At 40.3% G+C, this 72,089-nt stretch overlaps 2 protein-coding genes and 1 long non-coding RNA gene across 4 annotated transcripts; 1 reads left to right on the forward strand and 2 right to left on the reverse strand.

The window, feature by feature from the left end:
• Positions 1–8,574: 8,574 nt before the first annotated feature.
• On the forward strand, positions 8,575–11,401 carry LOC100049402 (somatolactin precursor). Of its 2 annotated transcripts, none has more exons than XM_011482841.2 (5): positions 8,575–8,611; positions 8,760–8,950; positions 9,822–9,935; positions 10,872–11,051; positions 11,156–11,401. In XM_011482841.2, the coding sequence occupies exons 1-5, from the start codon at positions 8,599–8,601 to the stop codon at positions 11,351–11,353; spliced, it is 696 nt and encodes a 231-aa protein (XP_011481143.1). In that variant the 5' UTR covers positions 8,575–8,598; the 3' UTR covers positions 11,354–11,401.
• Positions 11,402–17,286: 5,885 nt separating this feature from the next.
• LOC110016563 lies at positions 17,287–20,424 on the reverse strand. Its single transcript, XM_023961895.1, has 6 exons — positions 20,394–20,424; positions 20,255–20,285; positions 20,077–20,169; positions 18,600–18,915; positions 18,411–18,508; positions 17,287–18,301 (listed from the first exon to the last, which is right to left on the reverse strand). The coding sequence occupies exons 1-6, from the start codon at positions 20,422–20,424 to the stop codon at positions 18,187–18,189; spliced, it is 684 nt and encodes a 227-aa protein (XP_023817663.1). The 3' UTR covers positions 17,287–18,186.
• Positions 20,425–21,627: 1,203 nt separating this feature from the next.
• LOC110014728 lies at positions 21,628–23,104 on the reverse strand. The gene is made up of 3 exons (XR_002874448.1): positions 21,993–23,104; positions 21,708–21,913; positions 21,628–21,641 (listed from the first exon to the last, which is right to left on the reverse strand). It is a non-coding gene; the product is annotated as an uncharacterized LOC110014728 (long non-coding RNA).
• Between the last annotated feature and the right edge of the window lie 48,985 nt (positions 23,105–72,089).

The following is a 72,089-nucleotide window of genomic DNA, read 5'->3' on the forward strand; positions in this document are numbered from 1 at the left end:
ACAAGAAGTAAAGCAAATAAGAAGAGCCTTGGAGTACATGGGCTCCAGGGAGGATAGAGTGAAGTACCTTTTGTACTTCCCACCATCAGTAGCTTCTTTTGAATACATCAACCAAAGCATTTCCTTTTTGCAACTCTCACTTTAGAGACGGGCAAAGCTAAAGCTTCTCCCATCGTGGCGATCAAATGGAGTTGTACCTCTGCCTGCACAAATCCCTGCCTCAATGGGTGTTGATGTGCAACGGTTTCATCTCAAAGGGAGACTGCCTACTATGAATATAGGTAACAGCTTCACCTTGGTTGTGAGTCTGCATAGCGTCCAGGGTGATTGGCAAGACTGTGTTACCAAAGTGATCTAAAGCTATCCGTATGCTTATTCCTAAAACCTTTCAAAATTGTCAAAGGACATTTAAAGTTGTGCTTTTATCCCCCCGATGCAATTACCCCCCCCCCCCCCCCCCCTCCAATAAATACATAAATAAAAGACTCAAAAGCTAACAGGTGAGGATCTTGACTGTCCTTTAATTGTTGCTTTTTCTTTTACCTAGATTTTTACTCAAGTGGAGGTCCCCAGGCTATGGTACTATGTGTGTGGGTGAAAGAGAGGCATTGCAGCCAGAAGTAGAAGAGAGATTGCATTCGAGACAGCAAGTGTTGCATGTTGCCAGTGGAGGATGATAATTAAACCAGTGGAAATGTGGAAATGGAACAGCCTAAAACTGTCGTGGACAACATGCTCAAAATAAAGTTAACTTAGTTGAATCCATGCAGCTGTAGCTAAAAGCCACAAGGGCAAGAAACCTAAAGAAAATGACCATGTTACCCCGGTCACATGACTCAACCTGAGCCTGATTTGTTGGTGCAGACATAACAGCTTGAAACGATGAGAAAGATGAAAAGAAAACATTTTACAGAACTGTGAATTAATGAGACAGATCTGATCGAATGGAGACATACTGAGATTAAAATCATTAATTTTAAATATCCGAGAAAACAGACTTTATTGAATGAACTAATGACGGTGTTAGTGACAATCATGCATCTGTATTTCTGACAAAGGGTCAGGATTTTCCTTTTCCTGTCCTTGGACTCAACTGAAAAAAACCAGCAGGCTGGTATCACTAATCTTCCTTAAAGAAGTTGTGATTTGAACTGAGGATTTTATTGACTTTACAGAATCTGACTGACATGATTAAACTGGACTCTGAAATAGCATTCAGGTTTAACAGTAGAATTTGTGATTTATCCATCTGAATATATTTTCACACAATTTTTTATATTTAATATGAAGGTTTTAATTTCCATATATAAACTGAACGTTGCTTTGTCTCTATAAATGGTCTGAAATGTATAGCATCTATTATCGTGGTGTTTTCCTCTCACAGCCTTGAAATGATTCAAGTTGAAGGGTCACAAGTGTCACAAGGATACAGAAAGATAAACAATGAGAACACAGTTACATTACATGAGTGATTTTAAACATTTTGTTGGAATAGGAGGGCAAGTATTGCCAAACAGTTAATTATAAAGAAAACACATACTGTAAGTACTACTTGACCTTAGTCGCTTCTTGCAATCTAAAAAAGTGATTTGTAAGTTTTCTTCTGAAAAACCCAACAGTACAGTGTGTTTTTATGCCCAACTTTGATGAATTTATATGCTCATATTTTTGTGCCTTTTTCAGAGGAGATGCAGTGTAGAAAGTGGAAGTGCCTCAGGGACACCAACATAAAGCAGTAAAGGAAAAAGCTGGAGAAAGATTGGGTGAGCAGCAAGGTCAGAAAGAAAGTGGAGATGCTCTGCGGTCTTGCCTTTTTACAACCCCTTTGGAATCCCCAGAGAGACCAGCAGTAACATGGGTTAGACAGTCAAAGTATACTGGACCTTTGCAGAACATACTCAGCGGCATCAGGAGACAGAAACTCTCAATGGAGATTGGAGTACAAGTGAAGCCACTGAAATACAAAACATGAAGAATCCATATGGTAAACCTTTAGACTGCAACTTTTTAAAAATCTTTTTTTTTTTACTTTCAGTGGTATTATTGATAAAAAAATGATACAGAAACAGTAATTCATTTTAACAACAATTAAATACATGTCATAATTTGTGGTTGCTGAAACGATTCATAGTTGATATTGGTTTATTTTAAACAATCTGATTAGATTCAATCTATAATGGATCCAGGACATCTTTAGCCAAAACATCAACCAGTGTGACCCAAAGATACATAACTGGGTACTGAACAGAGCAGGAAAATCCATTTACATTTTACTTCTCTAAAGTTCAGCCCACTGTTGTTTTTCCACATAAAAGTAATACAAACTGAACAATCTACAGCACAGTGTATGGTCACATGTCTTTGCTAAATTAAAGTGTTTTCACACATTGGACTGGAATGATGGCGTTATCAGTTTTTGCTGCCATCACGTGTGTTGTCCGCTGTAATGGCAGTTGATCATTTTTACATTATAGTAACATAAATCTACCATTCCTAGATGGATTATAATCTTTTCTTTTTTTTTTTTTATTTCGAAACAATTTTATAAGGGTGGATTTGATTAACAGCTTGCTTTAGACAGATTGATCTGGTTGGATCATAGGAAAATAAATTGATTCATCGATTACACAGGCGATAAATAAAAGCATTTCAACTTTTTCACTGATGTGTGTTTCCAAATGGATTTATGTGGTGTTGGCAGGCGCTCGCCCTGAATGATCTGCTCAGCTTTTTTGACATTTCAACACTAAACCCATGTTCTGTTGGTTTGTTGATTTAAAAAAAAAGACCTTTAAAGAAAATTATATGGATCAGATTTAAAGATCTATACACCCTTATACATCCCTTATTAAAAAGAACAGAAAAAATATTAGTTTTTACTAAGGATTGCTGCATTTTTATCTTAAAAGAAATTCAGTTCCAGTACAAACATTTGAATTTTTCCCTTCAGTGGCAACTTTCATTTTTCATACTCAGCAGTTTTTATTGAGCCAAATGATGACCATTTTTATGTCTCCTTAAATTCATAGCCCACCTATGCCTTTTTCTTGCTCGTTCATTTCCAACCAGGGAAAGTTTGTGACCGTAGTTAAGTGGAATGCTGGGTCGATTGCTCTCAGGGAGTGACCTCATACGGATTTCCCAGAGAGGGAACGTCTCATCACAGACAAAGACATGCAGCCAGGGTCCTATGTGGTCACAAACTTTAGAGAGTGTCAGACTGAAAAGAACAACCAAACAGAAACACCTGTTGCTTGTCCTCAACTGCAAAGCATACTCAGAAGGAGATTTTAACAAGATCAATCTTTGAACAAGTTTTAGAAACTATGAGAGTCTACTGTTTCTAAAACTGTCATGCAGCACCGGACTTCCAGTTGTGCATTGTTACTCTGTGGTTTTATGGCATTGTAAACACTGATCACAGCTATTGTGGAACTTTCTTTTAAAGTTGTACACTAATAATCTTTTAATGTATTGTAAAAGCATTCCCAGTGGTCTTTTGATTATGATTGTCGTTTATTGCCAAAATCAAAAATAATTTGCACCCGGCCTTTGTTTTAATTTACTCTTTCTTAGCAAAAACCTACCCTGTGTATGTGTGTGTGTGTGTGTTTTGTTTGTTTTGCATTTGTGCATGTGTTTGTGTGTAAAGCTTACTAAAAATTGTTATTCTGAAGCACATTTCAGAATTGTTTTCACAGATATTTTTTTGTCAACCAGTGTTGAAAATTGAAAAACAGTAATTGTTAAGCAAAGACAGCTGGGTCTATTTTGAAATGTGAGAATTAGTCTGACACAGAGAAAAAAAAAGATAAATGAATACAGTCAGCAGGTAGCCTGCCCTTCGGGTACAAAAGAGGTGCTGTTTAGTCATTCTGTGTCCACATGGTGGGGCATCTCATTACAACTCATCTAATTTCAGGCTATTGCATTTTATTGTAATGCATGTTCTTGAATGATTCATAATCTAGATTTATATGTGTGTGGGTGTGTGCAAATTTTTGTGTGTGAATATATACACATATATCAATATATACAAGTATATGTTAACATTTGAAATGTGAACACGTTTTGTATTTTTATTGGTAATTTCAATCGGGAAACTTGTGTCATGGTGCAGGGTGGCTCGAGAGCCGGTTGGACCCAGACGCAGAGGTGGAGGCATGAGGATCAGAGTCTAGAGGGTTTAATGAACAAACAAAAGGCGCTGCAGAGCAGGATGACAAAACTAAACAAAACTCACTGTGGCGTGGAACAAGAAACGAGGAACATGGCATGACAAGGACAACCAGGACAGGAATAACTAATGGACCAACCCTGGAGGAAGGCAGAGACCAGACTTATATACAGACAGGGCAGACAAGACACAGGTGGACACGATCAGGGCTGATGGGGACCAAAGGAAGTAAAACTTAAGAAAACAGACAAGACAGGAGACTTTCAAAATAAAACAGGAAACAGAAACAAGACAGAACAAGGACCAAAAACAAGACAAGTTCAAATCATGACAACTTGTTACATAAAATTACTACACAAGAACTGAAATATTTCAAGCCTTTGGTTCTTGTCATTTTCAAGACTTAAAGATAATTTTAACCTAAAATAAGTGTTTTAGAAAAGCGGATCATCATATTAATCAAAAAAGCATGTTTTAGGCACACAATCAGGCATCTGAAAACGTCGTCCATTTATATGCGTCCAATATTTTGTTGGGCCTCATTTTACAAGAAAACTGCATTAATGTACAACCATAGCATAGCAGTTTTGTTCTGTGGCTCTGTGTAAGTTAAATAAAAGCCCAAGTTGCAGTGATAGCTGCATGATGATTAGCTGCATTGTTGCCTCTGGGATCTCCCATCTTCTCCTTGACAATAGTCTACTGATTTCCCATTCTGTTTCAGTTAGGTCCAGTTTGTTGGCCAATTAAGCACTGTAATACCATAGTGAATGAACCAGCTTTTGGTACCTTTGGTAATGTGCACAGGTGCCAAGTCCTGCTGGAAAAACAAAAAAAATCAGCATCTCCACATAACCAGTCAGCAGAGGACAGCTTAAAGTGCTTTTGTGTTCCCTACTAAAGAACTACATTGACAATGGACTTAATAAAACACCTGGATCAACACCAGAAGATGACATATAACTCAAAATATCAATGCCTTTGCATGCTTCATATTGGACTTTTAACAGCATGTATTCATTACTTTTATCCCTTGAGATTCTGGGACATTGATTTTTAATTGAATTATACCAATTACCTACATTTCAAAAGTGAGCTGAGGACCCGGGATTAACAATACTGTTATTTTTTTTTCCCCTTTGCTCTCTGAGTGACAAGGAATGTGATGTGTTTGTATGTATGTCTTAGTTAACTTCTTGTGATGCTTTGCCAAATGTGACAGAACAGACTTTATATCAATCTGTTCTAGACTGGTGTTTTTGACCAGTTTAAAATAATTTTCTTAGTTATTTATGCTAAAATATCAATGAGGATTTTTTCCCTTCTCTGTTATTTTTTTTTTTTTTTATCTACATCCAAACTGAGCACAAACAAGAAGAAGACTCAATAGACATGAGGTGCTCAGGGACATCTTAAACAGTTTCCTCTGCTCTGGGTAATCCACAGCATTGCATCATTAATAAGGCTGCACCTCCACAATGAACAGCAGCTGTGACAGTGGTTTTAAAAAAAGATTTCTGAATTAAACCACTACACAAGGACACATTTCCAACTTTGATATTTAAAACTAATAAAGAGCACTTGGAGAAGATAAAACTGAGCCAAGTCTGCTGCAGTCTGCGACCATTGTGTTGGACCAAGGAAGCTCTAGTGTTTCTAAAAAGTCTTGATTAACTGAAGGGCAGCCAGTGTGAGCACGTCGGTTATAGCAGATGGTGTTTTGTCTTTTTGCTATTTAATTGAGATTGTAACAATTTTTTCTATACAATAAAAAAAAAAAAAAAACTTTTTCTTTTGAGAAACTGAGAAAACGATCTGGTATGAAACATTTTCAAAGCCCAGTCAGCATGTTTTAAAAAAAAAAAAAAAAATCTGGCCTTCATTTCCCTGTTATAAATCAAAAGTTTTGTTTGGCCAGAATATTTGAACAAGCAGCCATACATTCATTCACAGAACGTTTATAAAGACTAATGAATACTACAGAAAACAGTGCAATTGTTGCTTTTTCACCTCCTTTTTTCATATACATATACTTTCCTTTAAATCTACTTGGTATAATTGTTTGAAATATGTAAAAATATTTCACGCACATTCTTATTTCAAAAGCTTTTTATGCTTTGTATTTATGCTGTTTTTCACATACAGTGGGGCAAAAAAGTATTTAGTCAGCCACCAATTGTGCAACTTCTCCAACTTAAAAAGATGAATGTCATGTAATTTTCTTCATAAGTATACTGTACCTCAACTATGAGAGACAACATAAGAAAGAAAAAAACAGAAAATCACACTGTTTGATTTTTTAAGACTTTATTTGTAAATCATGGTGGAAAATAAGCATTTGGTCAATAACAAAAGTTCAGCTCTGTACTTTGTTATATACCTATTGTTGACAATGACAGCAGTCAAACATTTTCAGTACGCCTTTTCACAAACTGTTGCTGTTGTTTTTCTTTTCTTTTGTTTTCTTTTGTTTTGTTGTTTTGGCCCATTCCTCCATGCAGATCTCCTCTAGAGCAGAGATCTTTTGGGGCTGTTGCTGGGCAACATGGACTTTCAACCCCCCCCCCCAAATATTTATGGGGTTGAGATCTGGAGCCTGAATAGGCCATTCCAGGACCTTGAAATTCTTCTCACAAAGCAACTCCTTCGTTACCCAGGCGGTGTGTTTGGGATCGTTGTCATGCTGGAAGACCCAGCCATGTTTCATCTTCAATGCCCTTGCTGATGGAAGGAGGTTTTCACTCAGAATCTGATCATACACGGCCCCATTCATTCTTTCCTTTACACTGATCAGCCGTCCTGGTCCCTTTGCTAAAAAACAGCCCCAAATCCTGATGTTTCCACCCTCATGCTTTACAGTGGGTATGATGTTCTTTGGATGCAACTCAGCATGTTTGGAAGAGAAAGGCAGCTGTTAGATGGCAGCTTTGTCACGTTAAACTGACACTTAACTCAGCAAAATCAAAGATAAGAAAAAGGTGAGATGACACACAATGCATCCAAAATGTTTTGGGCTCTGGCAGTTTTATCACGCTAAGTTGAGCTCAGAGTAATCAGCAAAATCAAAGATAGGAAAAAAGCGATATTTGACACAACGCATGCAAAAATTGCAAATGCAAAAAAAGTTTTTGAATCCAAAAAATAAAATTGAAAGCAAAATAAAAAATAATTGAAAGGCAAATATTTAATATTTTCATTTGCAACTTAAGAAGTTTTGTGTGCAAAGTAGTGGCAGAAATATCACTCCATAGATTTTCATATCATTTTTTCTTGACACAATAAGTCTATGTCTATCCAATTAATTATATAGTTGTCTAATTAAAAAAAAAAAAAAGGTGGAGTGTTACACATAATTGTCAGCCTCAACTAAAAATAGCTTGAAATCTGAAGGGGAACAAGATAACTACCCAAACTGATTCTGTCAATTTAGGACAAAAACCAAAGAGAAAACCAAATTTGTGTCTTTCAGGAGAGGTGAGCTTCCCCAGATGACAAGAAGGAAGCAGCCATTCATATGAAGTAGTCTGACCTTTGTTCAAGGGTCAGCTGAAGTGCCACCTTTATTAAAACATAACCATCTCTGACGTTAGAGCTCAGTAATACAACACTCATCAGCTGCTGAAAGGTAAGGACCCCTGATCCCCTTTTTGTTTGAAAGCGCTACAAAAAAACAAAAAAAGGGTTTTTGTGTTTCTTGGTGTTTCCCAGTGTTTCCTTTTGGATGTCACAACCAGTGCTTGGAAAAGTGACATAGTTTAAACAATGTTAACATGTATTTGCTATCATCATTTTGAAAAGAGGAAACAAAAGTTTTCTGTAAAAAAAGAAAGAAAATTAACAAGTCCCTATGGCTTTCTCATTTTATTTTGTTTCTTAACCACTGTTATAATCCCATTCTATTTACTCTTTTTTCCCCCAATTAAATCAATTCATTCTGTCAATCCAAATTTTGATGTTTTACAGTATGCATAATGTTTTATGTGATTGTCTTTGAAAGGGATACAATTACTATCATACTGTATACTTATTTGAGCCATTTCTTAAATGTAAATATTTTTCGTGCCAACTTAAATTTGCTTCAGTGGAAAATTCCCTTTTTTGATCAAATCAATATTTCCCTTTGTTAATTTAGCTTTTATTGTCTCATCATTTTATTAAATATTGTCAGATGTTTGATAAGAAGAAAAAGCATAGTAGCTGTGTGTCACTACAGCATTTTCGGGAGAAGTATGCCTGTTTGCAGCTAAAGCCTCTAACTTTATGTATGAGAAAAGAAACGTGTTGGTTTGAAAGATCAGCATCGTTTTACAGGAAACTACGTAAGACTGAAATGACTTCTTGACTTTATTTATGGATAGTCAGCCTTTATAAAGTTGTCCGTCATACAGATCAGCCAGAATAACCTGAAGAATATTGACAGAATGCACACAAAAGGTAATCTTCAGTGAAAAAAATAACGTTTCTTAGATTACACAACAGTAGCAGTTGTTTGAATTAACTAATTTGATAAACTGTGAGAAATGATCGTGTTGGGATTTAATTAGGAATTTATTTGTATTTATTTTAACATGTGCTTCTTCAGTCCTGCAGCAGGGTCTATGGGCTTTGTTGCTGTGGCCCCATCTTTTCACTGTAAGTGTCCCGCTAGAGTGCAGAGATGATCAGGCTAGTCTCGCACGCTGTCCCTCCATCTCCCAGGAAAAACTTCTCGACCGAGTCATCCATCATGCTGAGCTCATCTACCGTGTTTCAGAGGAATCATGCTCCTTGTTTGTAAGTATCTGGAGAAGTACTGAAAACAGCGTACTACTTATTTCATTTACTGAGCAGTAGTTCTTTATAAAGTTTTAATACTATATTTTTAATACTGCAAACTATATTTTCCATAAAATAATCAATTTCTGTTTTTATTTATATTTAAATACTTTGGTTTTACTGTGTTCCTTTTAATAACAGTAATCAAATTCAAATGTCTGCAATGAATACTTTTGTTTTGAGAGAGAACATACTGAATGCCCAGAACTGTACATTAATCCTTTATTTTGGGGCCATTTACTGAAAAACAATCATCTTCTTTAAATGCTTTACTAGGTAAAAATGCAACTCTTGTTTCATTTTTCTTATAAAAGTTCTACTTACAATGAAAAGTTAGTAGTAAAATATTTTCTTTTTACTTTTAGATTTTTTCTGACCTAACACAATGCACGGCTAGAAGCACATTTGCTTCACTTAAGATGCTTGGTCTGGGCCTCAGAATTTTTGTCTTATGCTAAAACATTTTCTTCCAAAAACAAGCCCTACAGCAGTCCAATATAAATCTGATTTCATTACGCATCCAGAGTGAATAAACAACTTTTATTGCGGCGTGTTTTACAATAGTCATTCAGAACAGAAGTAATCATGGGTTTTCACTGAGAATTGTCAAGCTTTTGTTTGCTGCTTTGCTGCTTTGTCTGTCTAAATAATTCAAATTTCACTCTGTAATATTGCTGCACCATGATACCATGGATAATATTATTCTGGCAAAAAGAACACATTTTGTAAATACAAATGAGCAATGAACAACGTTAATGTCTGTTGATAGCCTAGAAAAATGTGATTTTTTTATATCTTGCTTTTCTTGTAACTGGGCATTTTACTACAGGAAGAGATGTTCATCCCACTGCCTTTGAGGCTCCAGAGTAACCAGGGTGGTTACGCCTGCATCACCAAAGCATTACCCATCCCCAGCTCCAAAAGTGAAATCCAACAGCTATCTGTAAGTGGCGTTTGTTTTTGTCCACTTGTTACAAGGTGTCCCTAGCCAGGATTCTGCACTAAACAGTGCTGGAAAAACGGTATTACAAAATGTGTGTAAGGGAGTTCATTGGTTTTACATTGTTGTTTGTTTGATGCATGTTTGAGGTTCAGGCCTAGCCTTATTTTTGTCCTATCCTGTCCATAATTAATTTGTGCTGCAGATATTTTTTTGTCTGATCTCCAATCAGAATAGCCTCCTCAGAAAAAGTATCAAAAAGTAGAAATTTAGAGGGAACTTTAGGAAATTTAGCAGTTTCTTGATATCTCTTATTTAAAAACAGTGTAACCCTTGTGCTATCCTAGGGACTTTAATGTTGGGAGTTGGGTCATCTAGACCCACTAGACAATGCTCTGAACCTTTTTTCTTCAATTATTTGTGATCTTCACTGGTGTCCATGGATTCTATGAAATCTGTCCACCTTTATCCACCTTTGTCATGGTGGAAACATTTTTACAAGTGACATGTATTAGTGATATCAATAATGACCCCTTCATGCCTGATTTTATTTCCAATAATATAAATAAATGTCCCTTAAACGTTTTTTTTTTTTTTTCAAGGTGCTAAATGAAGTGAAATCTTGGATTATTAGTATGTTGCAACTTAGTGACATACGGCATGAAAGGGTTAACCAGTATGAATGCAAATTTCAATTTATCTTTACCTTTTCTAAAAAGCTGACTGAAGACTCTCTCTGGGGTCTTCAAAGTTGCAAAAAAACATATTTTCTTGGATTTAAACCTGATTTTCAAGCTTTGAAAAAAATAAATGTTGTGATATATTGTCAGAATGTTTTTTTTATGTATCTCATTTTTTTTTTTTAAACAAAATTAAATTTTTCAAAAAAAGTCTGTGATCAGTGCTTTTATTTTCATGTCATCACATGTTTTTTTGCAGGATAAATGGCTGCTGCATTCTGTGCTGATGCTGGTCCAGTCTTGGATCGAACCTTTGGTTTACCTCCAAATGACGCTGGATCGCTACGACCATGCTCCTGACATGCTGCTGAACAAGACCAAGTGGGTGTCTGAGAAACTGATCAGTCTGGAGCAAGGCGTGGTGGTGCTCATCAAGAAGGTGGGTCACATCTCTTTTATTTTATTTGATTTTGACAAATCCTGTCTGTTGCATTCATGAAGCACAGGTTTTTCTTTATATGGAGAATATTTCCTGTTTTTCAGCAGATGTTGGATGAAGGAGCAATGACCACGACATACTCCGAACAAGGTGCCTTCCAGTATGACGTCCAGCTGGAGATGCTGGAATATGTAATGAGGGATTATACCTTACTCACCTGCTTGAAGAAAGACGCCCATAAGATGGAGACTTTCCTAAAGCTCCTGAAATGCCGTCAAACTGACAAATACAACTGTGCATAAAACATAAACTGCAGCTTTTGAATAATAAATTTCTTGGCTTTCAAAGAATTTGTGAGGTTGCTAGTGTTCTTAAACATATGACCATGCCTTGAGCACTTTAAGCTTGCTGGTAATGCAGTACATTCCTTATTGATTGTTTTGGAACTCCTTCATACAAAACTTAGCATGCCCCCTCTTTGACTTACTACATTCTAGATTTTTATTATATTTATTTTTGCTTAGTTGTTATTTTAACCTGGCAGAGCCAAGAGATGGAAAACTCCCACAAGATTATTTGTGCACTGAGCTGTCAGAGAATTTGCATTCCCTGCCATTGATTTCCATTTCTTTTGTTCGTAGCGGGAGTTTGTATTCTTTGCTGGCTTTTGCAGTGTTTTGATTATCCTCATGGTCCCTCGAGTATTAAATGAGAGTTAAATAGAGTTGGTATTCAGTCTGCATGGGGAAAATGTAATACTCTAACAAGGGAAGTCTCAGGAAAAGAACACCGCTAAACAAAAGAAACGAGCAGTGGAATAAGGTTAAAGAGGGACTAAATGAGCAGAAAAGAAACCCAGGACATAAGCTTTCCACTGTGTCTAATTGTGCCTAAATTAACATAAACATAAAAAAACTCAAGGTGCTGAGATGATCCATATTCAAAATGTGAATGAAAATAGGTTATTATAATCCTAAAGTTTGCTTGAAACACAGTAAATAGAAAAGTGGATAACTCTCTGTCTACTGAAGAACAACTTAAGGCACTTTCTCAGGAGTCTGCAGACCAGAAAAACACTGAATGTTCATGTTTTATCCTCTTATTGACTAATAGAATATTTAATAACTGTCGATTTATTCCAGATCCATGTTTGCTTATTTGTTTATTCAAGGATCCCCATTAGTCTTTATGCAAAGGCCATTCTTCTTGGGGTTCAATTCTAAAAATATATGCATTATTACAAGAATTTTGAAGAAAGATGACAATTAATATGGGACGCAATGAGCTTTATCCTATGTGGGTGCTTAGGCAAGACCCTTTACGCTACTGCCTAAGTCTGGGCTCCCCTGTGCCGGTCCCCAGCCCTGATAAAATACAGGGTTGTGTCAGGAAGGGCATCTGGCGTGAAACTCTGTGTGAATCAGTAAAAGCAGATTCCCTGTGGCGACACCTGAAGGGATATGCCAAAAGGTGAACAACAACATTCATTTTCTTTGCAATTATTCAAAATTCCAAAGATTCCATTTTAAATCTTATTTTGGAGCAGAAAGGCTTTTGCTAATTTTTGTTATGCAAAATGAACAATTCCCCCTTTTAATGTAACCAGTGCAATTACAATAATAAGTACAGCACTTCTTTGAACAAATAATAGGCTAATGGGTTGCACAGATACGCAGTTGTTAGTTCTCTTGCCTCACAGAAGAAGGCCCTGATTTTAATTCTGGCTGGGACCTTTCTGTATGGAGTTTACATGCTCTCCTTGTGTATGTGTTGGTTTCCTCTGGGAATTTTGACCTCCTCCCACAGTCCAAATACCTGTTTCATAGGTAAATTGGTTTCTCTAAATTGCCCCTATTGTGGATGTGAGTGTGTGGTCCTGCAACAAACTGGCAACCCGTTTAGGCTGTAACCCGCTTTCGTCCAACACTAGTAGAGATAGACTCCAGCACTTTCCCTGTGAAACCTAAAGGAATTCAGCGTGCTCTGAAAATGGTCAGATGATGACAGGCTTTCATGACTACTATAATAACAAACCTTTTCAACAGACAAATTGGTGTGGCTATGATCAAAAGCAAATGTTACCTTTTAAAACAAAACTTTTCTCGTTCAAACTTCTAAGAACCTTAAAATTGCATAATTATCCATGGTTCTTATCATTGTGCTTATCAGAATGACAATTTAGAGTATCAGCTCAAAAAGGTTGTGATCAGAAGAGTGTAAAGTGTAGCTTTAGGACATTTCCTTTATTTATTTCTACCTTAACGATTTTTTTATTAGCAGAACAACTCTGCGCTTGTGTTTTTATAGATGATCTTTCCAACTTTTCAAGTTACTTCAGAATATCAAAGCCTTTGACAAACCAACATGCACGTATACCTTGCCTCTTGCAAAAAGGGAAAGAAAAAGGATACTTTTTTTCTAAACTCAGCCAAGCCTTTTTTTATGACAAAAAGCAGCCTTTGGTTCAGCAAAATGTGATTAATCTTGCGTTTGATGAGAAAATACACAAGTAAATTTGACCTGTGTCTATTACTTTTACATCTTTAATATAGATGCTGGAAATAAAAAAAGCTTTTTATTAATGTATAACTAATCTGTAAAACACTTTTATTTGTGACTTTAAGTCTTTTTTATATTGTGGTGTTTATTAGTGGGTTAACTGAACACATTTATTCGAGTACAACCACGTCAATTCAAAAGTTGTGAACTAATGTTAAAAAGCCGGAAAACACAAGAGGGCAGTGGTGATCTCTGCCAAAGGTCATCTGAGTCCTAATAGTCTGCAAAAATCTCCAATAGATACCTCTTCAGCAGCCATAAGTCTGATCATTTCCAGTACCATTTTTCCGTTTGTCTAGATGGAAACAAAAAGTACAGTAAATATACAACATTCAGGCATCACTTTATGAAAACATTTGAAGATGGGCTGCAGAAAAACTAATAATGATAATTACCGGGAAGTCCAGAATTCCCAGGCTCCAACCTGATATTAATGAGTGATTGGAACCATAATTTTCCCCTTTTTACTTTTTCAGTAATTCGGGGCCTCCTCTGATCCCTGCCTCTCCCTCTTTTTAATTTTACACAGTGAGTAAGGGATGGCAGAGAGGTGGTGTTATATGCAAACAGGGGATCCAGAGACAGAATGTGGTTTGGGGACATCTGGTGGATGTCAGCATCACCTTGCTGGGATCTAATAACTTCAACCTACTGCACATATTTTGCTGTGCAGAACGAAAATTGTGCAAATGTAGCCTTGCAGTGCAAACATCACCTTGTTTGGTCGCTGGTTACACCCAAGTAATCATGGGTAGGGTGCCTTGCACTTCAACTGCTACTTAAGCTCTGGGGCCATAAATATTAAAGACATCGGAAATAAGAAGAGGAGGCTGGGGATCAGAGGAGGGAGAAGAAGATTTTAGGGAAGAGGAAAGAAGACACAGGGATAAGGGAGGGGGCTGTGAAGCCAGGGTGATTTCACAGTCTAACTATTATAACCTGAGGAAAGGAAATGTAGACTGCTGGGATGCAAAGTGGAGCAGAGGAGACAGTCAAACAGGGGAGAGGGACAGGAAAGGGGCAGGAAATGTAAAGACAATGAGAAGAGTGGAAGAAAAAAATGGATGCAAGGTTGTTATTTAATTTTACCCCTTTGCTCGTGGCAACTGGTTAATTATGCAAAAGATGTCGGCAATACAGGTAAAAATAACAGGCAAGCGAAATAAGTAAGGCTTGAGCACAGCTCTGAGCGGTGTGACGCACAGAGAAATGGGAAGCACAGAGAAAATGACTTGCTGGAAGGCAGAGACACCAGCTGTAGGCTAAGAGTGAATGCTGGCTGCAGACGAAATCAAAACTCCAAGTATGACGTCCTCGAGCCTCCACAGGCCTGGATGAATCTCCCACTGCTGCTTAGCTTTTAGCGCTAAAAGCGAGAGCCTGCAGAGAGCTGAAACCTCAAACTTTGTGCTCTTTCATTCTGAAAATCCCATCACTTTAAAGTTCCACTCTGATCATCTTCTGATCTAGCGTTCCCAGTGGTCTTTTAATTATGAGTATTCCATTTTTTGGCAACATCAAAGAATCTGTGTCGTTGTCTAGGATATAGTTTCTGCAGAGTGTCAGGAATTCATTAAAAAAATCACCTATGAGTTGTGGGCGGGACTGTATGCTGGTGAGCCTGCGCCCATTTCCCATCATCCCTTTGTTTACACAAAGGTTGTAGTTTGTACGTAGCAACAATAACGACATTTTTCATCTGATCCCAATTTATGATTTTAATAAAGAAATACTCAAAAAAGCAATGTTGAGCTTAATTTGTCTTTGTACATATGTCCTCCATCATGAGAAAATACTACAGGAACAAATTAAAAACACCAGAAACATGATTGTCATTGAACTGGGTATTTAACTTTAGCTCCACTGTCAGTATTTTGCATATCCTCTGAACAGTCTGATTAAAATGTAAGTACTAAATAGAAACATAATAGCAGATCTGTTTGCTCCTCCTCTGGCTTCATTTTTTCAATGTTCACTCATTCATCTTCTAAACCCGTTTTTCAATGTTGCTAAAACAAAAACATTTGGACATACAAACAAGGAGAAAACCTTTCAACTCACGCAGAGTCAATCTGAAGACCAGCTCGTGAAAAAAACAATTGAGGCAAGGCATTCGATCTTTTCTCACCAATTGACTCCTTCAGGAAATACCTGATGAGGATAGACAAGGTAGTAAAAAGGATAAATGTGATCTTTACCTTTTCCAACATGAAAGAAGGATATTGTGCTGCAATGGCACCAACAGCTCATATTGCATGTTAAAGAGCCACTCCAATGAAAATCCTGTTTTTAGTGTTTTTAAAATCCTCTTGTGGCATTTTTCTCGTGATGGAGGACGTGAAAAAACATTAAGCTTGAAATTGCATTTCTGAGTATTTTCTATTAAAATCATTGGGAACCAGCAGCGAAAGACAAATGCGGTTCAAAAAAGGTTGTAGTTGTGACATAGAACCTACAAACGGCTCCCTGCATCCACATTCAGATGCAATCACCTGCAGACAAATAGATCCATTTAAGGCCCATACACACCGGGACGAATATTCGCCAGGCGTTATTCGCCAGCGTTTTTCGCCACGTTTTTTGTGTTCACACCCAGGCGATTTTCGCTTACGATGAGCCGAGCGAACATGCAATTTCATTCCCTGACATTAGATGGCGCTTAATGTAAACAGAAATACTCCTGTACACAAGGTGGCGCTGCGCAACTTTACGCTTCTTAAAGTCGCTTTTCACTCAGAAGAAGAGAGCAAGTATTTACGCGCTTGTCAGAATCATACAAAGAAAACATGAATATTTCAAGCACCAGTAGCTCCAACTGGTGCTTGGTTCGGGGATATTTTAGAATGTCCGTCATTATTTCTTCGCGGCAGTGTAGACGCTACATGGCGTCTATCTTCTTCGTTGGTATGTGTGTTCAGCAAGGCAGTTTTGTGTTTTTTGCACCCCCAAGTTGTGTTTTACTGTAACTTCAGAAGCTGCAGACACGTGTGCAAAAGCGCCATTCTCATTGGTCGGATAGTTTTTGATGCGGCCCGTCAAACCAAAAAAACGAACCCGAGGTGTTTTTTAAAAAGTGACGCTTTGACGCGTGGCATTTTTCGCGTCGGTGTGCACACTCACATCGGTGTCCTTTCTTTAGTCACGAGGCGTTAAACATCGGCGAATATCGCGGGCGAAATTCGTCCCGGTGTGTACGGGCCTTTACGCCTTTGTTTTTCTCTTTTGAACTGGTATCTGGCTCAAAACTGTACGGCTGGACAGCTCCAATATTGCTCACCATTTTTGTTGCACCTATAGCGTTATGTAGGGGTTGTAAGCTAGCAGGAGAGTATGTCAACAGAAGGATAGTGAGAAATAAGGGCAGTCTTATCCTGCGCCAACAGTTCCACTCAGCTGGCCGAAAACAATACAGGTTTATTGATTTTGACTAAAAACAGCATGTTATGTTAAAAGACCAAGGGGAACGCTTTTGAAATAAATCAAAAGATAATCGGAATGGGACATTTTCTTGTAAAAAAAGAAGATATTTATGGGATATAGCTGTATGCTTGTGACGGTGTAGAACCGTCAGCTGCCGCTGCAGGCGCACACGCATGCACACACGCTCGCACACATACACACGTGCGCATAGACGCGCACGCTCGGACCCGGTAACACGTCATTTACATCAGCTTACCCTTTTCATTCCGTCCCTATCCCTCTGCAGGTAGCCCTGGGTGCACACTAGGTTGCCGACTCACCATCCCCATGCATACATTAACACGAAGCACACACGACGCCAACATTAACGTTGGTTTGTTTACCCAGAAGTAACCGGGTAACCCGGAAGTGGTCATGGACACCCTGGGTCATGTGACGCATCGGTCACTGTTTGTATTTATTTTTATTGATGATTATTGTTATTTTTCTGTACACGACACAGAATGTTTAGTTGAATGAAACTGTTTATTCCTGTATGTTTATGTTCTTGAACAATGTAAACACTTGTCCCTATTTTCTCTTTGGACTGATGGAGAGCAACGCCCAGGAGGAGGGGCTTACCACTTAAAAGAGAACCAGATACAGCTGTCAGTGTGGGAGTCTGAGTGGAGAAGTTGGAGAGTCTGAGAGGAGAATTTGGAGTGTTGGATTGGAGAAGTCTATGTTGGTTAACCTTTGTGGAGCAATTGGTGTGCTCTGTTCTTGCATTAAAGTCAAGAATACTTTCACCTTGGCGCCTCTGCCCAATCATTCCCTGGTGGGACCCACGACAGTTGGTGTCAGAAGTGGGATAAGCAGATGGCTGGCCGCAAAAAGGTGAGACACAGAGGTCTGCGTTCCCAGAAGGAGGAGATGGAACCAACATCGGATGCAGTCCCTCTGTTGTCCAATTCATCCTCTGAGGAGGAGGTGGTAGATCCTGGTGCCTCTGGTGGTTCTCCAGGCCTGACCAAAGGCCCAGAAGGTGACTTGGCGGCTATGATGGGAGACTTCCTCCGTGGACAGCAGCAGCGGGAGGACAGATTCATCGCTGCCCTCCAAGGTTTGGAAGCCTCTTTTTCCAGGGCAGAGCACCATTCTGGTCGGCGGCGCAACATCAGTCCCAAAGCCGCTGGACCAAGCTCAGCCGCAGTGAGTAGCCCAAGGTTGGATCTGCCAACACCAGCTGCAACGTCCCGTCGACGGCATCCAGTGGCACAGGAGGACTCCAGCTGGTCAGATCAACCACAGAGCAGAGTCAGTTTACAGCCACCTGATTGGAGACCTTACATGGAGCCAAAGGTCCCTCCATATCAGACAGGTGAGGACATTGAAAATTACCTGCTACGTTTTGAACGGATTGCCAGGACGTGGAGATGGCCAGAGACTGAGTGGGCATGTCGCCTGGTGCCACTGCTGTCCGGAAAGGCGTTGGAGGCCTACACAGCAATGGACGAGCAGCAAGCCCACATCTACAAGGACCTGAAAGACGCACTCCTGGTAAAATTTGACATCTCGCCAGAGACTTACCGTCAGCAGTTCCGGTCTACTGTGGTGCCATCTGGGGAGAATCCGACTGAGACATACCACCGCCTGAAGGGCCTCTACCGTCGCTGGATCCGCCCAGAGCAACACAGCAAGGAGCAGATCGGGGAGATCGTCATCCTGGAGCAGCTGCTGCGTGTGCTTCCAGCTGACGTGAGGACGTGGGTGAAGGAGCACGACCCGGAGGATGGCCTCACCGCTGCCCGGCTTGCGCTGCAGTATCTCAACGCTCGACGAGGAGCGTCTGCACGGCCGTCGGGTGGGGATCAGCGTCTTCCCATTCAAACCGCTCCACTGAGACCTGCACGGAGAGACTTCCATCAGGCAACGCAAGGTACCAACCCAGCACCTAACCAGCGAGCGGCGGGTAAGGACCTTGTGTGTTTCTATTGCCAGCAGATTGGTCACAAAGCCTCCGTATGTCCAATCCGCAAGACTAAATTCACAGGTGCTTGCTACGCACCCAGGCCAGAGACTGTCACAGGAGCAGGGCCTGTGCACATGGACAAAGACACTTTCCAGGCACTTAAACAGGTGACTGTGAACGGACAGCAGGTTACTGCTATGTTGGACACGGGCAGTTTTTTTTCTCTGGTCAAACAGAGTTTAATCCCTTTTGGTGGACTTGATTATAGCAGGCAAACAAGTGTTGTGTGTGTTCATGGCGACCAACATTTGTACCCAAAAGCGGATGTAACAGTGACCATAAATGAACAATCCTATCTTTTGACTGTCGGGGTGGTAGAGAACCTACCTGTTGATTTAATTTTGGGGTGTGATTTACCTATATTGGGGGACTTATTAAATGAGGCTACTAAAACAGCTAAAGCTAATGATGAGCTAGCTGTTACTGTCTCAGCACCTGTGCTAACTAGAGCTCAGGCTAAAGCGGGAATGCAAAGTCTTCCACGTTTGGATGACGATTTCTTTGATGGAGGCAAAGAAATGCCCAGAAAATCCCGTCGTCAAAGACGGTTTGAGAAAAAACTTAAGTTGCTGGATCCTGAGATCACAACAACAGCAGAAACATTTGACATACCAGCTGACATTTCGGCTTTGCAGAAAGAAGACCAAACTTTAAAACCATTGTTTGCCAAGGTGACAACAGAGAGTGACAAATGTTTGGGGAATGTGCGGTTTATTGTTGCTGATGATGTTCTGTATGCAGCTGAAGGTGAACACCTACGGTTAGTTCTTCCAACCACCTGCAGGCCACTCGTCATCCAATTAGCGCACACACTCCCATGGGCGGGTCACCTGGGTCGTCACAAAACCTATCTGCGGGTTAGTTCACGTTTTTTCTGGCCATCAATGTACACTGACATTCAGACGTACTGTGCAACATGTCCTACCTGCCAGAAAACTGCAATAACACACAAGTCTGACAGAGCATTACTACACCCACTTCCTATAATTTCTACTCCATTCAGGAGAATAGCCATGGACATTGTTGGACCTTTACCTAAGAGCAGTAGCGGTCACGAATACATCCTGGTGGTCTGTGATTATGCTACACGGTTCCCAGAAGCTTTCCCCCTGCGCACCATTACAGCTCCTGCAGTCATGAGAGCGTTAATTCAGTTTTTCTCCAGAGTAGGAATACCGGATGAAATTCTGACAGACCAAGGAACCAACTTCACCTCTCGGTTGATGAAACTGTTCCAACAGCAGCTTGGCATCACTGCCATCAAGGCGACACCGTACCACCCACAGACCAATGGCTTGGTGGAACGTTTCAACCAGACCCTGAAGAGGATGCTGCAGAAGTTCGTGAGTGACACAGGGAAGGACTGGGATCGTTGGCTACCATTCCTGTTGTTTGCTTATAGGGAAGTCCCACAAGCTTCAACAGGCTTCTCACCATTCGAACTCCTCTATGGCTGGGATGTCCAAGGCCCACTGGATCTCCTCAAGAAGAGCTGGGAGGCCAAATCCACAAAGACCTCAGAAAGGGGTGTGATCCAGTTTGTCCTGGAGATGAGAGAACGGTTGGCAAAGTACAGGGAAGAGGCAGAAGTCAACCAACGAGAGGCCCAAAGGAGTCGGAAGACGTGGTACGACCAGCAGGCCCGTCACCGTGAACTCCTACCAGGTCAGAAGGTTCTGCTACTTCTTCCCTCTTGTACCAGCAAACTACTGGCAAAGTGGCAAGGGCCATACACCATTCTCCGCAGGATGGGACCTGTCACCTATGAGGTGCACCATCCTGACAAAAAGAAAGAAAAGCAGACATACCACGTGAATCTACTTAAAGAGTGGAAGGAAGGTGCTAACCATCCAACAGAGAAGTCTTTGCTAGTCAGAGCTGTGAAGACTGAGGAAGACTTGGACTCTGATCTGGGAGCACTGACTCACTCAACCCCTCCGTCTCTGTCACATTTACCTCCGGAACAGACTACACAGATAATGGACTTATTTCGTGAAACGCCATCTCTTTTTTCTGCACAGCCAGGAAGAACTACACTCATTAGCCATTCCATACGGCTCAAAGATGGACGACCAATCCGGCAACGGCCTTATCGGGTACCACAGAAGTTGGTGGGAAGGCTGAACGATGAGGTGAGGAGGATGCTGGAGCTAGGTGTCATCGAGCCGTCCAACTCAGAGTGGAGCAGTCCGGTGGTGATCGTTCCCAAAAAAGACGACTCACTGCGGATATGCATCGACTTCAGGAAACTGAACGCCGTTTCGGAGTTCGACGCATATCCAATGCCGAGGATTGACGACCTGCTGGTGAAGATCGGGGCTGCTAATTTCATCACCACTCTTGACCTATGCAAGGGTTACTGGCAAGTACCTCTCAGCAACACCTGTCGACCATACACGGCGTTCAAAACACCTGCTGGACTGTTTCAGTTTACAGTTATGCCTTTTGGTCTGCATGGAGCACCAGCCACGTTCCAACGGTTGATGGACAGGGTGCTGCAGGGATGTAACCACTGTAGTGCAGCCTATTTGGATGACGTGGTGATCTACAGTCACACCTGGGAGCAACACCTAGATCACCTGCGTTTGGTCCTGAGGAAACTACAAAATGCAGGCCTGACCTTAAACGTGAGCAAGTGTGAGTGGGCCCGGAAGGAAACTCGTTACCTGGGGTACCTGCTGGGAGGTGGTGAGGTGCGTCCGCAGGTGGATAAAGTTGAAGTTATCCGCAATTGCCCTCGACCACGCACCAAGAAAGAGGTACGCTCCTTCCTGGGGTTAGCTGGATGGTACCGGCGGTTTGTCCATCAGTTCGCCACCATTGCAGCTCCTCTCACTGCCCTTACAGAGAAGAGGCAGAAAAACCCCGTGACCTGGACAGATGAGTGTGAACAGGCTTTCCAAGCATTGAAAAATAAATTGTGTTCCTGTCCTGTTCTCAAGAGTCCTAACTTTGATCAAAGGTTCCTCGTCCAAGTGGATGCCTCAGCAGTCGGACTTGGTGCTGTCCTGGCTCAGGGAGACCCAGGTGAAGAGCGACCAGTCCTGTACCTCAGTCGGAAACTGCAGCCGAGAGAGACAAGGTACTCCACTGTGGAGAAGGAAGGACTTGCCATTAAGTGGGCGTTGGATAGCTTGAGGTACTACTTACTTGGCAGAGAATTCGACCTTGAGACAGACCACAGGGCCCTGACATGGATAAATACCATGAAGGACCACCACAACCGGCTTACGCGCTGGTATCTGGCGCTTCAGCCGTACAAATTTAACGTACGTCACCGTCCCGGAAAACAAAACATAGTGGCAGATTTCCTGTCCAGATTGCCGCACATCGCCAATCTCCCAGAGGAGGGGGATGATGTGACGGTGTAGAACCGTCAGCTGCCGCTGCAGGCGCACACGCATGCACACACGCTCGCACACATACACACGTGCGCATAGACGCGCACGCTCGGACCCGGTAACACGTCATTTACATCAGCTTACCCTTTTCATTCCGTCCCTATCCCTCTGCAGGTAGCCCTGGGTGCACACTAGGTTGCCGACTCACCATCCCCATGCATACATTAACACGAAGCACACACGACGCCAACATTAACGTTGGTTTGTTTACCCGGAAGTAACCCGGTAACCCGGAAGTGGTCATGGACACCCTGGGTCATGTGACGCATCGGTCACTGTTTGTATTTATTTTTATTGATGATTATTGTTATTTTTCTGTACACGACACAGAATGTTTAGTTGAATGAAACTGTTTATTCCTGTATGTTTATGTTCTTGAACAATGTAAACACTTGTCCCTATTTTCTCTTTGGACTGATGGAGAGCAACGCCCAGGAGGAGGGGCTTACCACTTAAAAGAGAACCAGATACAGCTGTCAGTGTGGGAGTCTGAGTGGAGAAGTTGGAGAGTCTGAGAGGAGAATTTGGAGTGTTGGATTGGAGAAGTCTATGTTGGTTAACCTTTGTGGAGCAATTGGTGTGCTCTGTTCTTGCATTAAAGTCAAGAATACTTTCACCTTGGCGCCTCTGCCCAATCATTCCCTGGTGGGACCCACGACAATGCTACTTTCATGTTCAGGTGGTAAATGCTTAGATAAAAAGGTACTAGTTGAAATGTGTGATGCAAAATACATCATTGAGAAATTATTGCAGAATCAGAATAGCTTGGATAAAATAATTGATCTTTAATTGAAAAGGGAACACTTGGGTAGGAAAAAAGCCCTGCTTAGTTTGTGGGAAATGTAGTCTGTCATGTCAAGACTTGCCCCAGAGAGAAATCAGCTGATTAGCCCAGAGTCTGTTGAGAAACAGGATGATGTCATGCCAAAAGGGAAAGGCTATCTCTTTCTTCCATATTGAAGCTAATCTCTACAGCATTCCAAGGCTGTAAAGAAATGCAGATAAAAAAAAAATAAAAAAACATGAATAAAGCTAAGAAGGAGCTAAACAACTTGTCACAGCCCATCACAAGGTTGAATAAAAAAAAAATTGCTTCAAATTTAAACAAATTACAATTTAATTTTTAATCAAATCTAAGATAGCCTTGATTTCACAAATAGTATCATTTATGTATTCACTCCGAATAGTCAAAGAGCGAATGGGGAATAAGCCCGTTACTCTGAGAGAAAAGATCTATCCAGCAAAGAAAATATTGATTGAAGGCCAAAAACGTAAAAATAAAAAGATTCTTGGCTTGCAGTTCTTTTAAAATAAAATATCTTGACCTGCTTATCTGAGCAGGTTGGCCTACTTTTCATATTATTACAAACAGAAGGACTTTAAATATTAATCAACATAAAATCAGTGCAGCTCATGTTTTACAACGGTGACTTAGACATATTTGAAGAACAACTCTGTAACCCTTAATTAGTAGATTTAAAAACAAATACTTTAAATAGAGAAAGTGTTTTTTTTTTTTTTTTTCTACAAGACAACATGCCCTCAAGTCTTTAATTTTGAGAGATACTTGAGGCTCTGAATTAAACAAGTGAAACTGTAATGTGAGTTTACAGTCTGGGACACTGACAATATCTTACAATATTGCCTGATGTTGTGCCCTTAGGATATGGGCTGTCTGCAAGAAATATCAAAGTTGTGGTTCACTCTGTGAGCCCATAGAGCAAAAATTTACATGCACAGTATTTTCCACAGGTATGCTGTGGGTGATAGATCCCAGCGAACACCTACTCAACATACTAGGTTGAGTAAACAGACATGTAAGACAGATTTGTCATTCTTTCAACCTCCAAAAACTCTGCCCGCTGTGCAACAAGCCCAATAGTGTTGTTTAAATTCTGATCCTTACATTCAAATGTGGCAGGAGAAATGGAGACTCATCAGACCAGGCAACGTTTTTCCAATCTTCTATTGTCCAGTTTTGGTGAGTCTGTGTGAATTGTAGCCTCGGTTTCCAGTTCTTAGCTGCCAGCAGTGACACCCGGTGTGGTCTTCTGCTGCTGTAGTCCATCTGCCACAAAGTTGGAGGTGTTGTGCGTTCAGAGATGCTCTTCTGCAGACCTGGGTTGTCACCAGTGGTTATTTGAGATACTGTTGTCTTTTTATCAGCTGGAACCAGTCTGACCATTCTCGTCTGACCTCCGGCATCAACAAGGCATTTCTGTCCACAGAACTGCCCCTCACTGGATATTTTCTCTTTTTGGACCATTTCTGCAAACCATCGAGATGGTTGTGGGTGAAAATCCCAGTAGATCAGCAGTTTCTGAAATACTCAGACTTGTCCGTCTGGCACCAACAACCAACAAAGTCACTTCAATCCCCTTACTTCCACATTCTGATGCTCACTTTGAACTGCAGCAGATTGCCTTGACCATGTCTACATGCCTAAATGCATTAAATTGCTGCCATTTGATTGGCTGATTAGAAATATGTGTTAACGAGCAAAAGGACAGGTGTACCTAATTAACTGGCCAGTATTTTCATGATATCCCTTAAGGTGGCCATACCAGCCTCAAGGGAACTGTGAGACACGCCGACGCTCCTCTTAACAGTGTGTGACTGTGTGTGTGAATGTGTGTGTGACTGGGTGAATGGGTCTGTGACTGTAAAGCGCTTTGTCCTTGTAGGAAGAAAGGCGCTATATAAGTATACGCCATTTACCATTTACCATTTACCAACATGCAGCCCCTCCTCTCCCTGAACAAAAGCCACGTTCAATGAGACCTAATAAGCAAAGGTTAATCACTGTAAAAATATCAATAATGAAAGAAAACGCAATCTAGGACATTTATACTGTAGCTTAATGCAAGCAATAGAGCACAAGTACAGGGAAAAAAAACACCATTCCAGCTCTAAATAACTGAGAAGGAATTGTTTCTGACCAGTGCAACAAGTGTCCGATGCAATTTACTGCTTTTTCATAGACTGGATACAACTTAACAGTGATATATAAATAAACAGCATTGAACTAAACTAAGCCATTCATCTTGAAATCTTAAGAATTTTTGTGGTGTGATGTTCCTCCACAAAAATATGAAAACAAAAATGACACAAGTACAGGAGCATAGTTTGAGGTTCATCATTGAAACCCATCATTTTACTGAGGATAAAATGAAAGACAAACATTTTATGAGGCCGCATCTAGATAAGCGGCAGGGGAACAAACACCCTCGCTTGAAGAGAGAAAAATGAAGGCAGACAGATGCCAAAAGAAGCTGAGTTAAATCTCTGCAATTTCCTCCCCTCATGTCTTTTGCCAGAGGGACCTTTGAGTTTTCCACCACTTTTTCTTCTCTGTAAAAAAAGTAGAAGCTCTTTGACTGGATACCTGATGTAAATCACAATGCACACGAGGCTGAGCTTCCAAAAAAAGAAAAAAGGTTAAAAAGGGGGCTTTCTTCCAGTGCATGCATCTGCTTGTGTTTTTCTTAGATCAACACACAGTCCTAAAAACCGTGTGCATTTCCTTCGCTTCAGGAAGCACTTTCATAACTTCAAATATAATAATTTCCTTTCCTGGAAAGATGCCGAGGATTATCCATGTGTATTTGGCTTTCACTTATGGTTTTTCTTACCCTATAAGACAAGGACTTGAAAAAAAAGTGAAGGAGGGCTCACAGTTTGCAAATGTTTGGACCTGTGGCCTCTGATCCTAAATGCGTTTTGATAGGTGTGGTGAATTCACTTTCTGCTCAGAGATTATGATTTACCGCTTCTCGCGTATGGTTCCAAGAAGGCAGCATTCACATCCTCTTGCAGCTATCCTGTTAGTTTTGCCATTTTTTTTTTAGATTAAAGCAAAACTAAAGAGGAAAATGGCAGCACTAGGGAAAAGTGTCCCTCCATTTGACATGATGCAATTCACAGGGAAAAAAACATAAAGAGTAAATAATCTTCTTTGTCGATTAGAATACTTCCTTCATTAAAAAAAAAAAAAAGATTGTTATGACTTTTTTTTTTTTTAAATCTGATTTTTTTTATAAGTGTGTTCATGTTTTAAGTATACCTTTAGTGATGGACAACTGGAGGAGAATAGTAAAAGTCTGACAGTATTTTGAATTGATTAGATTTTATTAAACACAGCCAGTTTGAAGGGATCGCTGTGGACTGCAGTGGGGAGTTTTATTGCCTCAGAGTTAGAAACATGAAAGGGACCTCTCTGTGTGGACTTTGCATGTCCTGCCTGCGCCTGTATGTGTGGGTTTTGAGTGGGTGCGCTGGTTCCCAACTGCACTTCAAAGACATTTATGCATTCAGATCCAGCTAATGCTGAGGTGGGCTCCAGCCCCCTGCGTCGGTGGGTATAAAGTTTGGATGGATTTGTTTTTCTTGGAGCGATCTAAAATGTTTTGACTTTTTTAGACATTTTCTAGAATCTGTACAGTCAGTCAAATAAATCTTTGCCAGTGAAGCAAAGACGTGAGACCAAGTCATTGTTTTGTAAATCACAAGTGGTTCTCAAGTCTTTGTGCTTAACCCTTGTGCTATCTTAGATGACCCCACCCTTACATTGATGTGTTCTTCCTACCATGACAAAGGTGGATAAAGGTGAAAAAAGATTTCATGTAATCCATGGACACCAGTGAAGATCACAAATCATTGAAGAAAAAAGGTTCAGCGCACTGTCTATTGGGTCTAGATGACCCAATTCCCAATGTTAAAGTGCCTAGGATAGCACAAGGGTTAAGCCCAGAGTCAAGTACCAAGTCAAAAGCAATTAAGTCCCAAGTTGAGTGAGAAGACCAACAAGCCTCTAGTCGAATCCGAGTCTTATCATTGAATATTTCAAGTCCTTTCAATGACAAACATAAGTACACATCTTGTGATTGCAGGTGATGATGAGGATCGGTGAAACACAAAAAGACCTTTAAAGCAGTAAATGTCATAAAAAAGGAAAGGAAGCAGCAAATACGAAAGAAAGACTGAGAGGAAACTTGAGACCCCCTCCCCCAGGGGTGTGGTGGTGGGGCTCTTTACCAAAAACACCATACCACAAAGCACAGCAAAATGAGCGAACTAAAGAAAACCTCATGCAGGAGTTCCACCCAGCCGCCAACACTCAGCTCCTTTAAACAAGGTAAACCGACAAAATAAACTGTACAACTGTACAGATCCTTACCTGCTCTAGGTAAGAATCTGGGAAGTGGAGATTACAATGAGCTGGCTGCATGCACGCCACACACAATGTCATGTTAACAGAAAGGGTTATAGTCTCATTAGTTACATGGGCAAAATATCTTGATCGGATCAATGGTCGGATTAGAATTCAAACGTGTACATGGGCCCAGAAAAACCTTTTCCGATTAGAACAAACGTTCACTTGGTCACACTTTCGGTCGGAATAAATCATTTGGTATTTTTCATTTGGTATAATTCCGGTATTTTCAACACTACAGTGTTGAAAATACCGGAAGAGGAAATTAGTCCCACTGTAAACAAAGTGCCACATACATTTATGCGGCAGTTCTGTAACATACGAGATGATCTTCTAAACGTGCTTTTATTAATGTTATGAATATTATGAAGCGCCTGTTCGCTCATCATTTTGTTTTTAATCCATGTGGTCAGTGCTTTTTTTGTGGAAGATGGGAGCTGGAAGACGCCAGGGTTATGAGAAGGCTAACACGCGTTAACAACATTAGCCTTGTTTGATGAACACAAAATCCATGCGGCAATGCTGCAATCTGCATCTCGGCTTCATGTAAACATGTGGGAATAACATCAGCCTTTATTTTGTTGGGACACGATTGGAAACACGAATCCACGTGATTGTTTGAACGGTTTCTATGGACTGAGCAGCATTTCTGCTTTGCTGACACGCTGCCCCAAAGCCGGTGTGTGTGTGCTGGCGGCCGGAGCTCTGCTTAGAGTAACGGTTCTCCTGAGTCCGGCAGCCGCTATCCCAGAGTGGCGGGTCGGAATACTCCCCCCCGAGCGCACATGTAACAAAGCACCACCGCCCTGTCTGCAAACACAAAGCTATAAGTCCGGCTGCTCTGCTCACAGACACGGTTCACTCGTGTGGAGCAGCCGGTTGGTCCAGTGTGCGCTCCAAAGCTTTCTATGCGTGACGTAAACCAGAGCAGTAGTGACACAGGATCGGAATAAACTGTTTACAAGCAACACGATCGGGCTCCTTGAGTGGTAAAAGTTGGCGACCCCTGACCTAGCCTTAACTTTCATTGACAACAAGACACTGAACCCCGCCTTGCCTCTGGTGGTAGGCGGGCGCCTGTGTTTGGCAGCGGAGCCGCCACCAGTGTATGAATGTGTGTGTGAATGTGTGTGTGACTGGGTGAATGGGTCTGTGACTGTAAAGTGCTTTGTCCTTGTAGGAAGAAAGGTGCTATATAAGTATACGCCATTTACAACTTACCTGTCTTTGCAGCTTCAAGAGTCGGACAAAGTTGGGCTATGTTGAGTCTCTGTCAGTAAGCCTTTTATCCGCATGTTCTGAAAACTGCAAACCGTTTTTTGTTGACAACCTCAGAACTTTTATTCTGGTTCGTAAAAACACCGGCATCAAAAAAGTTTTTGGTCAGGTGTTAAGCAGTAAATTAAACGGTCTTCAAAAGAGACACATCCCACGCAAATTTGATGCGTGAAATGCGTCTGGTGTGAATGTAGCTTAAAAACACTTCTAACTGGAAACAAATCTAAATGTTTTTTTTTTTTTGAAAACCCAATCCATCTTCTGATCAATTTCAGTGTTCCCAGTGTTCTTTTATTAATAGTTATGTGATTTTTAGCCAAAACCAAAAAATACTGTGGGGTTTTCTAGAACATAGTTTCTGCAAAGTGGTAGTAGTTCATTAGAAATTCACGACTGAGTTGTTCAGTCGTCTGTTTACGTCCTCTCCCTCTAACTTACAGCGACTCACACTTCAATCTAACATTACCCGTGCAGCACAAATAGCAAGCAATATTGGATTGGATTCAGACGTAGCACTACTGAAGGCCCATGTGTGTAATGCACGGTCCGCCGCTGTCTTTAAGTGATATCCTGAATGATCTTCGTGAGTTATACAGTGCTTACATGCTTTGGTCTGCTTTTGCTTGCCCCAAATTTGTGGCTTCCTTCCACTCCATCTGCAGCTGAACAAGTGTTTATGTAATTCTTAACCGCCTAGGCCAGACCATGAAATTTACTTCAATTTCCATGTAGCTGTTTGAGGTCAAATGCCATTAGACAGTAGCAGGGGAGAAATGATTTATGATCACGTGAAAAAGTCAGCATCTCCTTTTTTACATTGTTTCCTTGAGTTTAAAGTAAAAAGAACAAAAGAATAATGCAATCAGAACAGACTCCAGTTTCAAATAAGGATAGAAAATACACTAGAAAAAGAGCTGAATGGATTATAAGTCTATTGAAATCTTGAAAAAAAACATGGAAGCAATTTTAGAACTTCAAATCAAAACCATTATGTGCCTAACACTTTTTGTTTTGTGGTTATAAAAGAACAAGACTCAGCTTTTTGCATTGGTGCAGAAAATATTTATTGTACAGTTCTTCGAAAGATGTGAAAAACAGAAGGACATGCCAAACAACTTTGCTTAATTTTTACACGGTTTAGCTTTATTCTATAACAGGTGTAACAAAATGTCCCCCAAACTAACATTCAACACCAGGAGGATCCATAAATGTACAGTGTGTACATACCAGATGGGCACAAACTGATCTGGTTCGATACAGCATAGACGCCTGTGCAATTGAGTGGGTGCGGCTGATGGTCTAAGAGGGGGTCTGGTTGGGGTCACCTTCCGGCTGTTGTTGTTATGGAAGCATAGAATTGGTTTATATCTTTGTGATGTTGCATACAAGGTAAACTGGGATTGTATTTTCTAGTACTGTGGATCCCCTACATACAACCCCAATATGTCACTTGGAATGGAGTTCCTCATGTTCTCCTCATGTTTTCCCTGAATTTAATAGAGACAAGCGTGTCTGATGATACATCAACACCGGCCATGTGATGCACGGTCACAAACGCGCTAAAAAGCATGCTTTAGAACAGTGTTTTTCAACCAGTGTGCCGCGGCACACTAGTGTGCCGTGGGAGATGGTCAAGTGTGCCGTGGAAAATTGCCCTCATTAACTGATCTAAAAGCATTTCCCATCTCCAGGAAATCAGCTCTTTGTTCATCCAAACAGGTCCTGATAAAACACTGAGTAGTTAGGAATATAAACGATCATAAAATACTTTTTTCTTTGTGTTTATTTGATTCTATTAAAGACATTTTGATAAGAATGACGGTAACGCGAAATAGCTGCAGCTATAACTGTGTAAGGAAAAGTCCCGCAGCTTTTACTGTCTCCACGACTCCACCAATCATTCTTGAAGGCTTAATCACATGTCATCAGTCTGACCAATCAGAAGTGGTTAAAGTCTCCACTTCCTTGTTCCAAATTAGCTCATAACTCAGTCAGTTCCGACAAAAACACCAGCTAAAGCTCGTCTTTAGCGGTGTAGCTTTCCACAGAATCCGGTATCAGACCGTGGAACAAGTGAACAAAACCATGAAGCTCAGAGACGCGAGTCTTTCTGCCGTTTTCTCACAGTTTTCACACTACATCTCCCATGATGCATTGGCTTAAAGGGACAGCGTCTTGAAAAGACAACGAACATACAGCTTGTATAACTTAACTTTTATTACATCTTTTAGAAAAACATCTGCAACTTCCTGCTTTTTCTGCCACAATTATCACAAAAATGCACGTCAGATTGCCGGGGGGGGGGGGGGGGGGGGGGGGGGGGCTGTAGATCAAAACAGACTATGAGTTTCTGCTTTTTTTTTTTTTTGGGATGCTGGTGTGCCGCGGGATTTTTGTCAAGGTTAAAGTGTGCCGTGGGTCAAAAAAGGTTGAAAAACACTGCTTTAGAACATGCATTTAGCATTTGCTTTTCACATAGCAAAAAGCAGGGAGGGGGGGTTTCTTTATTCTTCTCTTTTTTTTCCTGTTGACTAGCGCATGTCCGCCACTTACGGTTGGAGGAGGCTTGATAAGCAATGTTGAAGTGGTGCAAATCTTGTGAAATGTCCAGGCTTTTTCTTTCACAGCTCTATTCCAATATATGAAAGACTTGATGTCATAGAAGTCTTGCCAGGCATAAACCACAATTATTTATTTCTCCTCCATGATCAGTTTTCCAACGATTGGCACTTCCGTAAATTATAGGGGACACAATCCATAAGAATTGGCCAAAATTTGACCTGATTTTACCTGTAACATCTTATACAAAGGGCCTGAAAATGGTTTTAAAAAATGCGCATAGTTACGTGTGGACAAAGAAGCCTTAAGGGTTCATTTACGCACGTTTACTGGACTTTTTACTGGAAGTGGCTGTATGAATGAGCATTTCCGATTGCAGGGTGTATGTAGCTTTTTAGCACTGTTGGAAACCTTCAGTAGAACCTGCACCTCCTAGTTCAACCATGGCTTCTATAATTTGTGCACATGGTGACATGGTTAGATTTTGGTGACACCGTCAGTGGTGATGCTGTCGTAATCTAGGACAGTGACGTACTAAATGAATTTCCATACCAGAGCCACAGGTAGCTTAGGAAGCAGATAGCGGAGGCTAAAATAACAGAACTGTAGAGAGATTAAGAGTCGTGATCGTGAAAACGTTTTCACCAAAGGTTTTGAGCGCACATCCCTCATTTTCGCATACCGTAGTTGTAAATCAGACATGGAGCAGAATATGAAAGGTGTTTTTGTAGCCGCTCGTGAGAGCAGTTTCAAAAATGCAGACACACAAAGATGGAATTTCTATGAAAACTTTACGGTGAATTTCCCGTTTGAAATTCCAGGATTCTTTTGTGCAGCATGCACCCACAGTGATTTGTTTTACATTGTTGTGTTAGCTGTAGAAAACGTGGGAGGTGAGGCAATCTTTTCCTTTGTGTGGTGGTCAAAACAAATATATTAAAAGAGCAGTGTTTTCTACCTCACTGCTGCTGTTTTGTTCTCAGGCATGGATTTTACATCCAGGCCAGTCAAAATCGTATTTTTTTTCATTGTTTGTGATTCTCAAATACATTTTAGAAAATCCAAATCTTTCGATTAATGTGAAGATTAAATAAGTAGCTGTGAAACAATTTCGTAGTTCATCCAGTTTTTACTAATGATAACATTGCTCACCACGTGCATTTTAGAACCTTTTAACATGAGCTGCAGGTGGTATTCCTGAATTTGACTTGAGTTTTTTTTTAGGTCACTTAGGTTCACGGCTTCTTTTATTTTTGCACTCTTGATATTAACGTCAGAATTTGGATCTTATGCTCTTTATACTATTTTTTTTTGCTTAACCCTTGTACTGTCCTAGGCCCTTAAACATTGGGTGTCGGGTCATCTAGACCCCATGAAATCCTCTCCACCTTTATCCACCTTTGTCATGGTAGGGAGAACACGTCCATGTAAGGGTGGGGTCATAGGATAGCACAAGGGTTCATTAATTATAAAACTTTTGCTACAATGAAAAATGTTTAACTCATCCTATTTGAACTTTTTCAGAAAATACTTTTTTTAAGGGCTTTAGCACATAAAGCTCATCAGTAGTTTGATAAAAAAAACAACAACAACAACAGCTTTGATGCTTTTTTCCAAACAAAAATACATTTCAATAAGATTCGAGATTTAGTTTTGTCACCTTTGTTGACACTGGTGATCCTGGCTACCGATACAACTTCAATTTTCTGTTAAAACACAGAACCTTCTTGAAACATTGTTATAAATCAATAAACTATCTTTAAGAGATCATTAAATTATCAGACTGCATTGGAAAATTAACAAGAGCATCCACAAACACTGGCCTTGAGTATGACCGACATCGTAAACTTGTCCCTGATAATCTTTTTTCTCTTCATTCTTGTCGGCGGTTTCGGTTGTCCTATTGTTCCAGCCTCAGAGTGTGAACACAGATTTCTGGAATCCCACCCAGTGAGGCGAAAGACAGCATTCCCAGTTCCCTGCCAAGACGCCTTATCTGTCCTGGACAGCCTGTAGGCAGGATGAGGGGGGATGCCAGGATGGAGGTGGAGAAATGGTTCAGGAGGCCAAAGGTTACTGAAAAGGAACAGGAAAGTACAAGAAATGCAGGGAGTTTATGCAAGATGCATGGACAGTTTTACAGGGAATGGTGCTGACCACAGACGAGTACTTTTTTTATTGTTTGTTTTTCAGTGAGTGTCTTTAGCTGAGGGTTAAAACATACAAATTTGACGTAAAAAAACTGGTGGATATTACGAAAAACTAGAAGCTGTGCGGGTCAAAGGAAAAGGCCTCAAGAGGCTGCTGACTGTCATGTTTTGAATACATTTTAGTTTACATTTTTACAAGAATTACTTTTTTTTTAAAGATTTCCATTGCCAAAGTTACGACGGAGTTCTAGGGCCAACAAAAATAAAAATTAAAAAGGAAAATTACGAGATTTTTAGTAGTAAATTTTTTTCTTGTAAATTTACGACTTAAAAGTCCTAATTTTAAAAAGCAAATGTTGTAAACTGGCACTCAAACTCTGTCGGACAAAGTAGTATTTTTATTTATTTATTTATTTTTTAATTTGAGTACAAAACAAAATATATACTAAAACAAGTCTAATAGGTTTATTACCATTTTTTCTTCAGACATTCTGCTGGGAAATGTTAAAATGTAAACTCTTGTTGCAGGTAAAAAAATTAAAAAAACAAAAAAAAATCCTGGACTCAATTTATAAGGTGGAATACACTTTTTTCTTTTTGATGTGAAACTTCCTGATTTAGAGATAACTGTGCTACACCGCAGCTGGTCTGTATTAGGGTACTAAGGTAACACAAAGAAATGCTTAATAGTTTATTATGCTTCCTCCAAGCATCAAATTTAGAGAAAAAACATATACTACATTCATGAAATAGTCTTTGATTTCATAGATACGTGCTTACATTGAGCAGAATTCCAACTACAGAGGTAGCCATCAGTGTACCTTAGGTCTGCAGATACCGGGTGTGTCCACTAGATGTCAGTCAAGTTCCTTACATTTTAAGAACCTATAGTGACCTTAAAATCAGAGAATTGGGTGTGAGGCAAGATAACTGTCAATACGAAATGCATGCATATATACAAACCTGTGCCTAAATTAATAACTTGTGCTTAACTTAAAATAAAAATAAAAACATATGAATACAACATCTTGCATTTAATATGTCTGTTTTGAATACAATTTGTCTATGATTCCAATACCACTCTTGCTTGTCTTATATATAAAATTTCCCATGTTAACAAACTGTCAAAAATGTCAGGGGGGTCACAGGCACATACATCGAGTCCTGAAACATCAATTCAACTGAGTGAGCATGCGCTTTGAGCCTCATTTACTAAACCAAAATTTAGGATTAAACTTTTTAGAATGTTATTGATCCGCTGCAAGGGAAATTATCTTGACACCATAGCTGTGTTGAATTAAAAAAACAGATTGTAACAGCGGGTTAGGGCCGCATTTTTTGTTACCAGAACAGCTGATCGAATAAACAAAACACGGACCAGGAATTGGTGGGGAAAAAGGACCAGCAGATATCTCTCATGTTAGGTGTAAAAAAAGTTCATGTTAGTCAAAAAACTGATGATAATAAGAGAATGATGAAACAAAATATGAAAAACCCTAGCTGGCAGTGGAGGGATCCCCGCTCTCCTGCTGCCACCGTTCTCCTCCCTGGGTAGCAGCCATGCCACTGCACTAATGAGAAGAGTGGCATGCAACTCCTTTCTGGACAGTTTTCCACCACTTCTGGGTCTCAAACCATCTGCTGGTCTTTGTTTACATGATCAGCTGTTGACGCCTTGTACCGACTGACAAAATGCTGCCAGAGATCGCTGAGATCAGAGCTATAGTAAAATCATTTCCCCGTTATGGGATCAATAACATTCTGAAATTTTTATTTTATTTTACTTTAGTTTAACAAAATAAACTTCAAGCTGCAAGCGCAAATTTGAACAAACTATATTTCGGGACTCGATGAATATGCCTGTGACCCTGTGATGCATTTATGAAACTGAGTTTACGGGAAATTTTGTGTTCAAGACAAAGAAAAGAAATATATTAAAGGAAAGACAAATCGTATCAAAACAGGCACGTTTAGCGCAAAACTACACTTTATGTTCAGATTTTTCTGCAAAATTGTGCACAAAGTATTAATTTGTGCCCAACTTCATCTTTATGAATATGTTTCTTTTTGTGATCAACCCCATTGGAACAAGAAAAACAAACTAACAAACAGGGTAAATTTCCAAAGATTTTAGGCAACCCAGACCCTGTTTTCCTTTGGTGGCCTTTGATGTGATGCACATGGAGGAATCGTATGATATGCTGCTTCCACGTGGCTTCTTTGTCTTCACACCAGATGAGGCTTTTAATCCTTTTCTTTTAATCTGTCTGTGTCTTTTTCTCTCTTTTTGGTCTCTGCCAAGATGAAATATTTTGATATTTCCAGATGAACTGTCATGTCTGAATATAAACTAAGCTGCAAATCAGTTTATTTTAACAGTTTGGCTTGAAACGACGCGGGCAGATGTTTGGAGCGGTTCTCCTCACAATTTGAAATGGTTTAGGGATTGTCACACTAGCCATTGTGATTCAATAACATTATTTAGAAATGATGAAAACAAACATTTACAAGAGTACACTGGCCTTCTCTGGCCACCAGTAGGCAGTGACATTGGTACACTTTTATTTAGGCCTTGCTTGGATTACTGCCTCCCTGCTTTTGTTCCTTAATCACAAGGAGAAGTGTGGAATCTTACTTCTTAAGATCCAAAGACCAGTTGTTGCTTTCTGAGTTGTCAGAGCTGGGGAAAAAAGCCACTCTGCTCCTTTTACTTGGAATATGCTGCAGAAAGACTGGAAACTAACTGAACTGGTATCTTTAAATGTTTTTAAGAACAAGCTCAAAGCATCAGAGACTGAAACAATAACGTGCAACAGCTTTTTATGATTTTATGTGGTTTTGATGATGTTTGTTTTTCTGTATTTTTTGTATTGAAATGTGCTGCGTCTGGTTAAATAAAGCTTAAAGGAAAAAAAAAAAAGAAAAGATCAAAACATTATCATATGATACTTGTTTTTCTTTTTAGACCGGATGAGTTAAAGATCAGATAGATTTTGGAGGAATAGAAAACGGATTTTCTCTTCTTCCTTCCTCCATTGCTTCCTTCCTTCCTTCCTTCCTTCTTCCTTTCCTTCCTCTCACACTTTCTCTTCACCTCCTCTCTCTCAGTGGGACCTCGTGCAGACTCCACCAAAACACAGCTCACTTGTTTAGGGCTGGGCGAGCTGGCAGTCTGACCACTCCCAGCCTAATCGCCACAGAGTTCTTTCCAAATTGCAATTACTGATAAACAGAGTTGGCAGATGGGGACAAGTGATTGTGCCGGCCATAGCAGGCAGTATCTGGCATCAGACTAATTGTCACAAACAATTTGCCTCATTTCTACTAGAGGGTGATTGCGCTGAGCACACTTGAGGGGTAAACCATTTACGAGTCTGCTCATTTGGGACTACTTTGAAGTGTTCTCTGGTGTTTCACAAGAAAAACTTTGCTCTCCTCCACAATCTGCATTTTGGGATTGTCTCTAAACAGTTGTTTTGGTCTCTAGTGATAAACAGCCCCCAATTTAGATTTGCTTTGATTTGTCATCAGAGATGGAGAGGAACATTTTTCAGTGAAGTAAGACACAAAGTCTTGTGTTTGATGTTCTTTGCCAAAATTATGTTTTTTTTAAACATATTTCCTTTATAAATGACCAGATGCTTTATAAAATATTTCACAGCATGTGTTTACTTGAGGAACTATTTTGTTCAAAAGACAGAAAAAGAACAGTGACATCTTATTCCATGCAAGGATGTGTAACTTTGCACACAGGCTTTTCTCAGTCACACCAGAGCCTAACAGACACTTATCGCCTTCTGCAATAAAATGACCCTCTTACTATGGAGCCCATTTCAGTAAAATTCCCGATCCAGAAATTCTCAACTCATGAGCTTGTTTTCAGCCTTTTAAACCCTCATGCTCCCACATTTAGATTTTTAGGGAATCCCAAAGCTTCATAAGGGCTAATTCTGCCACCTGGAAAGTTACGGAAGTGTGCCGCTCCAAAGAGACATCCACATTAACTTGCCTTTTACTTAAATATTAATCTAAAAAAAAAAAACATCCTTTTTCTCTTTATTAATTGTGTGAGTGAAGACGAGATAGGCAGAGTGTGATTAAGAGGAGGAAGCTCTGACCTTGTTTCTGGCCTCAGCTGAGCCTGAACCCTCCCCTCAGCAGAGAGAAAGAGGAAATGACCCAACTCAAACAGGAAAGTCTGGAAGGTGACCAGTGGCAATCTGCAGGGAAGTGGAAGTGGTTCTTCGGATCATGATTGTGGGCTGGTTTTACCACATTTGTGAGTCCAATAACTGGAACCCCAACAGACCAGAGTTTTACATCTTTTTGAAGTCCTAAACACTGAAAGTCAAAGTTTTAACAGGTCAGGAGTTGGATTTGTGGTTTTGAAATGGGTGTACGGCTAAGTGTTTTCAACTTTTTGGTGATTGACAGATGTGTGGGTGTTTTCTGCGTGAGGGTCGGTACATTTGTGTGCAGCGGAGAGCCTTTGGTTTTTGTTGGCCCACCCCTGATACTGCTGCACCACTGTTTCAGCAGTTTGGGGCAGGAAACAGCTGTGGATAGCGGGATAGAGGTAGGACACACGCAGCCATTTCAGGGTTACAGTGCACTGCCAGGCAATATCAATCAAACTGCGTGAAGTCAAGCCTTTCCTGAGCTCCAAACCACAACACGTTAACACATTGACGGGGGCTTCTGCTTCAGCACACAGCGAGAATCGATCGGTCTCTTCTGTGACAATTAAAGCAAAGTTTTTGTGTCCGAAAAGAAAAGCGTAGCAACAAAAAGAATTTTTAAAACAGCTGCATCCCGAAACCCCATAAAAAGAGGCATTAAAAACCCACTCCAATGAAAATTTCGTTTTTGTTATTTTTTTTAGTTTATGAATCTGAGTATTTCTTTATTCAAATCGTAATGAAGAGGATAATAGCTGTTGGAAAAAAGCTTGTAGTTAATAATTGGTACTTTATTGAACTCACAATGGGGAAATTCTTCTTTGCATTTGACACATCCCCAGGGGGAGCAGTGAACTGCAGTCTAACTGTGCCTGGGAGGCAGCAATGTTAAGGGTCTTGCCTAAGGACCCTCACTGAGTGATGTTAATTACTTGCCATTGAAACGGTGATTGATCCAGTACCATTGTTTATCCCCCTCTGGGAATTGAACCCTGGATTAGGGTTGGGCCGATGGACGATATCATCGTCCATCGTGATGGGTGACTGACATCCCGATGGAGAGACCACCATCGTGATGCCACGCCCCCGCCACGTTGCGAGTCGACACCATAAGCCGCGGTTACATGTGCAAAATATCTTGATGGGATCAATGGTCGGATTAGAATCCAACCGTGTTCATGGGCCCAGAAAAATGTTTTCAGAATATAAAAACGTTCACTAAGGTCACACTTTCCGTCGGAATAAATCATTCGCACATGCAAGTAGGGTTTGAAAACCGGAAGGGGATATAACTTCCGCCGAGCGGCTTTTTTTTTCAAACTTTATTGAATGTAACAATTCAATACAAAACAATGTTAAACAGCGCCAAGCGGCTATATACATTGACATGTCAGCTCGGTAAAATACGAGACGATCTTCTAAACGTGCTTTTAATAATGTTACGGTTATTATGAAGCACCTATTCGCTCATCATTTTAATTTTAATCCGTGTGGTCAGAGCTTTTTCTGAACGAAGCCAGGATTAGCAGTATGCTAACACGGGCTAACAACATTAGCTTTGGGTGATGCTGCTTGCTGGCTGCACGTAAACATGTAAGAATAACATCAGCCTTTATTTAGTCGGGACACGACTGGAAACACAAATCCACGTGATTGTTTGAATGTTTTCTAAGGACTGAGCGACATTTCTGCTTTGAAGCTCAAACCGCTGTTTGTGCTGACGATCCGAGCTATGCTCAGAGACACACTTTTAGACCCGGTTCTGAGTTCGGTTGCTTGTACCCCTAGAGCTGCGGGACGGATCGCAGTCTTAAATCTCCCACACATACCGCTCATATAACAAAGCATCCCCCCCCCTATTCCCATTAAACACAAAGCTGGAAGTCCGCGCTCCGCCGGTCCACTTCGCTAGTTAAGTGCGGGAGCGGACTACTTCTTTTCTATTTTGTTTGTTACTTTTTTTGTTAAAGTCACTTCCCTCAGTTTATACTGGAGCTACCCAGCCGCGCAGCTGTAGTTGCTGCATACAAACTCCAATCGGCAGGTCACAAGCTCCTTGCTCAGCTCTATTCCGATGCATCCACTTGTAAGCAAATAGATTCATGAACACTTTCAGTTTCTTTGTCTGATCTGGTTTAAAATCGCACATCTGGATATCTCTGATATTGCTCGTCATTTTTGTTGCCTCTGTAATGCAAGGTTGTTAGGAGCAGTAAGTAGCTAGCGGGAGAGTGTGTTCACAGATGGATGATGGGAAATTGGGTGGAGGCTTACTCGCTAACAGTTTCACCCACAACTCGAGGCAAAATTTCTCATGAACTACTTTTGCTTTGCAGAAACAACGTCCTGGAAAGTGCCTTTTTTTTTAACCTGTTTTGACTAAAAACAGCATAAACATAATTTAAAGAGCACTGGGAACGCCTTTAAAACAGATGATTCGCGGGGGGTCTTTAAGAGAAAAATGACAGCAGAATGAATGAGACATGAAATATTATGACCAGCATTTATTGGCATAAGTTTAGTACCACAGCATGCAACAAAACTGTGTCAATCTCTGAATGAATCATGTGCACCTCTGCTTCACTCAGCCACATCAACACCATCCACTGGGTGGCTGTTGTGTGGATGCATGACCTTGACAGTTGACACATCGTTCTGAAGTGGAAGCCATAACATTGCAAACTAGATTGCTGTGAAAAGAAACGACACAGCCATTCGCTTTCACCCCCCCTTGGAGAGCAGCCCGGGGGCAAATTTTATTTGTGATCCAACATTTCCACCTGTAGCCGGTCCCTCCCAACACAGTGGCATTTGGGGTCCCCAGAGCCGCACTGTCAACTCTGGCAGGTAAAGGCGAAATGCGACACTTGTATCAAGCCTTCAACGTTCAGTTGAACCACTGAAAAATAATTTGGAAAAGCTTGTCTGGCTCGATCTTATGCAAATGTGACTTTGACTGATAGGATGATTTCAAAGAGATACAAAAAGCTCCTGGGATTAGTTATGTGCCAAATGAACTCTCCACATTTTCTGCACTTTCCCCTGTGAAAAATATTTCCGACGTGGAGTGAAAAACGGAATAATTTTGAATTTACTAGGAAGCAATTTTATTCATAAAGGCCTTATTGATTCTATTATATTTTAGATGTGATGCTGACAGCTGTGCTGAACACAGAATTCTGTCTGTCTTCCTTACAGCCACCCACACACGTATACAAACGGGGGCCCGAAAGGTTCCGGTTAGGGAGACCACTGAAAGATAATGTAATTCCCACATCACATTTCTATAAAATTCACATTTTGTATTCCATATATTTATCATTCAGCATGTTTTTCCTTCATCTCTATCTAATTTAATGCAACAAGAAAGATAAGACCCTTCACCCTCCACTGAGCCGAACTGGCAGAATTCTTTATGATCTATTTTATAATCCATTTCTTGTCAGATCATTTGAAGGCACTGCCCTCTGCTTCTTGTTTGGGGTTTAGAAGGGTTCACGATATTATTCCAAAGACATTTCATGGTAAACAGTCAATAAATAATGTGCTGCACTAAACATTGAACCTTAACTGGATGCAGCTGGAAGTGGTATTTATAGTATGATCTAACATTTCATTGTATCTGTTATCCAGCTGCTGGCCGTGCATCTGCCAAAAGGCCTGCTATACCTTGGAAGACTTTTCCTCTTGATTTTCCAGCTCTTGGCTCTTTTTGGGACTGCATATCTTATGTTGCTTCACAAAAAAAGATTTCATTCAGACGGAGAGGTGTACTTCTGTTTATGGTTATACCAGTGCTTATGAGCTCAGATGAATGGAGAGGCTCTGGTCTTCGATAGGTAAGAAACCCCTGTCTTAGTGTTGGCTGCAACCATATGTAACCCTTGTGCTATCCTAGGCACTTTAACATTGGGAGTGGGGTCATCTAGACCCACTAGACAGTGCACTGAACCTTTTTCTTCAATGATTTGTGATCTTCACTGGTGTCCATGGATTACATGAAATCTTTCCACCTTTATCCACCTTTGTCATGGTAGGGAGAACACGTCAATGGAAGGGAGGGGTCATCTAAGATAGTACAAGGGATAACCCTACAGTTTGGCATCCTAGTTTAAATTAAATAAGTGTCTCTCTATCCATCCATCCTTCCATTTTATTAACTCATTTTAACGTTTGTGGGGTTATGGGGCTGCCAGAGCCTAAGCTGGCGGGACCAATTTTGCATTATTTTTTTGTACTTAATCCACCTAACACTATTTAACATTTAAAATAAAGGTACTGCACTGCAGAGCTGTTGTTGTTGGACATTATGTCAAGGTTAAAGCTATCAGTGGGAGCAAAACACATGGCTGCTCAGTTAATTGTTTTCAGATCCTCCAGCATCACCTGAAGAAGAGCTGAAACTCCAAGGATTATTTGCTGTATTCATTCATCCATCCATCCACCCGCCACATCCTTTTTGGGGTCACAGGGCTGCTGGAGCCTGTCCTGGCAACTGTTGGGTGAAGGTGGGGTTCAGGCTGCCAGTCTGTCCCAGGATACACAATCACTCCCACATGCACACCAAAGGACACTTTAGAGTGACCAGTTAACCTGTGAAGCACTTTTTTGGAACGTGGGAGGAAGCCGTATCAGGGCCTTCTCACTGTGAGGTGAGAGCACAAACCACTGCACCACCGTGCAGCCCTGCAGTCTATGTCCAAGTTGTAAAGGATGCCGCCAGTTCATAACCTTTTCTTCTGCTCATCATATTTCTATGGAATAAAGTTTTACAAAGTGAAAATCCATGCAAAAGTAAAATTCTCACATGCTTTAGTTGTTGCCGTTGTGAAAACTGGAATGACAGCTCTCTGAGGGATTGCAATAAAACTCCAACCTTGGACTCAAATGTTTGACAGGGTGAAGTCATCATATTGTTTTAAAAGGAAAAGTAACTTGGCAACATAGGACTAGTAATGGTCTTTACAAGGTTGAGCTTTTTGTTAACTAGTTTGCGCAAAGCAAAATGAAGGGTTAAAAAGAACTGCAGCATAAAAAGGATAATTTGTTAAAAACAGTCTGTTTTTGGTCTAAATGAAACTGAATCTACAAAAGAAAGGAAAATTCTGTGTAAAATGGAAACTTAAGTCTTAATCCCAAAGCGTTCTTCTGCATTGGTAACTGGTTTATTCTAAATCCTCCCTCAGCTGTGAGTCTGGTTCAGCAACCCTGTTACTTTGACCAAACTCTGAACCAAGCAGGTTGAAAAAAGGATCGAATGGGTTCCAGTCTAGCCCAAATGGAGGGTGTTTTGTTTGTTTTTTTTATAAATAAAAATATTTTAAAGGGTGTTTTTTGTTTCCTTGCTGGATAAGCACTTAGATTTTTATAATTGTTAGAATTTGACCTTTAATCGTGTTTAACTTTATGCATATGATAAAAGAAACAACAAGTGATGCTGCAACTTTACTCTCTTATTTTCTTTTGTTGATTTGTTTTGTTTTTAAGGATGCCTTTCATAAAATAGCTCTTACAAAATAGATAAAATATCTGCATTAATTCTGGCAGTAATGCATTTGCAAAGCATTGTTTTCATCTGCCAAACAAAAAAGAAAATCAAATACATTTTCTTCTAAAAAAACATGATCTGAATGTGTGCATCATCATGTCATACTAACATTGGAACTGGATTTAATGACTAAATGCCTCTTGGAGATTGTCTGTCTGATGACTCTGGCCTGCATTCTGTTTGTGAATCCCCCCTGCAGGGGTTCTCAATCTGCACGATGCCTCTTTCTCATTTGCTTTCAGCCTCAGATTTACATACGAGTAAATATCTCCTCTATTTTTTCCATAAAGAGAAAAACAAGTTAAAGGAAAAAACATACAAGATCAGAGTCTCTATGGTTAATATACTTTAACAGGGACATAAAAGACTGCAGCGTATTGTGCGCTCAGCTGAGAAGGTGATTGGCTGCAGCCTTCCATCTGTCCAATACCTATACGCCTCCAGAACCCGGGGACGTGCAGGTCGGATAGCAGCCGACCCTTCCCACCCTGGACATGGTCTACTTGAACTACTCCCTTCGGGCAGGAGGCTAAGGTCCATCAGGTCCAGAACCTCACGACACAAGAACAGTTTCTTTCCCTCTGCAGTCCGACTCATGAACACTTTTTAACTCCTCCCCCCTTAAACCTTTTCACCTATATGTCCAGTTACCAGTCCACTACCTGCACCTTGATCATTCTCAGTTTGCACTGTTGCACAATTTATCTCTATTCATTGTTCTGACCATTGTCATTTTGTTATTGTTTTTATTTTGCTTACTGTTGTTCATTTTTTCTATTCTCAAGTGTTTTATGTCACATATTAGCACTGCAGCAAATTCCTATTCTGTGAAACTGCTCTGTTCACTGAAAATGACAATAAATACTCCATGAATCCTTGAATCCTTTAGTGTGGAGTTTTATCTGCACCACATAATGAAGTTTGGCTGAACCTTAAAATTGTGAGTCAGTTTCGGTTTGACATCAAACTCATTAGGGAAAGTAAAAATATATACTTTTAGAATTAGGAGTTTTACCGTCCCGTGTTCTTCTAATGTGTTACCTGTGTTGCACAGCCCTCGCTCACTCTGTGAGTCATCAGCAGAGGGCTGTGACAGAGCTCCTGTGGAATGTGTGTTCAATTTTCGAACACGTGGCCCTGTCTGACTTCGTTTGGTGTCATTGGGGCGCGTTTCAGAAAGGTGCAGGTGTCGGGCCGCCCTGGATCACAGTCTGTTTCTGTTGGAACAACGGGCCACATATTTAAGCCACATGTGTGTTTGAGACAGAAGGCTAAAAAGAAACTCACGCTGGCATGCTAAAGTGCTGCGTCTGCAGTTGTGTTCCTGGAAACAGACTCACGAAAATGACAAACAGAGGATGGTTGTCACTGGCGATACAGATTTCTGGAAATCATTTTGTAGATATTTTATTGAGATGGTTTTATTTCTTTCTTAAGGACTTCTGCTACAGCCTTGCTTTTCCCCTTTGGCTGCAGTAACCATCGTACTATGACAGAGGGCAGCAGCAAGCCATGAAAAAACAAACACACTTCATCCCAGTTTCAGACCAGAGCCACAAGCCAAGACAAGCAACAAACTAAAGATGATTACACTCTTCCTAATTTGTCCAATTTAAGCTTGTGTGATTGTTGGTTGAGAATAACTGTCTGTCTGAGAGGAGCCAAACCACCATGTGCTTCATCTCTCATGCATAGTTGACAGCCTGCCAGCCATATTTGGAGTTTCAAGAGCACTACATTGAAACAATATGACACTTTGGAACATGACTTAATTTGAGCGATAAGCAAATATTCTGTGGAAGCTGTTTTGATGTTGTGCAACAAGGCAGATGAGGAGAAGAACGGGGCTGAGGTGACTTTGTGCAACTTTTTTTCTGTCTTTTTTTTTTTTTTTTCCTAAAAAAGGACCTTAGGATTGTTGTCTTTTCAAGACAACTTTGTTAGCTCTTTTTTTTCCTACATAAGGCATGATGTTAGTCCCTGTGGGAGTTTTTCAAAAACTTTCCATAACTTATCAAAATTGATTTCAAACACTGTCACACACACATACTGTTGATTTCAAGTGATCTCACAACTGACAGTTAGAAAATTTGCCACCCCAACCTTCTGAGTGGTTTCATTTTTACTGGAGACTGAGGCAGCTGTGAGGAAACCTTTGCATCATGAGCAACCAAAGTCGTTAGTAATTTAACTTACAAGGATCAGATCTTGTCAGATTTGACAGTTTGCTTCATTTAATTTATTGATAAGAAAAAATTAATCCATTACCAATGGAATTGCAAACTAAGTGGAATGTTTTATGGCAAACAAAGTTCCTTATGAAGATGGATTTTGTTCTGTCTATTGAGTAAGACAAAGGGAGGGTAGGACATTAAAATATTTAGAGTTGACTTTATGCATCCCCCCAGCCCCTTTGGACCTGTGCTCACTTATCTGCATAAACAGAGGTTACTTTGGCACAAATGGAGAGGAGAGGGGGGGCGGGGGGTGGGTTCCTGTGAGGGTTCATGCACTTGAGCTTGGCATTTTTTCTATTTACTTGCTTTATAGCTCACAAGATGTGTTTATGATATTTACCCTGCAACTGCTTGTTTGTAGTTCTTTGTTCCAATTTGAGGCTGTCTTCCCCTCATCTCCTCCCCTCTTAGCGTTTCATCTTTCCTCTGCCAGTGTCAGAGGGATGTGTACGTTTTATACATTACAAAACTACATTTCACTTCTCCAAACATCATGATGACCAGTAAGGCAGATTATCCATTTGTTTGAACAGCTATTCAATCATTCAACAAGTCCTATTTTAGCAGTTTTGATGACATGATGTGGGACAAAAAACAAACTGTTTGCAGTTTGTGTCAAGAAACCAAAAGTTTAAAAAAGCAAAATAAAGAATTGTGAGGTAAAACTATTATTTGCGCTTAGTTTACGTTTAACTGTTTCAGGATGTCTGTCCCACACCTGGTTGTGGAGCGTGGCACTGAACAGAGCGTGCTCTGTTCAGTGCCCACAAAAATCTGCAGACACACACGGAAAATAAATCAACTCCATATTCATTAAACAAAAAAGCTGTGGGCAGATTTATTTCATTATTGAGACTCTTTCATTTTCTCCCCCATCCCCCCTTTTCTTCAAATGATGCACAACAATTAATCTCTGTTGCCAAATCGCTTTTTTAAGACTTTATCACTTTGGAAATTGGTCCACTTCTTAAAAGGAAGCCATTACTTATTTTGTTATTTTGTTTCTCCACTTCTCTGCCATCCCTCAGATGAAATTCTGGGCTTTTTTTAGAACCTAGAAGATTTAAAATCCCAGAAACAGACCTGCAGAAATGTGTTGACCTGTTTATAAAGTCTTCATGGAAATAAGCTGTTTGCCATGTTCAGAGATTTTCAAGGATGCTCTCTATTTCTCTTTTTACTCTTGATGTTTTTTCTCCCTTCAGTTGTGTCTCTTTTTGTTTCTCTCTCTCCTGCTGAAGCACATGAAGATAAAAGTGTTGATTTGTTATCGTTCTGTCGTTGCAATGTCGGTGCACGCTGAGGCCACAGAGCCGGGAAACTGTGAAACCACAGCGCCAAAATCTGACATCTTTGCAAAAATAAACATCAATGTTTTGTTAGTTTCACTTAAGGTAAAAAGAGGTGAAGTTGTTTTTGATTTTTTGATTTCAGTTTATGGCAAAATTAAAATAACAATGAAAAAAACTGTCACATTTCACTCAACAAGCATCTTTGCTGTTTGTTTTAGTGTTCTTGTAGGACACTTTACTACTTTAGCTGTGCTTCACCTTTTCTAGATCCTCGGTAAAAGGAAGTTGTCAGATTGCGTTCTCATCCTAAAAGCCTTGTGCCATCATCTCCCGCTGGTTATTTTTTGACTGAAGGCAGATACCATTACAACTGCAAGAAATGCCTTTACTTTGAAACTCATCCGGCAAACCACCGACAGACTCATGAATGTTGGCCCTTAGCCCAGACAAACGAATGCTGATAGTGCTACAAGACCAAGTGATATCAATAGAACTGTGTATATTTTAAACACTCGTTCGCATATAAATGAGTAATAATGACAGAAATTTCAAAAATAAAATTCATCCTTCTTCCCCTTGATCCCTTTCAAGGTCACGATGCTGCTGGAGCCTATCCTGGCTATTGCTGTAAAAGATGGAGTACACCCTGGACAGGGTGCAATTCACAGGTAAACTATGCAAACCTTTTAAATGTGTAAAATGAATTAATTCGATGAGAAAATGAGACCAACTTGGAGGAGCACCCAGCATGTGAAAGCCTTTAGAGCAGCCTAAAAAGCAGAATTTAATGTGGTTACCGTGTGTTTGTCTGTTGTTCAGAAAACAGATTTTATTTAAAAGCGAATAGTTAAGGTGAGGACCAAAACTTCTGGTGAGGTCTTCGCTTCTGGAACAGCCTGCCGCATACTCTAAGAGCCGCAGAGGCCGTAGAGGTTTGTAACCCTTGTGCTATCTTAAGTAACCCCACCCTTACATTGACGTGTTCTCCCTACAATGACAAAGGTGGATAAAGGTGGAAAGATTTCATGTAATCCATGGACACCAGTGAAGATCACAAATCATTAAAGAAAAAAGGTCCAGAGCACTGTCTAGTGGGTCTAGATGACCCAACTCCCAATGTTAAAGTGCCTAGGATAGCACAAGGGTTAAAAGAGGCTCAAGACCCACCTTTTTAATTTCACTTTTAGATAATCTTATTTGCCTGTTTATCCATTTTTATTAGTTAAAATATTTATTATTTTCTGTATTTAATTTTAGTGTCACCCTGGTGATATCTTAGGCAACTTGAATAGATCCCAAGTATACTGTCACCTTAAAGCAGAGCCAAGCCTTCCATATCTAAGTGACTTTTGTAACTATTCATGCCCCTATCTGCTCTTCCTTAATTTCATGCAAATCAGTAGTTACTACATGTTGCAGTTCCTTTTTTTTATCACTGATGGCAATTGGAGCAATTTCTTACTAATTTTGTCTCTAAAAAGGTTTGATTTTACTAGAAAATGATCAAAATATACATGGTTTTGTTTAAATCATCCTTTTAATATAGTTTTTTTTTTCTACATTATTTAGAATTTTGGGAGTGAAGTGTTTATTTTTGTTTTGTATTTTTTAAGGCATAGTCTTTGTTAATGGGTGGCACTTCTCAATTATCTCTGTGCAGGTCTAAATAAATGTGGAAATCAGACTTAAATATTACAAATGAAGACAAATTTTGGTCAGTTGTCTATTACAAATTATTGCTTTTAATTCATCAGCTTTATTAAATGCCAAAAAAAATCTATGTCCTATTTGTCTGATCCTTTCTGATGGCTAATTCTTGTTTTTTTTTGTCTACACGGTACCTGGTCATGTATGAAGGTGGGAGATTTTTTGTTTAAACATTTAGGAAGCAGTTTTTAAGAAAAAGGAAAGTTGTCTATCCTTTATTTGAGGAAGTAGTTATGAGATTCTTCGTGGACTGGTAGACAGTTCTACAGTCGAGGAGCAAAATGGCAGAAAAGTTTGATTCTGGGGAGTGAAAGGAGATTGATTGTGGTGAACGAGATGGATTCAAATATAGTTTGCAGGCTGATCCTTTAGTTAAATGGGATCATTTTCATAAATGCAATGGGCAAAGATGGAGACTCTAATTTAATTCTTAGAGAGCAGGATGGATATGATGGGCTAGAACCTAGGAACTGGCAATGCTGTTCAGGCTGTTTTGTAGTTCCTGCGGATTCCCATGACAAGATGATTTCAGTTGTCCATTCTGGAGAACTCAAAAGTCTAATTCAGCTTTTCTGCATCAGGTAAGCTGAACGAGAGTTAGAGCTTGGAGATATTTTTGAGATGTAGGAATGTGACTTTGTAGAGATGTTTGATATGTGCTACAAAAGTGATCCATGGATCAAATTTTGCAACAAGATTGTTGAAAACGGAGGAGAATGGGATGTTGTGGCCGAAAATAAGAGCAATTGTGGTTATGGAAGATCATCTGATTGTATAAATAGGTTGTATTGACCCTTGTGCTATCTTAGGCACTTTAATGTTGGGAGTTGGGTCATCTAGACCCACTAGACAGTGCTCTGAACCTTTTTTCTTCAATGATTTGTGATCTTCACTGGTGTCCATGGATTACATGAAATCTTTCCACCTTTATCCACCTTTGTCATGGTAGGGAGAACACGTCAATGTAAGGGTGGGGTCCTCTAAGATAGCACAAGGGTTAAATCTGTAATTTCTCAAGTCCTTTAAGCTGAGGGTGTTTCTGTGTGTGTGGGTGTGTGTGCAGTGGTCTAAGGTTGTAAGTACAGTGTGGATTAGGAACAATACCTGATTGCAGAGGGGTTTGTTATAAGAATGATCAAAGAGCTGATGACATAAACATTCTATATAAGAAGGGCTTTTAGGGAATGGTTCTGAAGGGCAGGGGTACATACATATTTCTGATTCCAAGCCCTTGATTCCTGTCCACAGAGACGAGCGGTGATGGAGAAGGCGAGGTGAATTGGATTGTCTTAATCTGTTAAAACAGGTCATGAACTGGTTGTGGTTGTTTCTGGAGGCTTTGGGTTTGATGGTTGCGGTGAGGAGGAACACTGGAAAACAGTTGCCTTGAGTGTTTTAAATGATGTTGCAGTGAATTTTTGGTCCTGGAGGGACTTGGTCTTCTGGTGGTCACATTATACAAACTAGTTAGCAGTGAGGCCTGAAGTTCAGTGATGCCTTTTAAGGACACATCCAGCGGTCACCATTTTCCAGAAGTCTTGCAGAACCAGTGAGATAAGAGACACAGGTTATAATTCAAGTTGTAGCGGTAGGGTGGTCGACCTCTGATTGGAAGATTGCAGGCTCGGTTCCTGCCTTCCTCGCCCATGTGTCGAAGTGCCCTTGGGTAGGACTCTGAACATTGCTAAATCGATGTCAGACACTGTAATTTCCCCAGCCGAACTTTGTGGAACTTAGTAATAAAACGGCATTGACTTGGTTGACAATTGGAGCACTTTTGGGGGAAGCCCGGTCTCATGCGGAGAGATGGCATCTATCCCACTTTGGACGGAGCCGCTCTTCCTTCCAGGAATGACAAGCTCAGAGCAACAGTTTTACAACTCTCCTCTTTAGCATTGGTGCAAAACCCATGCAGGGAAGGGTAGGCTACATGTTTCAACAGCTCCCTTTTATTTCAGGCTGTTTATAGAAATTATCAAGCATTGACAAAAAATGAAATATTTTGTCATTTTTACAGACCTACTTATTTTATACATTCACCAGACTTCTTGTTCCACATTTGCTGCCATAAATGTCAATTGGTGTTTATTGGATATAGAGCTTTTTTCTACCCGTTTTAAGCCTCACCGTGCTTTACAGTCACAACCTCATTCACGCACACAGCAGCTCTGCTGTTATACATGACACCAATCTGTAACCACCAGGACCAATGTGGGGTTAATGTCTTGCCCAAGAACACTGACAGACAGTATGGTACGGTGGGAAGCGAGTCTGCAATCTTCAGAACAGAACACTACAGCTGGCCCATAATATGAGCCTCTCTATCTCTCCACTAAGGCTAGTGAGGCGACACATGTACTCCATGGCCTCTCTCTGTTTGAGTGAGGTATCCCACCCTCAGTTAAACACATCCTGCAGGAAACCCCCTGAAATCTTTACTGTATTTTAAAAATAGCACACTGTGTCAGAGATGTGATTAGTTAGGAACAATTTAGATGCAAGCACCGTCATTATTTCAGTTTTTTATGTCAATTTGAAACTTTAGACGTAGATTTTTCTTTGTGAGAGCGGTTGTGTGCCAATGCCTGGTTTACTGGTGTTCACATAAGAATGACCTTTGGGGTGGAAAAGGCTGTTTCTTCACCGTTACTTCATCAGCTCAGGTTACACAGCACCCATCCACCATCACAAGGACCAAAATGGAGGTGACCACTGTGTGAAACAGTCCTGCCCTCTCACCTTCAAACTGAGGGTTTGGGGAAAACAGCCACAACACTTCACAACATTTGGCATCCATTATGGGTCGTGATTTATGGACAAATGAAAGTATGCATGGAACCCAAAAGTACCTATTACTATTCTTCACATACACAAGTAAAAATAGATATCAGAAATTCATCTTTGTCATTACACATTAAGCCCCTACTTTAGCATGGAAAAGTGAGCAAAAGCACAGAACAACTGAATGTAACAAATTCTATTCTGTGTGTCCTTGTAAGTATTTCTGTACATGAGGATGTGACCTTTTTAAAGTGTCATTAATCTTATGTTTGAACAATTCAACCTTCTTTCTGACACATTGGACTTAATCCTCAAAACGCAGCGGCAAAAAGTGCTTGGTGCAAAAAACACAACAAATGGATTTCAGGTGAATTCACATGATTTAAGAACAGTACATTCCTACGATGGAAGGGACAGAGAGTAAAAAGGAGAGAACTGTTTTCCTCGTCTCCCCCCCACCCATCATTTCCCCACTCCCTCCACTGCTGCTGCCCCAAAACCCACCTTCATTAAAACTCACTGGAGGGTTATGAATGGGCCTGTCTGGCCCATTGCACGGCCTTGAAAACCCAGCTGGTTCCTATTACAGGCTCTTGCAATGACTGTGGGTGAGTTTGTGTGCTTGTGGGGGTGTGTGATGGTGAGACACAGAGCAGTCATCTGACACTGAGGGGTAACAGGTTTTGGTTAATCCCTGGCAGGTAGCTCTGACGAGAGCCAGCATCCAGGTGCTGCCAGAGCGGAACGTGGTTTAAAAGAATGGGAGGGGAAAGTCTTCGTGTTAATATAAGCGGTTATGGTGGGTGGGGGGTGGGGGGGCGTGTATTAGGGTTTCATGTAAATCCCAAAGACCTTCATTTTTCTCGCCCATTCATCACATCCTCGTTTTCCACTTCTGTCTCTGCTCAGATCTTGTTTCTGCTTTCACTCTCCGTGTTCACATCAGCTGTTTCACCACTGCTTTGCTCTTTTCTTTCATTTGCTTGACCTTTGTGATTTATGCTGCTTTCCTCTTTTTACAGGTTCCTCTCTTTTTTCTGTCTTTTTCACATTGTATACTCGAGACGCTGTGAATTGCTTTTGGGCAGCATGCCAGCTGTTCTAGACCCTTTTTTTTTTATTACGCAAGTGGAAAAATCTCAGTGAGCCACATGTAAGCTCAGCCCCATGGTCTTCTGTTCTACTATTGTTCTCTGTAGTTTGGCGTTGAGTAATGTGGGGGTGTTAAAGACAAAAAAAGAAAAACATCTTTAGTGCAAAGTGCACTTGATTCAGTTGTCTTCCAGACAATTTGCAGTTCAAACAAGCGTAAAGTGAAAAATGGGAAGTTCACCACAAGTCCATTAGTAACCTTAGTTATTGCATAAATATTGTTACATAATTTGAATTATTCTTCAACAACTATATTAATGCTGCTAAGAAAAGTGAAAGAAAGCGATAATATGACAGCGTGAGTGATGTAAGGCTGCAAGGGGAACAACTATTCATCTGTGTGCAGTCATGTTTCAGACTGTTCTGAGTGACAGTTCAATGCAAAATTGAGTTTTTGTGGTTAAAAAAGGAATATAAAGACAAGCAATAAAAACTTGTAACTTTAGTAATAACACTTCTGCGGACAATATGGTTTAAATTGAGCAAACTCTCACACACACCCACCTTAACCCCCACAATGAATTCTCATGCTAGAGCAACTCACCCCACTTACTCTGAGGTTTACATTCTCATGCCCTTGCAACCGCCAGACCCTCCAGCCCCCTCAAACACTTTTTTCCTGCCTGCTTTCTTTCTTTTTCCTCATTAGAAACACCCTCATTCACAAAAAAAAAAAAAAAAAGACACTCCTTTAAAGGTTCCGGTTTGCAACACAGAGTATAACATGTTCTTTCGGTCAGGTTTTGTTTTAATCAACATATTATACCACTCTCCCCTAACACATTTTGTGCACATGTGTGCACACTGCTGCTTCACCACAGTGCAGAGTTAAGCAGTCTGATGACTAACCCCAACCCTACTGTTTTTTGCTTTGTTTTTTGTGAGTTCCTTTAGCATTTAGGACATGTTAAAAGTGTCTAGCACAAGTAAGAACACTTCATTAGCAAAACCTTGCACAAAACTAACAAAGGCAATTCATGCTGGCCTTTTTAAACTTAATTCTTTTTATATATGTGCTTCATCTTGGGAAAAATGTAACAAGAACATGTTAAAAACACCAAAAACATGTTTTTTGTTAGAGTGTGTCTTTAAAAACAAAAACACTCCTCTTAAGGTGCATTTTGCACCAAGTTCCTAATTTAGTAAGATCTTGACCTCTCTCCTCTGCAAGCATGCCCGGATCATAGAAAGACTTGCCTGTAGCAATTACAAATGTGTCTCCAAACACAGGCTAATGTTACTAAAATACCAGTAAAGACGTTAGAGACCAATGAGTGCTGAGAAGTTTAGGCCTTTACCACTAGAGGAGTCCCTTTGACACAATAACACTGCAGCCCACTCATCACCATTCAAACCAGCTGCTCCTACATATATAAATGCTCTCAAATGGGAAACAAAAACAACCTTTAAACCACTTATCAACTTTAGTGAACATATTTCTTTTACATCAAAATAAATTATAGTCATAGTTTCCAATTATGCATTGTTCAACACCAACTTTAATGGAAATATTTATAAAATCCTTGTTTGCTTTAGCTTCATTGTTTCAGCAAGGCTGTTTTTGAGGGCACCGTAACTGCTTGGGATTGAAATTAGCGTTGCTAAGGAAATGTTCTAATTTGGCTTCATTGTGGTTCAAGCAACAGGTGCCTGTTATATTTTTGGCTGATCAGTTGCAAGGCTCTGTGTGTTTAAGTGCCTTCATGTGTGTGTGTGGGTGTGTTTCTGTGAAGCGGGTATGCACAAATTTGTGTGTGTGTGTGCTGATGTGTAGCATGCTACCTTTACATCTTAAAAAGACACAGAAATACACAGCCGCAAGCCGAGACAAGCAGGAGCAAATAAGGCTCTGCGGTTCGCCGAGCCCCACACCCATGGGATGCTCAGCATTTGTTTACCAACCCTCGTGAAGGTGTTACATTTGGAGAAAAAAAAAGCACAAAAAATACAAAGAAGTTGTTCAAACCTTTCACTTTTTCACACAAGAAAATCAGGTATGAGAAGAAAAAAAGATCTGGTTAGTAAGGTTTTGAGTGCACTGAATCAACCGCACTGCAACTTGACCTTTCAGATTTTCCATTCTACTGCTGAAACCAGAAGGTGAGGCATGAGACTTTCATAGGACTTTCAAGCAACATGGTTAATTACAGCCAAACAGTAAACTGAAAGCGGGCCATGCTATTGCTTTGCATGTCCAGTGCCCTAGCAAAACCAAGTTTGACATTCATATTTTGCAGATAATATCAGATATAGGTTTCGAAGTACCGCTGGTTTTGTTTTAATTTTATGGTTAAGCCTGTGCACATTTTTCACTCATTTGATCTCTGACACATTGCACAAGACCTAGAAAAGACTCATCTGACCTCAAGACACAAGTGTGTGTAGTTTTGACAAGTTACTCTTTGTAAATTAATGCATTCACAAAAGGTGAAAAGATAGAAGTTTTTTTTTTATTTGTATTCTTAACTTGATCAAAAATCAAAAAATGTGAGGTAGGGAAGTTTAAAGAAACCAAGCTATTTGCATGCAGCATGCAATTCTTGTTTTGCTTTGAGAGTCTGCACTGCGAGTACTTCTTGAAAGCCCTTTAGGATCATCTGTAAAGTTAAACCTATTCAATATGATGCATTTTTACAATTGTAAAAATACATTTCCCCCAATCTCTCACAACACCTCTTCCCAGTTAAGCCAGATGTTGAATTCTGAATGAAGCTTGTACACACAAACCATCCTCAACTCCTAACTATTCAGCATGGTCAGTGCATTTGGTGATTAATGTCCTAAGGTGGGGATGGTGGGTGGTGGGGTTGGTGGGGTTTTCTGACCTCAGCCACTGTGTCCACCATAGGCCCTTGGGAGCCCACCTCCCTCTGACCTCTCTTTTGGCTGATCTATGTTTTAGAAAGAAACGAGGAGTGAAAAGAATAGAGTGAGCAAGACAGAAAATAGAGGATTAAAAAAGATCTGTTCCCCTGTGACCTTTCTACAGGCCCAGAGCAGGGAGTGGTGAGCTGAGCCCACAATACTGCATGAGGCTCCACAGCATGGCCCTTTCCCCAACTGTTATTTCAAGTCTCTTGTTACAGTCCAAAACCCAAGGGGGTCTTTAATTGGGGTCATGGGATCACAGGCCTCACTGTTAACGGCTCTAAGGTGAAAGGCCTTGGACATTGCCCCTAAACTCTCCATGTTGCAAACCCCCTTAGTTCAGCCAAGTCCTTGGAGACATCAGCTCTGTCCTGGGTTGCCTTGTTGGCATGGAAAAAGTCAGCTTTGAGATTTCAGTTAGCATGGAGTTTTATGAGTGTTTGTGCACATTGTAAAACAACGCTGGAGAAGGATGTGTTTGGATCCAAAAATACCTCCACCAAGGCTCACCTTTCACCTGTATACCTGAAAGAGCCCATGTCATTACTGACATTGCCTCCTAGCTAAGTCAATCAAACATCACCAGCAGCATTTCCTTCAACAAAATGATGGATTACCATGGCAAAATTGGTTCTCTTATAATTCAAATGTATGCATGTTTGTCGGCTAAATACTTCGCTTTAGCCTAAACTCTCCTCTTGACCTGACAATTTATCTTTCTGACAGCATTCAGCTCAGTCAAATTTCCATTATCTCTCAACCCATTATCTGCTTATGTACCAGAGTTAGTCTTGTCAAAATCAATCCAAATGTGCTAATTGATGCGTGATCCATTGCAGGCGTGAAGACCCTGTGCTCTTTTAGCCAAAATTACACTTGTCATATCCTATTGGTTGACTTGCCTCTCAGAGTAACAGTTGTTCATCTCCTACAGGTGGGATTTGTCTTCCTTGTCAGTTTTATTCTAACCCTTGCCAACCTCAGTGAGATAATTACATTTGTTCTAAAGATCTGTTTTAGATACAATGTACAGGACAGGGAAAATGTTGGCGCAGTGTGACTGAGGTTTGTTGCGTTTAAAATTTCTGATGCGTGTAATATTTTGTAATTTGTTTATTTGAAAGTATCCTAGTTCATACTTTCACATCAAATTTTTTTTTGTACATTTCGGACCTAGTCTTAATTGGTCCATAGTTAATACTATGTCCAATCAGATTTTAAATTATATATAAATAAAACTTTATTGCAATGTTTTAACTTTATTTTGGCTTTATTGTGACACTCAAGACCAAATAAGTAAATCAGTGTGCTTCCATTGTCTCCTTAGCTGACCAAATCTTTGGTAAGCAAAGGTACATCTGCTTTTACGGGTACAGTACAGACATTTTTGTTTCTTTTTTAACTCCATCACTCACTTTTTCCTAAATCCTGACTCACTCTGTGCAAAAAGCCCGAGCAGATGGTATGCTGTGATAATAATTACGTTGTTGTGTCTGGCTGGCAAAGGATTTCCTCTGGGAAGTGTCTGGCTGCAGCTTTGATGACAGAAATTGGGTGGAGGTCCACTGCTTAACAGCTTTACAAGCTGTTTCTGTGAGGGGCAGGATGACCCTTTTTTGCTTTAAAACACATATATGCAGCACTCATACACTCACACATAAAGTGAATACCCCACTGTCTGAGTGGAATGTTTTTTTTTTGGTTGTTTTTTTACTTTTATTTGAATGCAAGATAAAATTGGCATGATGTAATATGTCCTGCACTAATTTATGTCTTTATGAAAACTCTAATGAATCATCATATTGTTTTATTTGTAGACTGGTGTCATCTTATGCTGATAAGCCTTCTTCTAGCCATTGACTAATTGTTCCAGCGATTGGGATTCTTGAATTATCAAATGTTTTGGTCATGTTTTGTCTATGCTTGCTTGCGTCTCCCATGACCCTTGACATGACCACTATCTCATTCAGGCCAGACACATCAAAGCTACACTGGTCACCCAACGTCCTTGTTCACCTATTGTCTTTTATCCCTCTTGTCATGACCCCAAACACTGTGCTGCAGGGGTTTATTCCTATTTATAAAAATGGGGGGTGGGAGGACTTCCTCCACTTGTATTGTTGCTGCTTGCAAGCACTTCCTCCTTTCATTGACTGACCTCTTCTCCACTTCCTGTGTGTGAAGTATATCAGCAGCCATTCTTAGGCCAGCTGGATAAATGCTCTTGTTACTTTGGTAAGAATGATTTGTTGGGTAAACAGTGTGGATTAAAAAATCCGAACATTACCTTGTAAATAATCAAAGTTTGACACGGATTAAGGGACAAAGTTAGAAAGCAGCCAGTATTACAAATACACAAAAACAGCTATCAATTCACCTACAGCTGCTGCTATTGGAATGCAACCCAGACATCTCTGAAGAACTCTGGTGGCACTTCAAACGTACTTGTGTGACAAAAATTATAAATTGTTAATCAAGCATATTGTGTTGACGTTAATACTATTTAATTGCATGATATCCCTAGTAAGAATCCCATAACATGACCAAAAAATAGATAGAGTTTAAAAATGAACAAAGTCTGAAGCTAATTATGATACAAAATATTTCAACTTTAGTAAGATATTCTGTAGTGTTTTCTCATCTGTTACATTAGTTCATGTTGGATATTGCATGACTCTTTGCTCAGTGTTTCTAGGGCAGATGTTGTTCTAGGTAATTTAGAAAAGGTTAAACCTAAACCTGTCCTAAAACCTTGACAATATTAATGTACCTAGCTGCTTCTATTGCAAACTGGCCAAAGTTAAATGTAAAAATTATCTCCCCTTTGTTTCTATGTAAATTTAGTACATTTCTGCAATAAAGCATTTGCAAAATGTGCACAGTGTAACTAAAGTGCAGAGGAACAATAACATAAATAAAACATTCTTACATTTATTTTATTGATACATTTTTATTCAAATGTACTTGTTCAATTATGTAAAATCAGCTTGTGCAGAACAATTTACTTCTTTTAGGGTAAGGACTTATGAGTAAATGAAAACCTGACCAATAATTGTTAATTTATTAAAAAATATTGAAGGAAGTCCCACAGCAACTAATTTACAAATGAAATGTTATTGCTGTCTTCTCTTTCTCCTTCTGAACTGTAGTCTGTAGACTTAGCAGGTAAATTAGTGACATGCTCATGAGGACATACAAATTAGCCGACTTTAGAAATCATGTAAACATACCAGTCCTAAGCTTAATTGCATACATTAGTTTACTTTTAACCCTTGTGCTATCTTAGATGACCCCACCCTTACATTGACGTGTTCTCCCTACCATGACAAAAGTGGATAAAGGTGGAAAGATTTCATGTAATCCATGGACACCAGTGAAGATCACAAATCATTGAAGAAAAAAGGTTCAGCGCACTGTCTAGTGGGTCTAGATGACCCAACTCCCAATGTTTAACAAGGGTTAAACCAATAGTTTTCTTAAGCCTTTCCGAGTAAATTACATCCATTTATATATAATAATATATTAGCATTGGCAAAATGAAGATTTTTTTTTTGGATAAAATATAAGTTATTTTCGCTACTCAAAATCAAGTAAGGCGACTCGATCTCTGAGGCACCGACTTTGGCTCCTTGTGTGTGCCGCCCATTTCATGACGTCAACCTAGAGTCAGTCTAGGCAGTGTGTCTGTGTTTCCTCCACAAAAACAAACATCAAAACGTTTGCAAAGATAGATGTGCAGATTGTGCATATAAAATGAAAGTGGGTGTGTGTGTTAGCCTGGGGGCGGTGCTGGCAGCACAGACTCTTCCTGGAAGGGGCGGTTCTCACTTTGTGACGTCACAATCTCGTTTTTGTGGGTTGGGAGGGGCTGGTGCTCAGAGCGCAGGATCTTAGAGGAATACTCAAAAAGCCGCTTTGGGGTCACTCTTTGTGAAGAATTAGCACCTAAAAGCTCAAAAAGTTGATTTTGCATGATATTTGCTCTTTAAACTTTCTTCTTAAAATTCCCTTTCAGAGTAACTTTGTATAACTTTTCCACACCAACAAGGACTCAATATTTATCTCTTTATAAAGATATAGGCTGATGGCGCGCAGTTGCCTCTGATTGCAGAACAATCTGTGAGTTCCACTTCAGATCTCAGGTCCCAAGAGGAACCTTTTTATAGTTAAACAGGAACCAGCAGCCCTCCCTTGTGACTTCTACTCATCTGTGCGAATGGCATAGTTTTCTTCATTATTTATGTCTGCCTTTTTTTGTGTGCTTTTTTTTTGTGTTCTTTGTACAAAGTAATAAGCAGCTACAAGAAAGTAGAAAATGTGATATACTGTCCACTTATACCAAAAGAATGTAAACTGGAACACTTTGAATGACTCCATCCTTTTTGACATTTATTCCATACAAAGGTGTGTCAACATTTTGGTTTTACAACCGGTGCCCCTTGAAAAGAGTCTAAAAAATACATTGCTGTAAATGTGAAACAACATTTGTGGACATTACACACTGGATAACCATTCATGAACTCACTTTGTTACTCAGGCGATGGTAAAACTATGGCAGGAAATGATGCAAATGGTGACCTGGAGAGGCAAAAACATTGTATAAAGGGGGGGTCTCATGAGAGTCTGGCTGACAATGGATCAAAATGAGACAGGGAACAATGGGAAACCAGTTATTGACAACATTCAAAGTCTCCAGATGCTAGTGTGTGAAGTAAAAAAAAGAAAAAGAAAACTTGCAGCTTGATTATTTGGACCTTTGAGCTCTTAGAGCTATGGTTACAGCCCACCTGGATTTTACAGAGTCTCATCATACAGAGATGGGGGGGTGAACTCTAATTCATTGGCTGTTATCTCATTCCGACATCTGTTTGCTCTGGGTCTTCCAGATGTTTCCTGCTTGGCTTCTGCTGATTCTTTGCAGGACTATGGTCTTGCACACTAGCTTTTGCTCCCAGTGTAGTGCTGGTGCTAGACCTTTGGGTCCAATCTAATGTGTTTACCTAAAGCCCCATGCTGATAGTAACTCGGCGACAAGGCTAAATCATTCTCCAAATGTCATCATCTGCTTGTGGGAGAGGCAAGATATTTTTGATACGAGGCAAGTGCTTTGGCCTTCAGAAAGTGCAAATGGGGGGGATTTTCTGAGAACTCCCTTATCCAATAGACATTATGTCTTTGTACTTTATTTATTCTCCCTGTTGCACAAAGGAACAGCTAAAATAGTTAATCAAATGTGATAATCAGCTCACTCCACTTGAGTTATTCATGTCTACGTGACTGCACTCATCTATTGGCTCAGTGTTTTTATTGTGTCCTTTTATTGTATTTAAATGCTAAGGTGGGAACCCAAATCACAATTCCCGAAACCACAGATTAGATCACAAATATTGCATCGTTAGAAACATATTTTTGAAAAAAAAGCTGTAACTTATGTGCATTTTTTCTCTTACGTAGCTGCATCATATGCAGAATCTCGTTTAGGATGACAGAAACTTGTGAAGTCTCTAGTATAGAATCATTGTTGCCTGTGTTGCCATCAGCAAAGGAAAAAAACGTCTTTGCCATTTCTGTCTTTTACGATATTTGAGAATTTTACCAAATTTAATACTTCTTTTCTCATACTTACTTACATGTTCAAATATCTATTCACCTCCCAGGAAAAAAGAGTCTTATTGGAGCTGTTCCAAAGTATGTGTTGTGTTATGTGTGGATGTTTGTTTCTCGGTATAACACATGCATTGCAAAATAAAGTGCTACATAAACATGCAAAACAGTGTGAATGAAGTGTTTTTTTTTATTACTCTTGAGTAAAATGTTTAAAGTCCTACTCTGATCATATTCTGATCTCTTGTAAAAGTGTTTCCAGTGGGTCTTTTTTTCAGGTGTCAGGGTCGCCCTCGCACACCTTGCCTGAGATTCGGGTCACACCCACCTGTTTTGTATCCAATCAGACAACCTTTGTTAGTCTATATCGTCCTCCAGCCACTGTCGGTTCGTCTGCTTCTCTATGAAATAAGTCACTGATCGCTGCTGAAGCCAAGCTAAGCTAAGCTAAGCCAAGCCACGCCACATTAAGCCAAGCCTCGCCAAGCCAAGCCACAGTGAGCTAAACAAAGCCAAGCCACTTTACGCCAAGTCACTTCTACCCAAGCCAAATCAACTCTAGTGTCATCAAGTCAAGCCAAGCCACATAATATACTTCTGGATTTATCCCCTCTAAGCCATCTACGAACTTCTCTGGTCCAACCACCCATCTGCCATTTGCCTCTTCACCGGATCAGCCATCCTCATTTCTACGCTCAATAAACTGCACAACATCTCAAACTCAAACTTTATTTATTTATATAGCGCCTTTGATTTCAGTTAAAAACACAAAGCACTTAGCATAAAAGCACATACAACAGTTATAAAAAAATGAAAATTGTTAAATCTAACCTATCCCCTGTCTGCTTTTGGCTCCCATTTATTCAAAACCTGACACTGTACATTAAAATTATTGGACAGTTTTAAGCCAGATGCCTGCTCGGACGTGAAAAAGAAAAGAAGTAGGATCTATTCATATGCAAGCAGTGGCATTGCAACGGAGCAGAGCAAGGAGCTTATGGCCTGCCAATTTAGGTTTGTGGATAACAACTGCAAGCTTTTTTTAATTGCATTTTTTGCCTGCTCCTGATTCACCATAACTTGAATAAAGAAAAACTCAGAAATGCAATTTAATATTTATATGTCCTCCATCATGGGAAAAATGCTGCTAGAACATGGTAAAAATACAATTTTCATTGGAGTGGGCCTTTAATACCTATGGCATTGTCTATTCATGTCCACTGACAATAGGATTTTCATTCTTAAATGGTAAATGGTAAATGGCGTATACTTATATAGCGCTTTCTACCTTCTTACGAAAGCCCAAAGCGCTTTACAGTCCCAGTCCCATTCACCCATGCACACACACATTCACACACATTCACACACTGATGGCGGCTCCGCTGCCGAACACTGGCGCCAACCTCCCACCAGAGGCAAGGTGGGGTTCAGTGTCTTGCCCAAGAACACTTCGACACATGGGCGTGCAAGGCGGGGATCGAACCTGCAATCTTATGATCATGGGTCGACCGCCCAGGTTGGAAGTCTTCCATATTATGTGTTAAATTTAAGTTTCACAGTATAACAGATACATACAATAGCAAGGTAAACTTGCAAATTACCAGCGACTATAAAAGAAGGTGTTTTCAATGAAAATTCAATGAATAGTATTATGTTTTTCAAATATGAAAAACCTTTTGTAAAGCTCTAAAAAAACTGCAGGAAATACAAAAGTTACATAAAAGAGAAGAAAAAAATCTTGTAGTTGAGTCAAACAGTATGCTGTAAATAATGTATTTGCCCATGTTGAATGTGCAACTAAATCTCAACAAAAAGTTACATAATGTCTTTTTTCTTATTGTTTCAACCTGTTTAATCTAGGAGGAAAAATAACCAGGTGTTTCAATTTGTTTGAATAAATCTTTTGTGCAGGTGGTTATGAACCCATCTCTGCTTCAGCTTCACTTTCATTTCTGAAGCATCTGTTGAGGAGGATTTACTTGAAAGTGTGAGTCTATTCACCTTGGATTAGATTTGCTAGCATAAAGAAAAAAGGTGGGGGCGGGTGCTTCCGGGACGTGGGGGATAAATAGCTTATTGAAGGCAGAGACAAAACTTCCAAACATTAAAATACTCTGTCTTTCCAGACAGGCGAGGATACTGCTTGCCTATCTTTTGTCTCACCCTCTTCCTCCTGATACATTTTTCTTCACCCCTCTCCATTAGGCAAACCTAAATCCTTAATCCTCCTCCTAATCGCTTTCCCTTAGGATTTTATTACTTCTGTTATGCCCCGTCTTTTTTTCGTTTTCTTTCCCAACTTCCTGCTACTTGCAGTTGTCTATGATCAGATGATGCATGATAACTAATTCAAAATATCCACACTGTTGCATCATTGCAGTTTCACGACAAGTTATCTAATCGTGCCACCCTCTGCATGCTGCACAGAGCCGTGCACAGCATGGTGTTTCTCCCACACGCAGACTGGGGCACGGCAATGTAGGACAAGGTCTGTAGATACGATGCACACACTACACAATGAGATTGGTGTTTGAAGTCTGCAAACAGGTTGCAGAGAGGCTGATGGTTTTGTGTAAGTGCAAGTGCCCCTTCTCTCTACCCACCCACGCAGGCATAAACTAACCCAGAATGAACAGGGATAGTGATTTGTGTTTTCCCTCCTCATTGTGGGTTATGAATATTTCAAGGTAAAAATTTCTTCTTTTTTTTTTTTATTGATGTAAGGTTGAATAAAATCTGGACTCGAAGGGAGTTTCACATGTTGCACAGAAGTGATGCAGCGCCGCTTGAAATCTTGCTAGTTCCATGTAAACGATTTCAGTGACGCCACAATTAAAAGGCTTTTGATGACTGCTGAGCTTTGCGGTTTTTCTTACGTGCATAGCTGTTATGTGTGGTGTTATGTCGGTTCTTCCACCGAGTTATAGCAACTTCAAAAGAAAAAAAATTGAAACAAGAGAAATTCCCTACATGTAGCTAAAAGGTTTTTCTGTGAATTTTCCCAAAGTCTAAATTTCTCAAGAACAACCAGTGAAACCATTCCAGTTTTAGTAAAACGTAAAGGGTATCTTACTTTTACTTTTATTTCTCCTTTGCACCACTTCTTGATTTGGGAACATCCATCATCTGCTCGAGCTACATTGACTTAAAGGGATAATCCTTAAAGTCCATCTAGTTATTCTTTAGTACCATGGATCAGAGTTTATTTAAATGATGAACTGTCAAGATGTGAGATTCTTTCCAGATCATTTGCCAAAGGACTGTGCAGCATGCAGATGGTTCTTTTATTTACCATAGTTGGCTTTTTTTTAAAGTATTTTCTTTCTTTAAAAGGATGGCTCAGTCTTTTTTGTGGAAAGAAAGAGGAAATTCATCTGATCTGCAGTGGTGCGCCGTACCTCTGGGCTCATAAATTGTGCATTCCTCAAAGCAACAGGAAGTAGAGGCCTAATAGGGTGTATCCTCCAGGTTTCCTGTTAGGTTAACCCACAGGGTCTAGGGTATTCTACCCTGTCACCAGATCATCAGACATGACCCCTGTTGCTTTTACGTTTACAATGGTTGAGCCAGTGATTAAATAGAGCCGCGGATCCACCATGACTGCTACTGATTTCTAATGAGTCGCATCATTTTTTAGAAATTGTTCTACAATGTGATTCGTCAAATCCCAAATTTCCAAAAGATTTTTAGAAAAGGACCCCTTCATACTATTGGGGCTGCAAAGAAACCGAAGATTACCATGATTTTATTAACTTCATTTCCAATCAAAGTCTTGTGAATTTTTCGTCGCCTGACTAGAATTTCCAAAGGATGTCGTTAGACAGAGAAGTCAGACTGAGTGCAAAGAAAAAGGGGGTGGTCAGGTGCTCCATCTGGATCCAATCCCACCTGGGCCCAGACAAAAATAGATACAAAGTGATGGGCTGTGGGCTGAGCACTCCTCCTTCTTCGAAAGGGGAGGGATGACATGTGCATCTATGTATGGCCTTGATACAGATTCACATCCTTGTTTTATTGCAATACATCTCATCTCATTATTGGATGGGTTGCAGGTGTTGTTAGACCAGGTTTTAGGTTGACCACATTCTCATTTCAATGCATCTGTTTCTCCTTTTTGAGTCACCAAGGAGCTGGCCACTGGTTAGACCTTGGCCATTGAACTACTTGTGTCTCTTTAACAGATAACATGCACAGATAGGACATGTTAAAAGGTTCCATTTCCAATATCTCTGTCGTCCCCCTCTCTCCATCACTTTTTTCCCCTCCTTCTGTCCACCTCTCTGTCTCATTCACTTTATCCGTTGAATTGTTAATTCTTCAGATAAAAGAAAAGAGGTGAAAGTGAGGAACACAAGGGGCACATTTGTAAATCATCCCATTTATTTGTGCACATTTAAATAAATAAAAACGTGACTGTATGCAGAAAGACATAATCTCCTCCAAACTTATATCTGAACTGCATTAACATATCCTTGGCCTCTGTGTAACAACAATTGATTGACTTCTTCTACATGCCCTCCCCAGAGATGACACCTACCTCGGTCATAACTGCATGTGGACTTTTCTGTCTGGCTGTTTTCCCTGTGTAACTGTTCAGTTATATGTTTTTCTTTTAAATAATCTTCGTAACTGGTCCAACAACTTGGCCCGTGTCTGGATCCCCCTGTGCTGGTCTTGAGCCTGGATAAAATAGGCTGTGTCAGGAAAGGGATCTGATGTAAAAATCTGATTTTCTATGGTGACCCGTTGAGGGATACATATATAAATCTTTGGACTTTGAAAATATTTATCGAAATAAATAGAAAACATAAATGTGTAATCTATTTTTTTCATGTTAGAATCTCACTTTTTAATCAATCTATTTGAAAATGTACGACAGAGTTTTAGGGCCAGTTTGTTTTTATTACAACTTTTAAATCGCAAATTTATGAGAAAGAAGGTCTCATACATTCATGTATTTTCCAAACTAGCTTTTTCCTGGTTGGGGTCCCAGGAATTTACCCAGCTGTGATTGGTGAAACGAGGGTACACCCTGGACCCTTGGCCAGTCCATCACAGGGCCACACTCACACCAAAGGGGCAATCAACCTGTTAACATGTTTCTTTTGTGTTGGAGCTAGCTGGAGTACATGGAGAAATACTCGTGCATGGAGAGAACAGGGAAACACCACAGAAAGAATCCACAGAGGGACTAGAACCTCTTGCTGAGGTGCTAACCACCACACATCTGTGCCCCCCCCCCCCCGCACGGTGCTGTAAATAACTGGACTAGTTGTGACCGCAATAACTGCATGTGTTGAACCCTTTTTGTTATTTATGTATTTTCTAGAAACAGCAAATCATGAAAAAAGCATATATCTGCAACTTTTTTTTTGTCATGGTCCCTGTCAGACTCCTCCCCCTCCAGCTCTGCCTGCTGCTCCTCCTGATTACCACCAGCTGACTCCACTCTCATCATCTACTCTGCTGCTTAATAGGAGACCCATCGCCACATTTCAACGCCAGTTCGTTGCCCCTTATGGTGACTAGCTGTGGTCCAAGTTATGCTCAGTAACCTCATGCTTTGCTTCGTTCGCGCTCTAACCTTATGTTCCTTGTCCCATGATCATCAACCTACCATGAGTGAAGTCAGCGTGGATCATCCACTCAGCCACCCAGGAACCTGGAAGACACCACGGCAAACGCTAACCGCATTAAGCCCTCCAGCCACACCTCAGTCACGTCCACGTCCGGATCGCTTCCTGCCTTGATCAACCTCATATCTGGAGAAACAAACTCTTACCTCAAAACTCACCTGTCCTCGTTCTGGGTTACAGCATCTGGGTTCCACCCACCTGCAGTATCATGACAGTTTTATTTTATTGCTTTGCTGTTAAAAGAAATTCAAAAGGCTTTTTGATTTAACAATGTTTAAATGTTCACTGACATGCAAGACATTCCAACTAGTTTCTGCCTGAAAACATTTTTTTTAAGCAAAACCAATGTTAGTAGTTATCAGTACACCTGAACCAATTCAGCTTCTGTACATGCTAAAAACCTTTCAGAATAAATGTTCTGTCAGACATTTTCACTTGTTTATAGTTCACTTTTTATAGTTCAGTCGCTAAAAATTTAGCTTTGCACAAAGTTTATGCTACAACCTGACTTGTACTTTTTTGGTATGCAAATCTTAGAGACCAAACTGGGTCACTAAAGCCTTTGTCAAAACTGCCCTTACAGGTGGATTTGAGGTGTCTGCGGGCACAAATGGGCAAACCCTTTGCGGGGTATGCATGTGGCCCGCAGAAAGTGGCAAGGTCATGACCCAATCAGTGAGCCCCATAGATCAAAAATGTTCCTGCAGAATTTTTTCTTTTTGTGGGCGTGGTGCAGGCGACATGTTGTCGTGAACACGTAGGAGTGAAGATAAAGTAGCTGAGACGCTGGAACATTGTACAGATATCTTGTTTTTCAACCCCCCCAATCCTGCACTCATTAGTGCTATTCAACTGAAAGTGCTTCTCATGCACTCCTTAGAGACAGACAACCTGGCTGCTCGACATTAGGAAATGAAACACTCACAGAGTAGCTCAGTTTGTGTGGACATACGAGCATTGTTACCTTCATACCACATGCATGCAACATTTTACATTGCCAGTAAGGAGCCACTACTTGCACCTTACTAATGACTAAAAGTGTCGGGTAAGGACAGCATACAACAGCATCACCTGTACATCATAAGTGTGAAACTTTGCAGTATCCATTTACCACATGCACAACAATGGCATGTATCATGAGGTGGCCACAATAGCCTGAAGGGCACAGCAGGACACAGATACACTCCCCGTACGATGCGGCTGCCGCTGTCTGTGCCCCTCCCACTGCATCCGCACGGGTGAACCCCACATATGGCTGCATATGACTAAGGCTTTGAGCAGTGATTGATGTTAGACTTCTGCTAAAGTTATATTTGCTGATACAACATGCTGAAACCCTGCGACAGACTGGCGACCTGTCCAGGATGTCCCCCGCCTTCGCCCAGAAGTGGCCGGGATAGTCTCCGTTACCCCAAAAGGGACAAAACGGGTTTAGAAGATGAATGATTGGACCTGCTATAACTGAAATTAATGTAAATAAGGCAAATACATAAAAAATAGTACTAACAAGAGATCTTTGCACTGTCTGCAAGTGTTAGGTTTTTATTTCCACCTCTGTCATTGAAGGGAGCTGCAGAGTTAAAAGTAAGAAGATATTATTTTGGACAGATGGCAGTTATTGTTTAAGAGTAGAACACAACTAAGAACATCCTGTTGCTTAGTTAATGTCATTTTTTTTTTCTACAAGGCATATGGCAGTTACAAGATTATATTTGTTCACATAAAAAATTCAACCAAAAAAAGAGTTGTTTACTTCAACAGTGTGTTGCTGGTGTGTCGCGGTCCCATCTCATTATGAGATATTTAAAGGAATTAAACGTTGTTGGTGTGCCACAAAAAGCTTTACACGGGTGGAGTTTTAGATAAGACTGGTTTCCTGTGCGTGCTTTTTTGATGTGTCGTTATTTGTGTAAATGTGATTGAGAGACGTAATGAAGACAGCAGCCACAGGTAAACAGATAGTGGAGATAAATGTCAACTCGGCAGAATATCGTGTATCTCCTTGATCCTGTCTGTGTGTGCACATGTGTTTATGTGTCTGTCTGTGCGTGCTGATATATGTCTCAGCATGCACGTGTTCCACTCCACTTGTAATGCACTGTGTTTACAAGTGTGCAGCAGGTTGCTAATAGTTACCTGGTCAATGACCCTCTAAACAAACCACTTCCCTCCATCTTCTCCTGCTCACCCAGCTAGCTTTGTTGCTGCTGCCACCCACTCATTCTCATTTACTACCAGGGTGGGACAATGTGACGACGAAGGCTGCATACATTTAAAGTGAGACAGCCTGGACACTTTTTTTCTGTGTGTAAAAACTGAACATTTAGTTTTGAATCATCTGTACCCACGCAGTGGTGTTGTCTTTGTTCACTATTGTCTTGACTTCCTTTTTGCATTATATATTTTTATATATCAATAAAAGTATGCGCTTAATTATCCAAACTTTAATCAGAATCCGATGTAATTTAGATTTGCCTCAGCCACAGGATGTAAACATTTAATTTTCATAAATGGCAAGTGTTTTTTCTGGAAACAGCATAAGCACCCATATTCAGTAATACATATCCATATGCAGGCTGCATGGTGGTGCAGTGGTTAGCACTCTTACCTCACAGCAAGAAGGCCCCTGGTTCAAGTCCTGGCTGGGGGACCTGAAAACAGTAGATTGTAAGTCCATATTTTACTCAAATAAAACATGTACTGTAAATAATAAAATAAATGTACGATGCATTTAAAACAGGGGACTGCAACCTTTAAGAGAAAATGTTTCTTATGGATTAAATCAAGAGCCACAAAATCTTAATTCACCCTTTTGGAAAATTTAATATCACTTTGACTTTGTTACACTGTTTATATTTTATTTTATTTTTTTCAAAAATGTGTGTATTAAATGTCTATTTTGGCATGAATAAAAACTGAAATACAAAGTAAAGTTAGTATTATCATAAAATATCAAGTTGTTTTTATTATTTATTTTTAATGAAAGCTCGTATGACTTCCTTTCAAAATATAATATTTCCAGTGCCAAACAGGATCATCCCAGTTTATATCGTGTTCTACAACAAAAGGTTTTTAACAACTTAGGACAAAAATTATAGGTTAGGTCGACTTAGATCATCATCCTTTTTCCTACTCATTATTACTGTAAACATGATTTTATGGGTTTGTGATCCAGTAATTATTGTCATGACGTCGTAGACGTGGCAGACCCAGTTGCTGAAACCCGGAAGTAAACTCTCGACCAGAAATAGTTTGCGAAGAGGTTTTAATTCTCCAGAAGGTTTACAGAGTCTCCAAGAGAGCGTGGCTTGAATAATCTTCGGATGAAGATCTGACGTCCCAGGAGCCCGGCGGACCGTGGAACCTGATGAGCGTAGCGTGGGGGGAGCCGAGGACGGCGGAACCAACTTGAGGTTGAGCAGGACGCCGAGAACGGCGGAGCGACTTGAGGCGAAGCGTGGGCGCCGAGGACGGCGGGACCAGCGTGGAACGTGGAGAGGAGCTCTGCCCCGGGAAACAGCGTGACCAGTGGGAGATGAACCTGAAGGTGAGCACAAGCGAGGTAAGTAACGTGACTTGACTTGGTTTAGAGGATACTAAAAGGCCAGACATAAGCACAAGTGGCAAGGATAGGCTCCGGCAACCCCGTGACCCCCGAAAGAGACAAAACGGAATAGAAGATGAATGAATGAGTCCTCTTTAGTGTATTGGATATGAAAGTGAATGGTTTTGTATCAGACTGGAATTCGCCTTTTTTCTCATTTTTTTATTTTTATTTTAAAAACATACATAAATACAATGGTGAGAGCAATGCTATTTTGTTATTAAAACCATTGCTGTCCAGGTATTATGCTATATAAACAAACATATGCAGTGCTCTAGAGTCCAACCAATAGTGCACCTAAAAAAACACCAACCTGAGCAGAGGTGTCAGGTCCCCTGGAAAAAAGAAATGGGATAAGTGGGTGGTATGGGACATCAATGATTAAATGATGACGTTTGTCCATCATTTTGAAAGTTATTAGACACATACATGTAACCTAAGTGGATGCAGAGCATCTGATAACTGGCAGTGCGTAGCTGTTTATTGCCCGGGTCTTATTTTTGCCATTGAGCTGGCTTCTCAGGACTTGCCTTATTCGTTGGAGGTATTTAGCTGTTGCAGCTTTCCTTGTTGCCTGCTCCAGGCTGCCATTTGCCTGCGGAATTCCAAGGTACTTGCAACTGTCCTTAATGTCTGCTATTGTTCCTTCTGGGAGTGAGACCCCTCCTGTGTGGACTATCTGGCCTCTTGTCACCATCCGGCTGCATTTCTCGAGCCCAAATGACATCCCAATGTCAGTACTGTAGATCCTGGTGGTGTGGATCAGGGAGTCAATGTCACACTCTTAGAATACAGTATGGCTTGATGTCTTCTATGTAGAGGAGTTGACTGACAGTGGGCCCATTTCTGAGTGGGTATCCACTTTTTTTTAATTATTGTAAATAAAAAAAAGCTCAGCTCTATTCTGATGCATCCACTTGCAAATAAGGTTCATGTGGGTCTTGGTTTTCCTCATTTGAGCAGGTATGTGGCTCAAAACAGTACGGCTGGATAGTTCCAACATTGCTTGCCAAGGAGCTGTAGGAGCTGTAAGCTAGCGGCAACGGTCCTGAACTCTGAGGTGAATTTCTGTTTTCTGCTCTGCAGAAACTATGTCCTAGATAATGACTCTTTTTTTGTCCTAAAATGACATAATCATAATTAAAGGCCCCCTAGTATTGCTTTTAAAATAGATCAAAATATGTTTGAAGTGGGACTTAAAGCACCTGTGATAGAAAATCATAAAAATTTAGACATCTGATTTCCTCACAGACGGAGGCATGCGATTGGCTGGTATGCTTATACATTTGCGGCATCTAATGATATTTTAAGCGCAGTATTTTTATTTTATTTTCATTTGCCAATGTTTCAGGATGAGACATGATAAATTAAGATCAGTTTTATGAGAAATCTGGATTAAAAATGTACAAATATTTATTTAAATAAAGAAATTTCAGATTTGAAGCAAAAAGTTTCACCTCATAAATTTTTAGAAACGTTTGACTGCAGATTCTGAAAGAAGGAACAGTTGAAATGTGAGAAATTAAGGTAAGAGTTGTGACATCATATATATTCCCACACATACGCCTGTATAAAAACTATATTTTCTAAAGGCAGACAAGTGACTAACAGCGGGAAAAAAACAAGCAAAAAAGCAGTGGACTCAGTGGTTCCCCAAATGAACAAAAGCGACTGGCTTGGTGAGTGATAAGCACACACAAGTGCTGATGGAGCTTTTTTAAAGAAATGTTGACATGCACAGACTCCATGTTGAGTGGAAACCCTAAAAAACACTGTGCAGCTATCAGCTGACAATGCACATAGCAGAATTCGACTAATTTTCCACTGACAGCATTTATGTA

This window comes from Oryzias latipes, chromosome 13 (genome assembly GCF_002234675.1).
Source record: "Oryzias latipes chromosome 13, ASM223467v1".
NCBI lineage: Eukaryota > Metazoa > Chordata > Actinopteri > Beloniformes > Adrianichthyidae > Oryzias > Oryzias latipes.

Coding starts and splice junctions, on each gene's coding strand:
- LOC100049402 (XM_011482841.2), top strand. Junction 8,951..9,821: donor AGGAATCATGCTCCTTGTTT/GTAAGTATCTGG, acceptor ATTTTACTACAG/GAAGAGATGTTCATCCCACT. Junction 11,052..11,155: donor TGGTGGTGCTCATCAAGAAG/GTGGGTCACATC, acceptor CCTGTTTTTCAG/CAGATGTTGGATGAAGGAGC.
- LOC110016563 (XM_023961895.1), bottom strand. CDS start 20,424: ATGGTAGCCAACGATCCCAGTCCTTCCCTGT. Junction 20,286..20,393: donor CGATCCCAGTCCTTCCCTGT/GTCACTCACGAA, acceptor AGTGATGCCAAG/CTGCTGTTGGAACAGTTTCA. Junction 18,509..18,599: donor GTAGACCGGAACTGCTGACG/GTAAGTCTCTGG, acceptor ATTGCTGTGTAG/GCCTCCAACGCCTTTCCGGA.